The 69,514-nt window shown below is 41.9% G+C and overlaps 8 protein-coding genes and 1 long non-coding RNA gene across 13 annotated transcripts; 7 read left to right on the top strand and 2 right to left on the bottom strand.

Annotated features, from left to right (window-relative positions):
• Positions 1 to 6,234: 6,234 nt before the first annotated feature.
• On the top strand, positions 6,235 to 15,649 carry LOC127778899 (uncharacterized). 4 transcript variants are annotated; one of them, XM_052305543.1, is made up of 10 exons: positions 6,235 to 6,458; positions 7,080 to 7,274; positions 7,357 to 7,431; positions 7,968 to 8,465; positions 8,869 to 9,228; positions 12,617 to 12,708; positions 12,806 to 12,849; positions 12,933 to 12,985; positions 14,435 to 14,754; positions 15,347 to 15,649. In XM_052305543.1, exons 3-10 carry the CDS (start codon positions 7,360 to 7,362, stop codon positions 15,387 to 15,389), a joined length of 1,482 nt encoding a protein of 493 aa, XP_052161503.1. In that variant the 5' UTR covers positions 6,235 to 6,458; positions 7,080 to 7,274; positions 7,357 to 7,359; the 3' UTR covers positions 15,390 to 15,649. The 4 variants fall into 4 exon arrangements, with proteins under 4 accessions (XP_052161503.1, XP_052161504.1, XP_052161502.1 ...); XM_052305544.1 differs by having other exon boundaries at positions 6,235 to 6,491; positions 8,025 to 8,465; XM_052305542.1 differs by having other exon boundaries at positions 6,235 to 6,491.
• A 143-nt stretch (positions 15,650 to 15,792) lies between these two features.
• LOC127778900 (uncharacterized) lies at positions 15,793 to 19,090 on the bottom strand. The gene is made up of 3 exons (XR_008018580.1): positions 18,862 to 19,090; positions 18,691 to 18,788; positions 15,793 to 16,366 (listed from the first exon to the last, which is right to left on the bottom strand). It is a non-coding gene; the product is annotated as an uncharacterized LOC127778900 (long non-coding RNA).
• A 2,773-nt stretch (positions 19,091 to 21,863) lies between these two features.
• Positions 21,864 to 25,244, top strand: LOC127779698 (uncharacterized). The gene is made up of 10 exons (XM_052306569.1): positions 21,864 to 22,010; positions 22,737 to 22,996; positions 23,072 to 23,273; positions 23,355 to 23,441; positions 23,526 to 23,653; positions 23,782 to 23,878; positions 24,092 to 24,169; positions 24,284 to 24,509; positions 24,747 to 24,970; positions 25,080 to 25,244. The coding sequence occupies exons 2-10, from the start codon at positions 22,803 to 22,805 to the stop codon at positions 25,116 to 25,118; spliced, it is 1,275 nt and encodes a 424-aa protein (XP_052162529.1). The 5' UTR covers positions 21,864 to 22,010; positions 22,737 to 22,802; the 3' UTR covers positions 25,119 to 25,244.
• Positions 25,245 to 25,366: 122 nt separating this feature from the next.
• On the top strand, positions 25,367 to 28,742 carry LOC127779699 (uncharacterized). 2 transcript variants are annotated; one of them, XM_052306571.1, is made up of 9 exons: positions 25,367 to 26,327; positions 26,861 to 26,955; positions 27,051 to 27,132; positions 27,241 to 27,367; positions 27,465 to 27,561; positions 27,666 to 27,743; positions 27,828 to 28,053; positions 28,148 to 28,371; positions 28,470 to 28,742. In XM_052306571.1, the coding sequence occupies exons 2-9, from the start codon at positions 26,863 to 26,865 to the stop codon at positions 28,497 to 28,499; spliced, it is 957 nt and encodes a 318-aa protein (XP_052162531.1). In that variant the 5' UTR covers positions 25,367 to 26,327; positions 26,861 to 26,862; the 3' UTR covers positions 28,500 to 28,742. The 2 variants fall into 2 exon arrangements, with proteins under 2 accessions (XP_052162531.1, XP_052162530.1); XM_052306570.1 differs by having other exon boundaries at positions 27,045 to 27,132.
• Positions 28,743 to 28,822: 80 nt separating this feature from the next.
• On the top strand, positions 28,823 to 30,701 carry LOC127780253 (probable protein phosphatase 2C 58). Its single transcript, XM_052307178.1, is given in 3 exon segments — positions 28,823 to 28,883; positions 30,180 to 30,313; positions 30,315 to 30,701. Coding segments are annotated over 3 exon segments (582 nt in total).
• A 919-nt stretch (positions 30,702 to 31,620) lies between these two features.
• On the top strand, positions 31,621 to 34,365 carry LOC127778739 (reactive Intermediate Deaminase A, chloroplastic). Its single transcript, XM_052305359.1, has 6 exons — positions 31,621 to 31,890; positions 33,005 to 33,120; positions 33,237 to 33,281; positions 33,724 to 33,797; positions 33,881 to 33,930; positions 34,092 to 34,365. Exons 1-6 carry the CDS (start codon positions 31,734 to 31,736, stop codon positions 34,184 to 34,186), a joined length of 537 nt encoding a protein of 178 aa, XP_052161319.1. The 5' UTR covers positions 31,621 to 31,733; the 3' UTR covers positions 34,187 to 34,365.
• Positions 34,366 to 44,379: 10,014 nt separating this feature from the next.
• Positions 44,380 to 45,328, bottom strand: LOC127778887 (eukaryotic translation initiation factor 4B1-like). Its single transcript, XM_052305532.1, has one exon. The coding sequence runs from the start codon at positions 45,191 to 45,193 to the stop codon at positions 44,603 to 44,605; it is 591 nt and encodes a 196-aa protein (XP_052161492.1). The 5' UTR covers positions 45,194 to 45,328; the 3' UTR covers positions 44,380 to 44,602.
• A 10,873-nt stretch (positions 45,329 to 56,201) lies between these two features.
• LOC127780477 (uncharacterized) lies at positions 56,202 to 57,015 on the top strand. The gene has a single exon (XM_052307390.1). The coding sequence runs from the start codon at positions 56,262 to 56,264 to the stop codon at positions 56,604 to 56,606; it is 345 nt and encodes a 114-aa protein (XP_052163350.1). The 5' UTR covers positions 56,202 to 56,261; the 3' UTR covers positions 56,607 to 57,015.
• A 7,209-nt stretch (positions 57,016 to 64,224) lies between these two features.
• Positions 64,225 to 67,413, top strand: LOC127778314 (protein DETOXIFICATION 40-like). Its single transcript, XM_052304898.1, has 7 exons — positions 64,225 to 64,619; positions 64,722 to 65,353; positions 65,428 to 65,484; positions 65,589 to 65,827; positions 66,333 to 66,451; positions 66,570 to 66,656; positions 66,991 to 67,413. Exons 1-7 carry the CDS (start codon positions 64,347 to 64,349, stop codon positions 67,060 to 67,062), a joined length of 1,479 nt encoding a protein of 492 aa, XP_052160858.1. The 5' UTR covers positions 64,225 to 64,346; the 3' UTR covers positions 67,063 to 67,413.
• The last annotated feature ends 2,101 nt before the right edge of the window (positions 67,414 to 69,514 follow it).

The following is a 69,514-nucleotide window of genomic DNA, read 5'->3' as shown; positions in this document are numbered from 1 at the left end:
AAGATCTGACCTACGTGGAGAAGCCAGTTCGTATCCTTGACACCAGTGATAGAAGGACCAGAAACAAGGTGATAAGGTTTTGCAAAGTTCAGTGGAGCCACCACTCAGAGGAAGAGGCCACCTGGGAAAGAGAAGATGAATTGAAGGCCGCCCATCCGCACCTCTTCGCTAGCTCTTCCGAATCTCGGAGTCGAGATTCCGTTTAAGGGGGTAGGTTTGTCACGCCCTGAAGTTCTTCTCCCTAGCTAAAATCCAATTGATAAATTGTTTCAAGAAATTATTTGTTTCAGGGCAAGAGAGAAATCCTAAATTAATAAATGTAAATAATAATCGGAATCGGCATGTGGAATTTTTCTTGGATTCTACATGTCAAAATACGCTAACAAGACTTTTAGCGGAATTTTCAGAGCATTGTAAATAATTTTAACCGATTAAAATAAGCAATGTGCAATATTAATCCCAGGAAAAATCTTTTTCCTTTTTTCCTCTTTTCTTTCTCCTTTTCCTTTGTTGGGCCGTCGGCCCAACCTCTCTCCCGCGCCACCCTCCTTGTCGGGCCGGCCCATTCCTTCTCCCCTCCCCTGAAGTCCTACCTCCCTCCTCCTCTCCTCCCGGGCGCCGACAGGTGGGGCCCACCTGTCGGTTTCGCCCCTAACCTCCAGCAGGAGGGGCGGCCTCCCTCCTCAACCGCCGCTCCACCCCGCGCCCCCACACTGCCCGCCTTTCCCGCACCCACGTCGCCGCGACGCCGCCCACGCCATCGCCTTCCCGCCCGCGACGCGCGCCCACAAGGGGCGGATTCAAATTTTGAATCCCCCTCCCACTCCCTTTCTCTCTCTTCCCCCATGTCGCCGGCCAAATCGGGGGGTTTCCCGGCCGTGTTCGCCCTTCCCGAGCCCCTATAAAGCTCCCCCGCACCCCCTTTCTCTTTTTCCTTTTGTCGCCGCCCTCTCCCGAGCCCTCTACCGTCGCCGCGTCGCTCTCCCCTAGCGCCACCGCCGCCGCCACCCTCCGGTCGCGCGCCGCAGCCGCTAGAGTGGCCGCCATGCCAAGCCGCCGCCGCCGTTAGCATTGCCGCCGCGTGAGCCACCTCGGCCGCCGCTCGGTTACCGCTAAACCCCACCGGAGGCCGGTTCTCCTCGCACTTAGGTGAGCTTCCACCATTACCGCCGCCTTCGGCTGGCTATGTCGTGCGCCATGGACCACCTCCCTCTCTCTAACCCCTCCCAACCTTCTCTCTAGGCCCTCCCGCTTCCCGTCCGCCGTCCATCAAGGTTCATCGGTCGCTCCTCGTCGCCGTTCGCCGTCGCCTCCCTCCGCGTCGGCCGGACCCCTTGGTGAGCACCCGGGCCCCTTCCTCTCTCCCTCTTTGCCGCGCCGCCGCCTCCGTGCGTGCGCCGCCGCTTCGGCCGCCGCCGTCGTCTTTGTGTCGTCCGCCGCCGCCTCCCGCCGCCGGTTGCCGTCGCCGGCGACCGTGCGCGCGCGCCGCCGCCCTCACCATAACCGGTCGGCCGGTTTGAGGCCGAGCCGAGCCGACCGGGCGTCTCCCCTCCCCTTTGAGCCACCGCCTGGTGGGGTCCACCCGCCAGGTAGCACCCTCGGCCTCGTGGACTTGGTCCACGGTGGACCGACCTCCCCCTTGAGCCGCTGACAAGTGGGGCCCATCTGTCGGCGCCGCCCCCCCCCTTTGCTGACGTCAGCCCTAGGATGAATTATTGAGCAATAAATTGATTAAGGGTTTTTCTTTTATAGTAAAAACACATATAATCTTCTAAAAATCATAACTAATTTATCCGAGCTCCGATTAAGTCCATTCAAGTCTCAGTAAATCAAGAAAAATGTGTAGAATCCATTAAAAATGGTTTTGTTCTCTGTTTCAGTAGACTTATAGCATGTTTTGTTTGTGTGCTTTGTTTGTCGCGTAGATTTCGGCCGTTTCGTCGATTCGCGGTTTCTCAAAGACGTTGCTGTGGTTCCATCAGTGCGAGGGCAAGGCAAGTCATACATTACAATTGATCATATTGTACCCAATTTACAAATGTCCCGCATTTCTATTAAATATTGCATTGTTTTACAATATCATGTTGGATGGGTCCTATTACTCAGCTTTATGTTGTTTCCCTTACGCCATTGATAGCTTGGGTATTAAAATGACTAGATGTTGGTTTAGGAGATGCTTAGCCACGCTTAGTTCAACTAGTGCACAAAGGGGGATCACATTAAAGCATAGACTTGGTTATCGGCATAGCTTTGGTTTAGTGCCACCGTAATGGTGTTGGTTAATTAAAATACACGTCATGGTGGGCTGTGGGTGCATGGTTTTTCTAGTCGAGCCCATGGCAATTAAGGACCGGTTCGCGGGATGCCCTGGAAGAACTTATCGTACTTACCACAAGCCAGCGTGGGCAACGGCTGGGCTTGTAGTGTAGCTTTTCTCTAGCCGACGTACCCAGGCGAGGGTGGGCGTGATGGAGTTGGGTCAGCCGGGGTGTCCGGTTGATCAGCTTCCGGATTCACCGCGGCACGAAAGAGGGGCTGCCCGTTGCCTGCTGGGGACGGGGGTGAACCCTAAGGTGTGGTGCGATCGGTTAGACAGGGTTATGCGAAGGGTCCTGTCACGGCCTCTTTCCAGTGTGTCATGGTGGCATGTCGGCGCACGGGAACGTGTCGTGGGGCTGTGTCTTGTGGGTACAGTTGTACACCTCTGATCAGAGTAAAACTATTCGAATAGCCGTGCCCGCGGTTATGGGCGGTCGACCAGATTCACCGTGATTAGTCTCACCCCTAGTTAGCCTTTGGAACTGGTTAGTTCAGGTGGTGGTTTGGGCCTGTCTCAACGTGGTGTAGCGTTGAGCAGTGATTGGTTAATATTGATTAGTTACTACAACTGTTTTACTGCTTTCAACTACTGCTTTGAAATGCCAGCTTTATGCAAAAGAACCTTTAGCCTCCCTTGGATATATCTTGCATCATACCTCCTCTTCCGGTATGACTTGCTGAGTACAGTGGGTAGCACTCAGTCTTGCTCTCTTTTCCCCCACACCAGAGTTGAAGTTCTTCTCAGTTGGAGATGTCTCGAAGAGGTTGGTTTCGTCGCTGCCGTCAAGGATTACCTGTGGAATGGAATCGCCCGCTGCAGGAGTCAAGTCTTCAGGCTTAGCTCGCTTTTATCTTTTCCGCTGCATTTGTAATCTTTTATATTTTTGTAAGACGGGGATCTGTATGTCAACAATTGTCGTTTGTGTACCCTGGCTGGTCCTGGACAGGGGTTTAATGCACATTCAGCTTAGAAATTCTGGTCCATGAATTTCTGGGTGTGACAAGTTGGTATCAGAGCCAGGTTGACCGTAGGACAAGCCAAATGGAAACCCTAAGAGCCCTCTGAAACCTTTTCATCTGCACATGCCTTTTGCACGCGGATTTGTGTCGGGAAAATTTGGGGTTTTGCCTCTTTGGTTGACGGAATTTCATGACGGAGCGGTATGGTTCCAATTTTTTCTAAATAGTAGTGGCATTTTTTCTAAATTAGCATATTTGCAGTGGTATAGATCCAATTAACTCTAAAATTAAAACAGTGTCTCCAGCTCTGTCCCCATCCCTCAACTGCCACCTAGCTCCCTTCTCATCCCCCCTTATTCCTCCTAGACAAGTGGTCACTAGTCAGCTTGGCGTGGTCGTGGCAAGCGAGAGCGCAACAGATGGTGGTGGTCGCTGCCGGGACGACGTGCCTCCACACGGCTCCAACACCTCCTTCTTCGGCCATATGGGCTGAAAGAGAGAGACAGAAAGAGAAGGGATGGCCTGGGACCTCGCCGACAACCTTCTTGTTCCTCGCCCCTCACGCCTCCCATGTCTCCTCCAGTGTGCGCACGATATGGAGCTCCGTGTCTCATGCGCGTTGAGCCAAAGAGGAGGAGGCGTTCGATGGGGTGGTCATGTGCACGGTGAATGGCTTCCACCGGCGAAGCAAGCCGGCAGCGGCGCAGCCACGCAGGGGCAAGTGCCGCGATGGTGCTTTGTGTCTCAGCAGGTGGACGGAGGGTGCTCCCTGGGTGGGCACACTGCTCCTCTAGTGTGTGCACGACGTGGATCAGTTCGGCATCCCGTGTGTGGAGTTCGGCGAGCATCGCTGTGATGTGGAGTGGCCTGCAGAAAGGGGAAGGGGATGAGCAACAGCGGCGTGCATCTTCATCACAGGGACGAAGACGATGATGTGATGCAGACGATAGAGTGCCATGGTTTTAATTTTAGAAGATTGAAGTGGCATCCATCCGATTTTATAAATAGCACTGATAATTTTCTAATACACAACATATTGGCAATGACATGGATCCAATTAACTCTTTATTTTTCTTTATCGAACTTTGTTTCATGTCGACAACTTTGTTAAGTGATTTCATATGTTAGTTGTTAAGAGTTTTGATATGTTATTAATTAGTATAAACCTGATTGTGATTAATGTGTCGAAAACTTTGGTCAAAGCTCATTAATGGGCCTCATTGCGCTCGCGGGCCTTGTAAGTCCATCGGTATAGGAAAAAAGTGCACCGAAGTTCCCTCAACTTGTCATCGAATTACAAAATCGTCCCCCAACCATAAAACCGGATATCCGGCGTCCCTTAACTAATCAAAACCACTGGTCATAATAGATCCCTCGGTGGTTTTGACTCCGGTTTTGTCCGACGTGGCAGCTGACTTAGCGTGGGCCCCACATGTCAGGGTGCCACGTCAGCATATACTCTATTTCCCCCTCTTCTCTCTCTGTGTTCTCTCCTTCCTTCCTCCCCCTCGCTTTCTGGTCTCGCACGACGCATAGGCAGCGACGCGCGCGCCGGCGATGGTGGCTCCCGGGTGGCGGCGCGCGGCTCACCGACCTCCCCGTCCCCCTAGTGCGGTCGGCGATGGCGGCGTGCGGCTGCGGCCATCATGCGGAGATCGACTCGACACCGCCGCCCTCAAGTCGCTACCGTCGGGCATCGGCAATGGCAGCGTGCGGCTGCGGCCGACGGGAGAGGCGGAGGAGGTAACCGCGGACGCCCTCGCCCTCGTCGTCGACGTCGCCACCGATGACGAGGTCCACGCCGCTCACCAGTTTGCATGCCTCGTCGTCGTCGACGCTCACCACTCCGGTCCAGCCACCCCACCGCGGACGAGCGACGAGAAGCCGGCGGCGCGACGCCCCCACCCGGAGCCGCCGCCGATGTTGAGGCCGAGCGGCGCGGAGTCGTCGGGGCTGCCGCTCCCCATCCGCAGCTGCGCTCGCCTGCTACTACCACTGCCTCCTTGCCACCGCGTTCGCCCACCGACGCTGCCTTGCCCTGCCGCCGCCCTCCCCTTCCCCGCCGCTCATTCCTCGTTGATCGCACCACCCTCTTCGCCGCTCCTTCTCCTCTCCGCCACTCTTTCCCCGTCGGCCGCGCCGACCCTCTTCCCCGCTGCATCAGTGACGCCGTCGCTGCCGCATCGGCCCTCCTCTCTGCCGCGCTCCTTCCTCGCCAGCCGCCAGTCGCCTCACCCCGACGATGACGCGCGGTCACGGCAATGGCGCCGCACGGCACGTGGGGAAGGAGGGAAGGCAGACAACCACCGCGCTCCTCCCCATATACCATTCGCCCAAGCCTGCTCCTCCCGACAGGATCTTCTCCTCCTCGTCGGTGTCGTCGTCCTCCTCGTCCCCGCCGGATCCCGCTGCGGCGCGATGGCTGCCGTCCTGGTCGCTCGGCGGCCTTCGCCCTCCTCCTCCCACCACCGCGCTCGCCTCCGGCACTGTGCCGCGTAGCGTCGCGCCGTTCCTCGCGGCGTCGAGGCAGACGGGCAGCTGGGCCTTCCCATGCTCCCCCTTCCCCTCCCCCCGTGCTCCCGCCACTGCCGCCCTCCCCTTATCTCGTGTCTCCGCCGCCGCCGACTGCCACACCTCCTCTACTAGCTCGCTCCGCCGGCCTCCTCCTCACCTGCGTCGCCTGCTCGAGTGAGAAAGAGAGGAGGAGATGGAGAAAACGGCGGAAAGAGAGAGGTAATGACATGGACAGTCTGATAGGTGGGGCCGACGCTGACTCAGCCGCCACGTCGGATAAAATCGGGGTCAAAACCACCGAATGACCTAAAATGAATGGTTTTATAAGTTGAGAGATGCCCTACATCTGGTTTTGCGGTTGGAGGACGATTTTGCAATTCGAGACAAGTTGAGGGACCTTCGGTGTACTTTTTCCATCGATATACTCCAGTCGAGGCGTCGACACCCAATCCATCGGTCTCCTGCCTGCGCCGTCGGCCGCCGCGCTGCCGCCGCGCAGATCTCCATCACCCACCGGCCGGCGTCCCGCTGCTTCCGCCTCATACTTCTCCCCTCCGACTCCTTGCGCCGGCCCAAGTCAATCCCCCGGTCTCCTCGGCCTCTACTACCGTCTCTTCTCTAGTTTCGCCCGCCGCCTGCGCCGATTCCCATCCATATCCCGCGAGGTGGGTGCCGTCGTCCTTCTGCTTCCGCCTCCGGTGAGCACCCGTGCCGAAGCATGCACATCCTCTTTCCTTCGATTTTTCCTTTACTTTTTATCTTCTCTCCCAGATCTGGAAGCTAGGGTTTTACTGCAGTTCCCCCAACCAAGAAAAAAAAATAATCTGGGTGTTAGTGATTAGTATCTTTCAGTTTTTGGTTTCTAGATTTCCATAATTTCTATATATCAGAGTTTCTACCGCTCTCAAATTTAGCTATAGTTTCTATATTTCCATAGCCTTTTGGTTTCTAGATTTCCACTCCCAAATTTTTAGCTTTTGGTTTCTCTATATTTCCATTGTTTATATTCGCACTCTCAAAATTGGCTTTTCGCTGATACACTTTATATGCATCCGAGTTTCTAGCACTGTTTGTCCCTTCATTTCGCATATAGCATTGTTACATCTCAGGGATAGAGATGTATGGAGTATTCGCTAAATATGTTTTATGTTTCAGTGATGTCTGATCCATTTTAGATGGAAGGACTCATTTTTATCACATGGTCTTCTGGATCATTCTTTGACCATTGCATGCCTTGTAGTAATCTTGTTTGGAGTGTGATTCGAGATCAAACTTCCTTGTTCCAGGAAAGTATAAACCCGAAAGGATGGAGTTGAGATTTAAGGCACCCGATTATGCTACGTGGAAAAAGGAGGCAGCTGCATGCGACAAAAATAATGGCAATGATAAAGATGGATCGATTACAGTAAGAAATGAGTATCCATGGCACCCTCCCCCTCGTTTTGAACTTACTGAGGGAATAGATTTGAAAAATTGACGAGGTATGATAACACCCAGCCGCGATATATCAACCCCCCCCCCCCTTCCTATTTTCTTCCCCTAGTGCTGACTCTTGACTTTCAGTTTATGGTTGAAAGGAATATTTCGATTGCCAAGTCCACAGCAAATGACATAATCATCCCAGACCCTGCTCCTGAGGTTTGTGTTACCTTCATTTACAGAATCAATTGATGAATCATTCCATTATATTAGTTATTTTGCTCAATCCTGTAATATTATAGGGTACTTAAGTCTACTGAACCATTGATAGTTTATTGCTATCATATATGAACCTTAAATAAGGCTGTGTTTAGTTCAGCGCAAAGTTTGAATTTTGGTTGAAATTGGAGATGATATGACTAAAAAGTTGTGTGTGTATGACATGTTGATGTGATGGAAAAGGACTGAAGTTTGGATCCAAATTTTGGATCTAAACACAGCCTAAGAACATCTGATTCACATGTCTGAACCATGATAGGCTTTAGATCCCCTTATATTCTTTCTTTTCCCTTCTTCTCCGTGGTTCATGTTTGGTTTCATCTCTAGCCCACCCCAACTTGCTTGCTCAGAAGGTTTTGTTATTGTTGTTGTCATATATGCACCTCCATAAACCGCAAAACAGTTTATTTTGTTGTGCTTTGTTAGTTGGATAATTGATGTCTCAATTTTTTTTCAAATGTGATGGATCCATCTAGTGGATGTGTTATGCCTTCTTGGACAAATATGACCAATTGGAGCCCATCTTTATAAAGGATAATGCACGTTGCTTCCTCCGATTATTCAAGAAATGGGAGGGCTATGCCATGTCATGGGATCTCACCATCACCGCACAAACCTTAACCTGCATGGTTAGTTTCAATGCCCTGCGGTGTGCAAAAGTTGTATTGGAGGGCAGGGCACCTGAGCTCCTTGGGATGCATGCCAATCCCAACTGCGTAACCAAATATGGATACTTCCCGCTCCACGAAGATGCTGAAAGGTTCTCTGTTGAGATGATTAAGCTACTCTTACGCCATGGTGCATCAGCCAATGTGCGCACAGTTGGCAAGGATGTCATTGAGGACCTACTCCCGCTCCATATCGCGATTGAGAATACTTGCCTGCATAAGTATCTTGAGGACAATCTTTCGCCCAGCCAGAATCATTTGGATTATATCTACAAGCTTATCCACCTGCTATGTTTACCTGAAATGGTTTGTTTCACTTCCCTCCCTATGCAAGTACTACTTTTGCAGCATGACATAAATAGTAACTGTGGTCATACCATAGATCCCAGACAGCTGTTATTACGAATTAGTGATATTAAGGACTGTACATCCTTTTGTCTCCACTTGTTAGAGGAAGTAAAGTTTCCCTTTTTTAATCTTGTCTTCATGTGTTAGTGCATGTTCATATGTTAAAGGCAAGGAGTCTTCAATAAAATATACAAAAAATGTATCTACTAAGCAATTTTATTTTCTTTGCCTTGGAGATTGTCCGTAATCCATAACTACTTTGATAGGAGGAAATGAAGCCATATATAGAAAGTTAATCAACACTACTTGCTTGCACATACAAATGCTAAATGTCACTTTGTTTTTGTTCCTTGTTTTACAGAAGATCTTCTTGGATACAATTAGACTGCTTGCAGGAAAAACAAATAATCTACTTGAAGAGCTCTGGTATTACATTGAGGATGGAAAACTTATCCAGTCTGCAATTCTACTACTGGCTGCTCAGGAGCAGATCCGAGGGGGCAGTTCCTCCAAGATCAGTAGTAAGAAAGATGGGTTTGGCATTATCTCTAAGCGTATACTGAGGCTTTCATTTGCCCTGAGATGGGAGAAAGGTTCAAATGGAATGGCACAGAAGCTTCTGGAGGAAAAGAGGACACTTATTGATTGCACAGGCCTGCTTGTTGATGTAATTTCCCAAGCTGGTGAACCTCTTTCTGCATACGTTCAGGCGCATTCAGAGGTATGCATGTTTGGTTTATTGCAGCTGTGGTGCCTCTGATGCATGTTACTTAATATTTTTAATATTTGTATTTTGACCATTGTAAGAGCTGTTGTTTAAAAAATACATGCGGTCTTAGCAAGAAGAATGTTAATAATTCTCGTGTTGACTGAAAATAATAATAATAATAATAATAATAATAAATGTTATATTTGATAACTTTGTGATAAGAGTTCATACTAACAAATCTATACAAAAGTGAACTTTTGTAAAACTAACAGTTTCGCAAGATTTCATAACTACTGAAATCCTATCTCCGATCAACCAGACTCTTGTTTCATTCAGTAGCATAGCTTTGTTTGTTCTGTTAGGTGATCAGAGATAGGGGCATTGAATACCTAAGACTCTTGATTGGAGATAGGATTTCATTAGTCATGAGGCTATTCCATATTTCCATCCCTGAATCTTCCCAACTAGCTTCTCAGAGAAGAAAGATTCTGGAGGAAACTCAACCTTCACAAACAATGCTTAGGTAGTTGATATTGTTTACTGATATGAGATTTAATATCTGAATTCCAGAGTTGGTGTATTTTATATGAAAGCCAAGCCTAAATTAACAATAATATTGCAACACATTTATATTTTTTACTGAACTATTGTATATGTAATACACATGAATACATGAGGTTTTCTTAATCTTTGGTGTAACTTGGAGTATGGAAGTGTTATTTCTCATTGAACCTTGCATTTGATTTTATGCCAATTTTGTTTTATGCTTTGCATCAATGTTTTGAGAGGTGTCTTGCTTAAACGAATGAACTTTTCTTACAGCAATTATCTATGAACTACTGCCCATCTTTTTACATTAATTTCAGAGAATTACACTTCCAAGCTCAAAATTATCACTGAACAATTTTTCCGAACCATTATCCCAGATTTATATTTATTTATCATAAAGCTGCACATTTTACCAGCTGTTGAGTGTTGACATCTACTCCCTCCTTCCAAAAGTCTAAGTTCTATTTCTTTTTGCACCAAGACCAAGGTGTAATTAACTCATTCATCATGTGACAAAACCAAATGAACATGCAACTAATAAGTACTAAAATGATTTTTTGGGTTCCGATAAAAAATATAATATAGCACATAGTGACTACAAATAGGACTTAGACTTTTGGAAAAACCAAAGAATGAAATAGGACTTAAGACTTTTGGAAGGAGGGAGTATGAACCACATGTCATGCACATGTGGATCTACTAACCTTAGAGTGGTTGACCTTTGGGCCTAATGTTGCAGCTCATGCCAAGAAGGGTCCAGTTTTCTGACAATATGTTGAAAGAATGCGTAGTTTGTGATTTTTCTTCAAGAAGTGTAGTTTCTGAAAATTTTGAGTATGCTCGTGCCTCACTGAGATGTATCCTTTTTTTCTTACTTGATGCTTTGTGCACATATAATAAGAAAACAAAAAGGAGACTATATGTCCCTACTGAAGTTGTCTATTGCTACCTCATTGAATCAGTCTGTCTCAACCACCCATAGTAACTAATGTAAAGGAATTGAGTTTCGTAATTGCTGCTTGCACTAAAGAAGGTAGTGGTAATTTGAGAAGATGTAGTTGTCTCTTGTTGAAATCATATGACTTGAAACAAAAAGGATTACTTTTCATCTTCTATCAAATTAAAAGCGTTTGATGGAGTTTGCGTTAAAACCATATCTCTTTTGTTTACTACATTTTTTATACATCTGATAACTGATTACTACATGATTATGCCATAAATAACGAATCTACTTTTTAGTTTATATGAAATGCTATATGTAAAACAGCTAATGAATCTGTATTAATCTCATTACTAGATTAATTCAATTTGTGGTTCTGTAGATACAAGCATTCTATGGTTTGATACTAAAAATGCTGACCTTGTGTTTACAAATGAATATATATAGCGAACTTTTGTAGCTATGCTGGATGGTCATAATGGTGTAGTTTCATATTAGAACTTTGGAATTTTTTCAATATGTAGTATAAATCAATTTAGCGTGTTTTCTTATGTTTTTATCACTAAATTCTGTTCTTATTTAATTTTTCAAATACGCAAGATGTTGTTTAGATTAAAAAACTTTCCATCACTTCATATGTACAGTGTGAAATGCCAATGTTGTTTTTGAAGCTTCCCTTATGTCTATTTTCTGGCTGTCACTGCCTAGTAGGAGTACCATTTTTAGCAATGAACATCAAGTGTTTGATAGGCTTAGACTGTGTTCTTAAGTCTATCTTCCCAACTTGACCTCCCTTGTTTTCCATGCAACGCTTCCCAAACTATTAAATGGTGTGTTTTTGTGCGAAGTTTTATAGGAAAGTTGTTTAAAGAAAACATTAATACTTTTTTTAAATAAGCTAATACTTAATTAGTTATGTGCTCATGCGTGCTTCTTTTTGCATGCCGGAGAGGAGGGGTTCTCAACCCCTCATCCTGAACACACCCTTAATGCTATTAATAGCACATGGTGCATATGAACAAAGGGCACGCACTTGTGTCATTTATCTTTGTTTATTTTCTGGATGCCTGGCAGATAAATTGGCCAAAATAAGCACTTGCATGTTTTCATGGCCAAAATATATGCTCCAGCTCCAAGAATTTTAGGAGCTGGGTATTCTTGGTGCTTGAGCTGGGGGTGTATTTAGATTTTGAATTTAACCTTCTTGTTAACTGAAAATATATGCTTAAGGCACTTTATTTAGCCTATAAAGTCCAGGTCCTTCAAGAAACCTGAAGTTAGAGCTCATACCGTAACTTGTCGGTGACCCCAGAGGACAGTTCAATTTAGCTCAACAAACACTAGTATGCAATTCATGACCTCTTTAAGTCTGTCTGAACTTCATTTTATATCATAAAGCATGAAGAAATTGACACATTTCTCTTTGAGAAATAAAGATAAAACAATCGAGGTGATTTCGAATGCTTGCAGTTGGAATTTGAATAACTGAACGACTGTAAAGTTTAAACATACAGAAGTGTGATGCAGTTCTTAACTCGTACCTTTGAAGTGTCTAGATTATAATCTCTGATTACAGAACTTTTGGAATCTAAGAGGCTTTGCTTTAAGATAACTATAAGATAAATCAATCTAGATGAATGTGAATATGTATGTTATGTAGTCTATAAAACCATGTAGTAAATTGAATGTGATTGTATGTTTCTTACTGTTTTTTGCACACTATTCTATTGCCTTCCAATTCATATTGTATAATTGCAATTTTCTCCTCCGAACAATTCTTTCCATCATCTCTCTGCTATCATTGGTTATATGATTCCTAAATTGTATATATGATATATCTATGCTAGCGGCATATTGCCTTTTCTGTTTATTTTTGCTCTAGCTTATACAGCAGCTTTTATGTCAATTCAGGCGCCCCATGTGGAGGTTTTGGAACATGTTTCAACTATCCTCAAGGAGTATGGGTTTTACCCCACTGCAGAAGTCATTGACACTATGAACCTGTACTTCTCTTTGTATTGCTTCACACAATAGTTTTCTATGAGAATACATGTTTACTTTGCTGATTATTTTATTTTGTCTTCCACTTTTTTCTTGAAGTCAGCCTTATGACTGCGAAATGGAGAGAGAGTCATGTAGCAAAGGTGTGTTGGGCTCAAGTGATTCTTTTTACATTTAACAAAATTAGCACTAACCTCTTTTTTTTTATGGAGAATATGGCTTATAGATGCAAACATGGCATTTACAGAAACAGCTAATCGGCACGCTTCGGAGGAAAAGGTAAAGATAATCAAATACTACTGTATTAGAGCATCTCTATCTTCACCTTGCTCTGTAAAGTGCCTTGTTGTGAGCTGTACTAGGTGAGGTATTGTCCACACAAATAGTATTTTGTGGTACTGTAGTGTGCAGGGGGGAGCAGTCGGATAAGTCACTTGCATGATTAGTCTCTTGTCAGATTTGGTTACTAGTCCATTGTTATGATCTGAAGACCTATCTCTAGTCCACACCCCCCCTGTGGAAGTTCTTGGTCTTGGCGGTGTTTCGCCAATAATGGTCTACACATATGCTTCAATTTCTGTACTTTTACATGTTTAAACTATCCTTTGTATGGAGCAATGCGAACTCTTTTATGTCAGGGTATTGTCCTAGAAGTAGTATCTTGTGAACAAATCTGAAAGTATAATAGGTAAGTTAGAGATAAAAATGTCTTTGCTTTAGTTACATTATGCTAACATATATATTTTTCTTCTTTTTTTGTGGATACATGATCTTGTGATAACTGCGTTTGGTCTTGTTTCGACTAGAACGGTGTTTGGTAATGACTAATGACTAGTAATAAATTGGCAGCAGAAAGTTAGCTATAGGAATTTCTGCCCTTCCCTTTGATTTTTTTTTTAAAAAAGATACACCAACTTTTTTTATAAAACCAGGTAACAAATTGAAAAATTTGACGAATCCCATTGCTTTGAATTGCCTCTAAATACAGATGGCCTATTGCAATGCCACGCATTTCAACTATGATTCATCTCTGCTATGCTAATGTGATCGAGACTAGTGTGTTTCTCATCAGGTTCTTTACCAAAGAAAAGGGGTAATGCAATAAAAAGTAAAGGAAATAATACAAATATTGAAATTAAACTAGCGCCCGGTATTAGTGTTCTTGAATGATTTGTTGGATCTGATTTTTTTTTTCTGTGAGGAAGATTCTGATAAACGAAGGTGCAGTGTAATATTAGTAGTTGTTTGATGCATTAACAAAAGCATGTTTTGCTTGCTATGTTTGTGGCATGCCTTGTGCTGGTTCAACAGCTTATCATGTTGCTTAAGCATACTACTTAAGTACTAGTACACTGTAGTGAAATCATTCATTCTCCCTCCATCCCATAATATAAGATGCCCACGCATTTCAAGATTTCACCTTCAAAATATTTTGACCAACATTTAGTACAATATGAATTGAATTTTACTTGCTAAAAAGTATATCATTGGATTGACATTTGAATTTACTTTCATATGGTTATAATTTTGTTACTACAAATCTTATAATACATGAGAAATTACAAGACAAATATTAGTTTTGAAGACTGTCAAGTTTGACCATGCCTTATATTATGGGATAGAGGGAGTATCTAACAAAATCTCAAGCGAGAGATCGTGGCTGACCATGCTGAAATATGGATGTTTCTGTTTTCTTTAATGCTGTACTTTTATTGAAATATGTGACAGACTAGGAGAAAGGAAGTAGGCGGAGGATGGGATCCCACATATACAAGGAGAAATTTTTTCCCATATTGGAGATCAGTTTTACGAACCCTGTGTCCTGTGAAGGTGTATCCAGTCTATGCAAGAGCAAATGCTAATTCTGGGCGTGATCTTGAACAGATCCGTATCTTTCAGAGTAACTCAATGGCCAATCGATCTACCCGAACTCAAAATCGTATGCTTGATTCAGTGGGAAGAGTCCCACCATTTGCAAACAATCATCAATCCAAAAGGAGCTTCAGCACTTGTGCTACTGGTGCATTCAGGCTCTTGAAGCTGCTGAAGTAAGTAAAGCATGAGTAGAAAAGGTATGCCCATGAGGTTTTTTTTTTTTTGCCAAGTTTCGTTTGATGCACCTTTAACTTGGTACTATATCCATCTTAAAATATAAGGCGTATTTTGTTCTGTTATGATAAGGTTTTGATTCGCAATTGCTTCCCTAATATATTATCTATATGACATAAAAGTATAATTATACAAAATACAAAAGTACTTTTGAAGACGAATCTAATAACATTAATTTTGCTTCATAAAAGTTATATTATAATAGAGTAATTGTTGATCAAAGTCTCGTCCTAATGAAAACAATATGTCATATATTTTGAAATGGAGGGAGTAAGTTTATTTGTTAAGTAGTTCATTAATGATTGATAAGGTGCTTATATATAGTGTTAGGTATTCTATTATTTTGTCTTATTTTTTGTTGTTTAAGTTTGTATGGCGCGGTGCTCTAACTTCCATATTTATGTAAAACACATTTTGCGTAGATAAAGAATATTTACGTCAAATCATAATGCTTTTGTTTTGTTTGTGCAGGTTCTATAGTTGAGAAACCAAATATTGACTTTTCTCTGAAAATTAATTCACCTGTGACAGATCTAGCGTGGGGGCTCCAGTACCCTTGCTCGCTGGATCTTGAGGGAAGGGGGAAGAAGAGGGATTTGAGGAAGAAGGCAATGACCCTCCTCCAATCTCAAGCTGCATCAGCCCCTGTAATTCACAATAAATATGATTCATTTTATTTGTACATAGCAAATTAATTTATAAAAAGGGTCAAAAAGGAAATATTTTTTTCTTAAAAATAGATCCTTCACACCAAAGAGGCTGGCGCCAAGGGCCTACTTATAAGAAAAAGTACTTACGTTTGGAACATGTTTAGAAATTTGTTTCTTACAAATAAGTTCTTGGTGTCAATTTTTTTTCGCTAACCCCTTCACGTTAGCGACTTAGCTATAATATAAGGGCGCTAGGGGTGGCAGTTGTGGACACCCCGAGTATTATACCATCCAGTGTCCAACGCGACCACCACATACTGTTGGAGGAGTGGGATCCAAACACGCATAAAAAGCCACTTGTCCTCAATGTGTCCATGATCATGGTTGACACCTTCTGCTATAATAACCGGAATGTTGAGTAGTGATCACAAGAGACCCCAGTGCCTCGATCCAAAGCGCTATCCCCAATTATCTCAAGCGATCAAAACTCGTTACTTGTGCTCAGCTAGTCCCCAGGAATGCGACTAGTCCCACACTTTCATCGCAAGCAATTGGAACATCATCACATGTGCATAACAAGGGGTCAAGTGCAGCAAGTATCTGGTACAGAATAGGGTCCAAGGTTCCATCTAACAGCACACAAGTAGCAGCGGAAGATTCAAACAAAAGCCAAAAGCACAAAACAAAAGCCGGTGGTGCCACGACCCCACAAGGGCAAACCAACCGGGCAAGAGCCAAGCTGAAGGTAGCAGTAGATCATTCACTGCCCTCGCCGCCCCCGGTAGAACAGTGACCACACAGGAAGCATAATTCTACGCCGGAGTCCTCACCTGAAAAACAGCGCCGCCCCCGGCAGAACAGTGACCACACAGGAAGCATAATTCTACGCCGGAGTCCTCACCTGAAAAACAGCGGAGCCGGGTTAAGTATAAGATTGTACTCGCGAGTCTTACCCATAAAAATATATGTAAGGGGAGAGAGAAGTATGCAGGTTTACCTTAACCTAGAGCAACCTAAGTTCAACATTTGCATAAAGCCAATTTTATTGAGCAGATATAAGTGAAAGCGATAACACAATAAACTGATTAGCAACATTATAAAATTCTGGACAGCAAGCAAATTAATCTGAAAGGTACAAGTAAATGAGCCCAAACGGCGCTCACAACATCCAACATGGAACTACCAAAGTCCATATCATCATGGCACAGCTTGCCAACATCACCATCAAACATAAACCCACCAGAATAACCCAAGTTTGATGCTAATATAACTGAGGCACACATCAAGCATTGTTCATAACCGTGGACACGGCTATTCGAATAGATTATACTCTGATCAGAGGTGTACAACTGTACCCACACGAGATGAACAAGGATCAAATGCCGCCCACCACACAGGTGCGACCTACAAGTGATTCAAGCTCGTCACATGTCCTTTCCTAGCCCCACCCCAACCATTTAAACCACACCGGGGCCCCCGATGACTCAGTCACGTGCGTGTGATGTGACTAAGGCGGGCTCACCACGCGGGAGATACCCCCTGCCGTACCTCCGCCATCTGGGCACTCCGCGGATCCCAAATCCTCACGTTTCTCCGATGGGCGTAAATGATCACAGTAGGTTTAGTAATCAAACAGGCCGGTCCCATGATACGGCGTGTGGTAAGTACGTAGGGTGCTTGAATAGACGTCAAAATGTTCGGTCCTTAACAACCTAGACGGAGCTACTGCATCAGGGGAAAACATACCTCCCATCATCGCCCTACCACCCGTCCAAGTCAATCATATTTCATCAACCATTATTTAATGTAAGTGCTCCAGTTTTAGCCCATTAACCAAGTTATCCATATCCCAGAATTAACAAAATTGTCCAGCCATATAGTTGTATCCCCACTAAGCAAAACTAAGCATAATGAATAAAATATCCCAACTATTCCCAACCAGGAGAGTAATAGGTATATGACAGCTATATATAACTAAGGTAAATGCACCAATTAATTATCTACCATGTCACCCAAAACTATTAACTAAGCAAATGCAGATATGTATATAAATAGGTTCGCAACCAACGGAGTTTAAGTAAAACATGGGTGCTAGATGCTTAGGTGCCCGCCTTGCTGCCGTGAGTAATCACAGTCAATCTCGGGTTCTTGCTCCACGTACTCCGAATTCTCAGAATCTACCGATAAGAAGCAAATATGCATATAAGATTCAAATAAACATGCATATGCAACATGCTCTATAAAACATGGCCTAATTACAGTAGGTAGAGAGTACGATAAATTGATTTTAGAAACAAGAATCATCTCATTTACATTTGTGGTTTGGGAGATACAAAAATAACAAGCCATATACACTGAAAATGGCACTATGCTAAAACTGAATATAAACTATAGATCATTTGGTGATCCCCACATTTTCTGGCAAATTTTCATGAGTGCAACTTGCACCATACAAAAGAGTATAACTTACTGGTTATATGAGAAGTATTTGTATTATTTAATTTGGAGTTTGAACAAGTTAGCAGGTATGTAAGAAACCTGGAGAGTGAGAAAAAGAAAACTGTTGCTAGCTGTTTATTTATTTTTTCTGAATAAATCAAATTGACATCTTACACTTTGTGGCAAAACTTAGTGAATTAAAAACATGAGGTTGGATGTATAATTTACTTAAATCACCAGTTTTGTGAAAACAAAAGGAAATTACAAACATAGATTATTTAACTCTAAATTAATTTATTTTCTGTTTTGCTAAACATTTTCTTTGGAGAGCAACACAAACAGATGTACCTAAAGTTATGCTACTGTTGGTTGGGGATGGTGCAGCTCAGAGGTAGGACAAAAATAATGGAGGTCATTTGTGTGGTGGTAAAAATGACATGGTGCTCAAAACACTCCCCCAAGTTCAACAAGTGAGCTAAAACAAAATTTTCCTAGCAACAAACCGTCTCGAAGTCACAGCTCAAAACACACGGGCAGCAACATGATTGATGGAGTGCTGTAAAATACCCTTCATGAGCACAAAAATAACTAGCATATGGAGATCATGTTGCTGTACATGGATAAGAAACTCACCAGAGAAGGACATCGAGGGAGACACTAATGCAGTAAGGAAGGAGATGAACTCAAAATTCTAACGAACTTTATGCACGAAAAACATACATTAAGGACTTCATCCTACTGCTAAGAAGCCACCTTTTAGCTTGAGATGAAGAGTCGAAACCTCACCAAAATAGGGAGACAAGAAGATACAGAGCTGTTGCCACTAAAGAAGAGAAAAAACGGCTTGCAGCTTGCTCCTAGGCTTGAAATCTTGAACCGGTGACCTATGGAGGAGGCTAGGAATGCTCAGCATGTTTGGGAACCTAAGAGAAGCTATGGATGGGGAAGAAAGCTCACCAAGTGGAGGAAACAAAGTCTTACTGCCACTGCACCAAGCAGCAAGCTCCATCTCTTTTCTTCTCGATCTTTCTCACGAATCTATGCATGTGCAAACCATTTGGATGGATGGAAAGCTTAGAATCATGGGGATCTACTCGGGTGACATGCAGGGCTTGATTCTTTCATTTTCATGAAGATTTCGGGAGGGGAAAATGAGGAGGGAGCTCAGCTCATGGAAGAACATAACAGCAAATGGGGAAAAGGAATGGGAGGGAGGTGAAGGGGTTTTTCCTTGCTGTTTAAGCATAAGAAGTAGGGGAAGGACGACCATGTGTTGGTTTGAGGCTTGTAGGGGAGCCTAGGTCACTGAAAAATGGGGCCAAGGCGAGCTAAGGCAAGTGACAATAGAGGGATGGGTAGAAAACAGAGTAGAACACCGAAATCAGGATTTTCAGCTTAAATTTTCCTCTCCTTCTTGGGTAACTAGTTTAACCTAGCTACTAGAGTGTTAAAAATGTGTGTCCTGGTGTGGAGATAGATGGAGTTACCTAGTTTCCGTTTTTTAAAAGTTTCACTCAAGTAATCGAAATATTTTAATTCTGGCAAAAAGGTGAAAGGGGGTATGCTGAAAACTAAATTGAATTTTAAGGAGGTCAAAACTAAGAGTAAAAATTCTACAAAAATTATATTAACTCTTTATAAATAATCTAGTATTTGAATAAATTATAAAACCTATATCCTTCTGTTTAACTTTAAGCACATTTAGAAGTTGCTTCATTTTCATGATTAGGTTTCTAATTAATTAAGTGTGACTATACTTGACTGATATATTGAGGTAGTAAAAAGGGTGATAAAAAGATGAAACATTTATAGTGGTCATCTTAGGTTGGCTAAGTGATAAGACGAGCATCAAGGAATTTTATGTTGCTTAGATATATTGCATAGTCTCTAGGTTTATTTGACATGCATCAACCACCTATGAATGACATAAAAATCACTCAAGCCAATATATTGAACTTTACTACAGACAGGTATACAAGCACACAATCACTAGTTACTAATTCTACTAGCCAAATACTAAGCATGCTCGGGTAGATTATCCAAAGAGTGAAAGGTTAACGACTATACTACAACATTTCTTAACTACCGCTTGACCATTTAATTTGGTTATATACAAAGAGACTTGAACAAAGCTTAGAAGCTAAAAAGTAGAAGCACCAAACACCAGAGCTTCATGGATTATCTAGTATTGAGTTAGCTTGATCTCTTGAAACATTGTTTCCCTCGTGGAAGGGAAAACATAAATTAGTTGAGCTACTCCTCTAAAATGGTGGTAGTTTTTATTAGCGCCAAAACACTCTCTGAACGTTGGATGAGTCTTTAAAAATAGTTTTGGTTTATCTACCAAAAGGTTGTAGGGTCATTAGTCTACCTATAATGATTACTAAAGTTTCATATTAACTCAAACCATAGTTTGGGAAAATTGTTTCAATTTCTACCCATTTTTTATACACAAATTAACCGGATGAGGTTTTGAACCCAAATAGCTTTAAAACTTCCAACTTTTACTAAGGACAAATTCCGATTTTCACTTAAGTTGATTATTTAAAACCTCAGGATGTTACAGCAGTGCCGGTTGGCGCCAGTGAACCTCTTCTTCTTAAATGAAACAAGGCTCTCCCTGTCCTCTTCTGAGATTTTTCCTAAAGCAAAATAACGTCGTTGTCGTCTCTTAGCCAAACATTTAACATTTTGATTTATTTAAATAATTGTGCAAATATATGAATCAGGTTTAAAGTACTTTTAATAATAAATAAATCGTAATAAAATAAAGTATAATTAAATTTTTAATAAGATAATATCTATTAAAAATTAGAGACGCTGTGTATTAAAAACTGAAGGGAGTAACTTTTTAGAGATGTAACTGACTGTAACTTGTAACCTTCATAACAAACTTCCCATGCTTTAATTTATGTAATTCTGTTGGATTTGAACACACTATAATTCTATTGATACAGATTTGATTTCTAGAATCTGCTACACTTCTTTTACTTGGGCAAGTCTATATCCAAATTTTCATAGAATTCTTTCAATATCACAAAACATTTTTTCCCAGTTTTTTTCATCCAAATGTATGTGTTGTTGCCCTGCACTTTTCATCGTGATGCAGGCTTGGAATTATCTCCATTATCTCTTACCGTCTCATTGTTTCTTCTACTCTTATGTTTATTAGCTTATTCAAACGGCTTATTTGTGATTAGAAAATAATTTATAAGTAAAACTTTATACATGTCCTTAGTGAAACTCAAAAGCAAATGTTGTAAAACAAACTACGATGAAAAAACCCACAAAATCACCTCCAAAATTAAGTTTTAAAAATTAAAATTTAGCTTATAAACATAAGCAAAACAATTATGCTCTTATTATCCCTACCGATCGAGCTGTTTTAGGGTAGATCTAGCTAATTCTTTTTTATTATAACATTGTAACACATGGCCTTGACCCCCACCAAAATATAGAGAGAATTAGGGAAAAGAATAGGACCCCTTCGTGATTCAGATAGATGGGTTCACACGCCACGTGGTGGACCATCTCCACCTCCCCCACCTGCCCCCCTATCTCTAGTGAGAAATTTGCATATCTCCTACCCATAAAAACTAGTTTCACCGAAATTTTCATGGCCTTTTGCATTTGCAAATTATTTTTCCTCAATTTCAGTTTCTTTTTCGCGCGGACCGATTGAGCCAGGGGTAAATACGTTCGAGAAAAGAAATTGCGAAAAAACAATTTTGCAAATGCAAGAAACCATAAAAAGGGTATTGCAGCGAATACTCGCGGTTTAAGAGAAACATTTAATCTAATCTCATTTTAATTTTAGTGATGGTATTCTAGCAAAATCCGTTCTTATGGGTGGCAGATATGCAAATTTCTCTCAGGCAAGCGAAGCGAGAGAAGCGCAGAGAGGCAGGCCCACTGACACGCGGGGTCCACCCGGCGTGCCCCGCATTTCTCCCAAGCCTTTGCCGGCTTCTCTTCTCTCCCATCACACTCGAGGCCACTCCTCCACCGCCGCCGCCGCCACCTCCTCCTCCTCGTCGGCGTCGCCGCCGCCGGCATCTTCTCCACCTCCTCCGCGCCGCGCTCGCAAGCGCGCAACCACCTTCCAGGTCAGTCAGCGCGGCCTGCGTTTCGTCATGCTTTTGGACCACTCTGCCGTAGCCCGTAGCCCCGGTAGGCGGCAGTGGTGGAACACTCGCCGCCGCCATGATTTTTTTTTTTTTTTTTTTTGCTCCCGGGTAATGTGGTGCGCTGGCTAGTTAAGGAGCAGTTCGAGGTTGGGGGGAGGAGTAGCTGAAGAGTTGTTGTGTTCTAGGAAGAGGAGCGTGTGGGTGTGCAGTGCTAGTAGAAATCAGGCCACGCAGATTAGCATCCGCTGCGTTCCTGGTCTTTTAGCTTGATGATGAGCTATTGCAGCTTTGAGGAAGGGGAGGTCCCGTTTCTGTGGAAGGAAATTTCGGTTCATGGAGTTGTGTTCCATGGCGTGGATGCTGGAGTGTTTAGGGAGATTGTGATCCAACTTTGTTTTTAGTGATGGATGTGATGTGCTCAGGCTCAGCAATTAGGAAAATACATTGTCAAGTACAGTTTGTTATTCTGCCATTTTCAAGTTAGTATGGAAGCAGATCCGAGAGACCAGGAGGTCCATGCCATTTTTTTACTTGGATTTCTCTGATTGTTGAGGAAACCAGATGGCTAGCTTTGTTTGTTCGTCAGTACAAATTCCTTCTAATTGAAAATTTTGTGGTTCTTGTTTCTGTTTGATGCAACTATCTTGCTTTATTTCCCCTGCACAATGCACTGTACTGACCGTTTCTTTCCATTTCGTTCTGTAGATTGGATGGGACTATAACTGAAACCTTCTGTATTAAGCTTCCGCGAGGGCTCACCTGCAGAACGTGATGGTCACCATTTACCGGTGCAGCAGGCAAAAAGTTGCATGGAGCGCTACAGGCTGTACACTTTTGATTTCCCTGCTGTTCTTTTTATCTGATTCACCGCATAGGATCCTCTTGAACAAGAAACCTCTCAATTTCAAAACAGCACCATCTAGGTTGTTGCATGAGATTAGCATCAGTTCAAGACGTGTTCAGAGGTAAGTTCTAAATTGAGTTTCTGTAGCCTTGTGAAGGATTACTACCCAGAGTTCTAATCTTTTGTGTTTAAAAAGGGTTAACAATTCATCCGCGGAGTTTGTTGCAAACCTGAATGACCGTAATGTAGAAATTGTACAACATATGGAAGACAGCGCTCATAACATCATCAATGCAACTGCAAATGTGACTTCTGACTGGAGCATTGTCAAGGAGGAATTCACATTTCCAGCTGGAAGTGCCCCTTTCAATAGCTGCCATGCTTCTACTATTGTAGAGGTATATGACTTCTGGACACAAGTTTATTTTGGGTAAACATGTACTATAAGTTACTTATAGATTCATTTTGTCTTTTTTTAGACTGAGAAAGACAGTTTTTTGGTGGCTTATTTCGGTGGATCCAGGGAAGGTGCTCCTGATGTGAAGATCTGGCTGCAGAGATACAGTGTGGGTTCGATCATCCAGGATACTTCCATTTCTTATTTTCTTTACTCAGAAAAGCGGTTATTCTTAAGAACCTTACCTTTGTAGGATGGCTGCTGGCGTACTCCACAAGTGGCTGATGAACAAGATGAGGTACCTATGTGGAATCCTGTTCTGTTTCAGCTCCCTTCTCGTGAGCTTCTTCTCTTCTACAAGATTGGCCAAGAAGTTCAGAAGTATGAACATGTTTTATGTTATTTAATTTCTTATCTCTTATTCAAATGACAAGAAAACCATACGATAGAGCAAAAATTGAATGTGACTATATGATTATTTGATATTCTGATGCTCAATACATGTTCAGGTGGAGTGGTGCCATGAAAAGATCTCTAGATGGAGGAAAAACCTGGTCGGCAAGAGAACAGCTACCACCTGGCATCCTTGGTCCTATTAAGAATAAGGCATGTCTAAATCTGTGGTGTATTGCCTTCCATCTTAGCAAAGCACATTGTAACCATAAAATAAGGAACATATTGTCAACCTGAATACATATGGCAGCACAATTATTATGGGTTATTAACAAGTCAGTACCCAGTAGTAATTTAATTGCCTTTCCATTGTGATTCTCAAAAATTTATTGATTTGGTTCCTGAATGGCATTTTCTCCAATGTAGCCTTTCTTGGTTGAAGATGGGCGCTTGCTATGTGGGTCATCTGTTGAAAGCTGGAACTCTTGGGGTGCATGGCTTGAGGTATCCATTACATATTTGTATGACCACTTTTGAAAATAAAAAAAAAATCATAGACTGAACTCATGCGTCTCACATTATCTGTAGTGGAAGTTTTAATTACTCTTATCAACTTAGGTCACAAAAGATGCCGGACGAACATGGCGGAAGTATGGCCCTATATATATTGAAGGCGAAACACTTGGGGTGATCCAGCCAGTTCCCTACGTGACTGCCAATGGGACTATTCGAGTGTTGCTGCGATCTTTTGAGACAATTGGTCGTGTCTGCATGGCTGATTCTGCTGATGGGGGTGTAACATGGAGTTATGTGCACGAGACTGACCTTCCTAACCCAAACTCTGGTTTGTTCATCTCCTAGCTAAATTAGTTTTCTCTCTGCTTCAGTACCCTTGTATAGAATAGCAAATCCTAGAATGCTCATTAGTGACCACTGAACACTGAACATCTGCTGGTGCTGGGAACACATTATTAAACAGTTTGAAGTTTCCAAAAATTTTAAGATATACTGATAGATTTCTGAAGAATATTAATAATTCTCTCTCTCTCTCTCTCTCTCTCTCTCGACTTCAAACCTGAAGGGATTGATGGAGTTAAGATGAAGGATGGGAGAGTACTCCTTGCTTACAACACCTTCTCCAGAGGAACACTAAAAGTTGCAGTCTCCATGGATGATGGTGATTCATGGAACGAAGTAATGACATTGGAAGATACTGAAGGCATGGAGTTTTCATATCCTGCAGTGATCCAGACCATGGATGATTTCATACATATCACGTACACATATAACCGGACACAAATTAAGGTAATCTTTCTGATGCATATACAAAAGAAAATATCGATCTTGTTTTCCATCAAGAACATTTTTCTGCCCATTAGTACCTTTTTTAATAGTATTATTGAATGATTCACAGCATGTTGTTCTTCAACCTAGCGGGATAGTGAGGTGGTGAGTCTGCAACTATTGGGAGAGTTATCGCTGCCAATTGCAAGGCACGCAAGTTTTTCTCTATGTGTATCACATCATATTGCCTGGACTGTGGTGCTAAATTGGTCATCAATGATTCTCTTTTTGGGTATATTTGGTCATTTGCATAATTTCTTGCAATTGTAACCTAATTAATAATCTCCCTGATTCCTATCAACAATTATATTGAACATCTGTACATATGCCCCAAAGTTTAACATAAGGTGTTTCGTATATGGCTGTTCTTCATGTTGTGATAACCTAAGATATTATTACTTTAACTGAGAACTTGGGATGTCCCTTTTGCTGTGATGCAACTTCCAGCAAATAAATTATGGTTATCTTGATAAAATAATAGTATAAAGTTTGTTTTTTTTTAAAAAAGAAAGACTTCATTATTGGGCAGGGCTCCCATAGTATGCTTGAATAATGATCCTCTAGAAAGCAGATAAATCTTCTTACATTATCATCCAGGTACTATAATCTTTAGCCTTTTATTTTCTGAATTGAGCTTTTCTTGTTAGTACCACAATGGGTTGGAATATAGTAAAATTGTTTTGTCTTGACTCTTAGATCTATGAAAGCTATGAAGAAAAGGAAATGTCTATTACACCTTGATGGATTTAACAAAAACTCAGTTGGCCTCTGGTTTAGGGTTGCTAGCAGATTTTTGGTAAACAGTAGATAACTGGGATTTTTCTCGTAACAGAGCAACAGAACAGCATTTCATGATTATTAGTTGTTAAGGAACCATGATCATGGTCAGTATCTCAAAACCAACACTACATAAGAAAAAGACAAAATTATACACACATATACAAGTTCTGAAGTTCATTGTCCCCACTGACACAGGTCACAGCAACCAACAGGGAAAAAACATTTTTTTTATAGATAGCCAACATCTTGTGAAAGGAACCTTGTATATAATAAGCACCCATGTGATTCTACAGTAAACAAAGAGTTGTGCAGGTTATATCAAGCATTTGTGAACACGGTAGGCACCATTCTCTTGTTCCTCTCTGTGAAGAGATCTTGAAATTTACATGTGAATTTGTGATCTCGTGTACTCTTTATGAAATATACTTGCAAGTTGCAAGTTACTCTGACTTGTGGCACTTGATCTCCCAATCAAATATCTCTCTCTCTCTTGCTGAACTCGGGCTTGCAGTTTGACCTGCCTACTCTCAGCTCTCAGGTATGCCTCATTCCTCCTAAGATGCCATCCCAACCCTTCTCTATGTTTTGTATGATTTGCCAATCTATTCTACTTATCTTATCTCTATTCCCAAATAGTAGCAATAAGTCAACAGATTGTTCCAGCTGAATTCTGCTATTGTGAAAGATAAAAGAATATGGATGCCAAATGCTATGATGTGTAAATTTCCAGGGTCTCACTTCGATGCTGGGAATATTTTTTAGATAATGAATGCTTCAATGCTGGGATAGAATAATCTATCTTGAATTTTATTTATGAACTTCCTTCCTGTAAGGAAACTGGAAATGCATGGGGAAAGACATACAAGTGAAACAGTGCCTACTATACCTGCAGTCCTGCACCACATAAAAACTGTAAATAGACCAGGTTGTCTACTCTGCCTGCACAGGGGAGTAAAGACCACGGGTTAATCCTCCATATCCAAGAAAAGTGTGACGGTGTGTTTGAAGGATGAAATGTTTTTTTATAAGAAAAAATCTTTGTGTACAATTGTTCTCCTTTTGGCGATTCAGAAATGACCAATAAGTGGAGCGTATTGAAGGAAGAATTTACATTTCCAGAAGGCAGCGTACCTTTCAAAACCTGCCATGCTTCCACAATTGTTGAGGTATATTATCATCCAAACTTTATTCTTATTTTATTTAAATTTTCTTTTGATGGATTATCTTCTCTGTATAATGTACCTTTCCGGGTTAGGTTCAGAAGAATATGTTTCTGGTGGCCTACTTTGGGGGAACACAGGAAGGTGCTGACGATGTTAAAATTTGGCTACAGAGATATTACATATGTTAAAGTTCCTATTTCCTGATGGATTATTGATCTTGCAGCGTATCTGTGTATTGTTATTGTACACTTGATACACAATACATTTAAGAATTTGACCTAATACAGAATGGCTCGTGGCACTCTCCTGAAGCAGTTGATGAAGTGCCCAATGTTCCTCTGTGGAACCCTGTTCTCTTCCAGCTTCCTTCTGGTGAGATCCTCCTTTTCTACAAGGTTGGCAAGACTGTCGAAAGGTGAGTGATCCATTCCCTTATCTGCATTCCCAACAATTGATACCCCAGTTAAATGTCTACACCAACTGTTCAGCTGAATTTGACAAATTTTGTTTAGTTGGAGTGGATGCATGAAATACTCATCCGATGGTGGTGTTATCTGGTCAAAGAGAGAGCAACTCCCACCTGGTATCCTTGGCATAATCAAGAACAAGGTGTGTATTTGTTCCAGACTTGCTCAGTATTTTGACACTGTCACATAAAACTGATTATTCTATGGACCTGCATACCTTCTCATCAACACTGTCTCCCAATACAGCCTTTCTTGCTCAAGGATGGCCACCTGCTCTGTGGAACATCAGTTGAAAGCTGGAATTCATGGGGTGCTTGGCTTGAGGCAAGTCATCTGTGAGCCATCAGCTGCAACTGTTCTTCAATATCTCTTGCACACCTCAAGTCAACAATGTTTCATCTTATACAGGTCACCAAGGACCATGGTAAAACATGGAAGAAGTATGGCCCGATTTACGTAAGAGGAAAAACCATGGGAGTGATTCAGCCAGTTCTCTACCAGACCAGCAGTGGCACAATCCGCATGCTGCTGCGCCCGTCTGATGAAGTAGGTCGCATCTGCGTTGCGGAGTCCAAGGATTCTGGTGTCAACTGGAGCTATGCGCAACCAACCGAGCTCCCAAACCCCAATTCTGGTCAGTATCACCGATCATTCTGCCAGTCAGTTCATTGCAGTACATCTTCATCTGCAGCTTGTATGATGATATCTGTGTGGTGGGTGGAAAGCAGGTATCGATGGCGTTAAGCTCAAGGATGGGAGGGTGGTGCTGGTATACAACAGCACCTCAAGAGGGGTGCTCAAGGTTGCTGTTTCTCAGGATGACGGCGACAAATGGGAGGATGTGCTGACACTGGAGGAGACCCATGGTGTGGAGTTCTCATACCCTGCTGTGATTCAGACTTCTGATGGGCTGGTTCATGTGACATACACATACAAAAGGACTCAAATCAAGGTAGTTTTACCCATGTTGTTTGGTCTTCTTATGGTAATTGCCAGTTTCATCATCTTCCATGTTAAGAATGAATTTCTTTTGGTCACTGCTTTTTGCAGCATGTCGTTCTACAACCAGGCGAGGTTTGATGCAGTCAGTAATCAGACGTGGATTCGTCTCAGGAGTGAAGTTTGTAGTGTAGGATTGGAATGTGGCAAGCAATTGCAGGTCCAATTCGTTTTTCATAATTTTGCAACATGCTTGTTCAGTGTTTACTTGAATTGCCCAATGACGATTGTTAATTCCTTCTTGACAATCTGGCAAACATCACTCTTGTGCTGTGTTGTAGTACGTGAATAAGTGTAAGGTGAAACTGTTGCATTTTTCAGCTACTTTCTGATTCTGAACAGCATAGCCACGTTATTTTGTCATTCGAAATAGTGTAGTGATAACCAGGGTTTACAATTCCGAGATGGCCTTCCGTTTCGGGCTCTGGCGGAATGATGGTTTTCATGAAATCAAGTGGAAAGCCGGTAGATTCCGAATAAATTTCATAAACCAAAATTTGAATACAAATTCTCTGAGTTTACCGATAAGCTCGCGATAACCGGTCGGCTTTGACGAAATTCCAAGTGAAATCATCAAAATTTCAATTGGTAACTAGAAAAGGTGATAAATTAAAAGTGTTTTCCTTTTTTTCATTTGTTATTATTTTCTTTCCTACTATAAAGTTCAGTAAGAACACGGAATACATCATTTTTTTTCGAAAATTTATATCCCAATAAGTTCTATGAATGTCATACTATTTATAAGATTTTATTTGATTTTTTTCCTTTTTATCAATTTAAATTTGAATTTGGATAAAACTCATCGAAATCTCAGACATCTCAGACGGTTTCTACTTTCGAGTCTCATCGAAACCTTGAAATTTCGCGAAATTAGACCGGTTTTCATCGGAATTGTAAACCCTGGTGATAACTGACACCCTCAATTAGCCTTTTTTACTGATTTACCCTTGTGTTCTGTTGGAAGTGTATATATTGTGCTCCCTCTGTTTTACGATGTAAGTCATTTTAACATTTTCCACATTCATATTGATATTAATGAATCTAGACATATTCTGTTTCACGATGTAAGTCATTCTAGCATTTTTCAATTAACATTAATATGAATGTGGGAAACACTAGAATGACTTACATCGTGAAACGGAGGAAGTAGTACTCAGTATTCCTTCACTTGTTTTGAATTTCAAATTAAACATTTAAACTAGCCTACCTCTAGTCTTACCCCAGTAGATTTTCTGAGTCGCATCGAAATCTTCCTTCATCTTCTCTCCAACTCATCTATTCTTTTCCTATAAACCATCTAAGACAACCCAATCTAAACTACAATCCCAAGGAACACTATAATCATCGTGCATGCTCGCTCATTCATGTTTGCAGAATCTTGCGTTTAAAATAGGCGCGAAACTTTAACCAAGTCTAGTAGTTTCGGCCAATGTTTTAAAAAAAAAATCCTTTAGTTCAGTCTCCTTGTTCCACTATCAACTTCTAAAGAGTAAAAGCTAAGCACGGTCGTTAAAAGTTCGACGTGAAGGCATTTACTGACCGCCAGGTGCTCCGCCGTCGTGCCGCCACCGCTGCTCAGGGGCGGAGGTAGAGTATAGGAGGGTGCCTAGAAACCAGATCAAAAAAATTTTTTATTATAATTCACCGATTTTCATCATGTGTGCACCATTCTTAATACAAACTTAGGCACTCGCATCAACTTAAACTTGATTTAAAATAGAGTAAATTCAGCGAGAGGCACCCTCCTCCATTTCGTTTTAGCTCCGCCCCTGCCGTTGCTCCCGGGTGGCGCGCGTGTCGCGCAGGAAGCAACGGCGACGCGGATCCTGATCAACGGCGAGACTCTGGTGGTGGCGAACGTGGGGGACTCCCGCGCCGTGGCGTGCGACCGCGCGCGCGGGGCGGGCGCGGCAGCTGTCCGTGGACCACGAGCCGCTCCGGGAGCGCGAGGCCGTCGAGCGCCGCGGCGGGGTCGTGACGGAGATCCACGGCGACGTGCCGCGCGTGGACGCGCAGCTGGCGACGTCGCGCGCGTTCGGCGACCGGCAGATCAAGGAGCACATCAGCTCCGGCCCGGACGTGACCATCGAGGACGTCGGCGGCGACGGTGGCACTGAGCTCGTCGTCCTCGCCAGCGACGGGGTGTGGAAGGTGATGTCGAACCAGGAGGCGGTGGAGGGGCACGGCGGACGCCCGGAAGGCGCGGTGGCGGAGCTCGTCGGCGAGGCGCTCGACTGGGGCAGCGAGGACGACATCGCCTGCGTCGTCGTGCGCTTCCACTGATCGGAGCGTCGTGTTCGTGCGTGTGTACGACGTGTCTTGTCAGATCGTGATTTGCTCTGCGCGCCATATGCTAAAAGGCTCAGAAATATTTTAATTTTCATGCGAAAATTGAGAATTTTTATTACAGCGATTGGCAGAATACGCAATCAACACACTGTAAAACTGGAGCCAAAAGCGCTCCATGTTCTGTAATCTGTAACTGTATCCATAGAGCTTGCATGGAACATAGGATTTTTCAACTATTTTCACACGTCAATTACTTCGAAATTCAACTCGACGAGGCCTTCTAAGGTGGTACGTCGTTGAGATAGATTTCAATTACGTAAAGTCAACTCACGTTTGACGAAACCGAGCCATTAAGTGTATGAATGATTAACTAAAGAGTAAATTTCAGAAATCTATTTCAATTTTGCCTAAGAAATTATCATAAAACTACAACTTTACGTGATATGTTGCTACAGTTGTCACTTACATGTCCTCCCGTCGCAGCATATCACGTAAAAATTACAGTTTTGGAATAATTTTCCACGTTGTTGTAGCAAACTAAAATAGATCACTAATGTTGCAATTTAATTTTGTCACTACAATTACAGTTTTCTGAAATTTACTCCCAATAAAATATTAATTATGGTAAACTATTTTATATATATATATATTAAAGTAATTTTTATATAAAATGTTTAAAAACATACCATTTTAAAATCAAAGATAAAACCTACCTGGACATCTTAATTAGAAATTAAGAACGGACCTCAATTCTAAGCCAAGCCAGGCTGAAACAAAGACTGGGCTTATATGGATTTCCCTCAAGGCCGAACGGAACAACGGAGGCCCATTCAGCCCCGGCCCACGCCAGCAGGTGAGAACCTTCCCCCAAAAACCATTCATAACCCGCATTAGGCAAGCGCCAGAAGAGACGACGCAGCAGACGCCGCCGCCGTCGTTCCCGAGACCCATTTCGCCACCCACCCGTGCTCTCCCTCCTCTCCTCGTGCTCGTCGTGGGTAGGATACTGCTAGGGTTTTGCGAGCCATGGCGTGGAGCGCCGCCGCCACCGTGACCAGGGCCGCCGCGCCGGCCGCGGAGCTCCGCCTGCCGCTCGCCGCCGGCCTCGGCCGCGCCTCCTTCGCCGTCACCGGCCGTCTCCGCCGCGCCGTCTCCGCGTCCCTCTCCACCGCCGCGGCCGCCGGTACGCATCTCCTTCTTCTCGAGGTAGCATTTCGTTCGCCTACTGTGAGGGAAGTCTCTGCTCGCTTGTTCTGGGCAAGAAGAGGGCTTAGTAATTGGGGATTTTGTTTGTGGGGGTTCTCTCTTTCAAACTATTATCTGTAAATTGCTCAAAACGTGGCATTTCTGTATTGTTATATAATCGATTAGAGGCAGCCTTAAGATTTTTGACAAGGCAAGCTCTTGGATTGGATTTCGTTTGTTTTGTTCACATAAAAACATTGCCAAAATGCAGTGTTTTCTCTTATTTGTGGATGTAGATTTGAGTCGCTAATAATTACTAGTATGCTGGTTAATCTCTATTGAGAGGACAGAAATGCAGTGTGGTTTAACGTCTACATCTGATATACTAAAAGCGTGCGCATTGGGAGTGCGAGCTTAGTCATTGTTAACCACAAAAAGTTTACATTATCATGATTCATGAACCACTGGTTTGGCTGGGCTGATAGTGCGCCTGATGGCAGCAATAGATAACAAATACTAGTATTGATTAAACAAATCACACAAAATAGTGTCCATTTGCATTGATGCTCTTCAAGCATATGGTTATACTCTTCCGGTCATAAATATTTGAGGGGGAGATTTGGGTGAACACTTGAAACTTTGATCTATCCATAACTTCTCGACTGCTTAGTTTAAAAGCATTTACTTTAATAACTTTTCAAACTTGTGACCGGAGGGATTTATTTTATTTTATTTTTCTTTTAGAACAGACCGGAGGGAGTAGCTTACAATTTACTTCAACAAAGGCTTTGTCATATGCCTTTTAACTACAAAAGTATTAAATGACTTCCAAATACAGGGACTTTGAATAATCAGTAAGGCAAGCTCACATGATATGATTAAGCATTTGACATTTAGTTTAGGTAAATTACAAAATTGGTATTTCATATCGACAAGCAATTCCCAAGTTGACTAAATCAATAAAATTGTTCGTCTGTTTCTCTTGATTACTTGTTGGGTGCTGGAACCAAATTTCCTAATTGTGTTTGCCTACTCAATTACTACTTTAATAGAATGGGATTTTTCTGGCATTCTATAAGTCTATAACAATGGTTCTCAAATATTATAATTAGTTAAAAAGGAGGCTGTTCAGACAGAGAAGGCCCCGGCAGCATTAGGCCCGTATTCTCAGGCCATCAAAGCCAACAATATGGTGTTTGTCTCTGGAGTTCTTGGCCTAAACCCTGAGGTCTGTCCCTCAAGATATGTTTTGTGATCCTTCGTATATCTCTGCATCATAAATGTTTACCACTTTGCTGGTTTTAGGTGCCAGTATAACTGATATAGAGTAACTTCTGTCTCCAGACTGGAAAGTTTGTATCTGAAAGCGTGGAGGATCAAACTGAGCAGGTTAACATTTTGACCTTCATTTATGTTGTGTATAGTTTTGAGCCCTAGGAATTTCTTGCATAATGTGGATGGAATGGTCAATAGTGCACCTACTGCAAAATGTATATTTTTTCTGAGTTATTCCCAGCGTCCACATCCATTTTTGAAGTTTTCCCGTATTCTATATTGAAGTTTGTGCTGACTTTTATTTTAGACTTGTACTGAGGATGTGTTTGTGTTTTGGTAATTTCTATGGAAAGAATTGGCATGATTGGTTAGTGTTTATATGAAAGTATGTGCAACAATGTCGAATGGTGGTCCAGACTCTGCATCATAAATCCTGTTTTTCCTGCATGCCTCTCCATAGCTGCCTTTGCATTCAATAAAACAGTTGATTGTATCAATGCAATTTTTGGAAGATGCTCTTTTCTTACATCATGTTTGTGTTTCTCCTCTGTCACAGGTTATGAAGAATATGGGTGAAATATTGAAAGCAAGTGGTGCTAGCTACTCTTCAGTTGTCAAGACAACAATCATGTATTTACCTGTTCTTTAAATGAAACTTTGTTTTGCTCTAAGTTATTATTATCTCTGTGATGAAAATTTTCTTCTATCTGCAGGTTGGCTGATCTACAGGATTTCAAGAAAGTGAATGAGATCTATGCCAAATGTAAGTTCAAAACTTGGTTCTTCCTTAGTAGTACTACCATTTATTTGGCCTAAGTTTAGTGACATTCTTGAAACGCATTCCTGCTAATGTTTATATGTTCAATGTTTTTGCCGTGATCTCTATATTTTGCTTCTGAAGATTTTTGCAATTCTTACTTGCAGATTTTCCAGCTCCTGCACCAGCACGCTCAACTTACCAAGTAGCAGCTCTGCCGCTGAACGCCAGAATCGAGATCGAGTGCATTGCTGCTCTCTAGTTACCTGCTACTGTCTATCAATCAAATTGCCAATAAGCATTCTGTGCCGTTCTTAGTTGGTCAGTGTCCTGGAAGAATTCTGAACCTGATCTTGTAGTACTACCAATTAAGATCTTGAACTGCCTGCAATAAACGTTGATACCCAGGAAAAAAAAGGTCCCATCTGTTGTCCAAGGGTTCCCTTTAATCTGCATCATGAATTGATCATCCCAATGGCTTGCGTTGCTATGCTGCAATATCTGCAAGAATTGGTCTTGCCAAGCGTCATGAGTCTAATAAATCATTAAAAGGTTTATCAACATGACGTATCTCCATGTTACTATCACATATCACATATTGACACCAACTGAGTCTGACCTGGCATCTAGTATCTTTATATTAATTTATTCCACTCGACGCAATTCGGCTGTCTAGTTGGCGAGACAGCGATTATCGAGTAGATAACGTACGAAAGATGAGTTTACACTGGCTTCTTCCATTAAGAAATGACTAGCAAAATCTACAGTGCCTTTCTTTATACCGGGAGCTCAAAATTTTCCACTGATTTATATATTAATCTCAATTTGGTCGTCCTTCCAACCAAGCACACCCTTACACTCCCATTCGTTGCACCGTCACATTTCAGGTTGGCAAAGGGTGCTCATATTTCCCAAATTGATTTTGTGCACGTCCTATTCTCATCCCAGGAAGCATGCATGATGGCAACATGAAGCCTGAATAAACTGGTTTTATTTCTTAATAATAATAAAAATGGGTTATATCTTCGGTCTCTACCATTAAACACACAGCGGTCGAGTCATTATGATTTTTTCTTTTGTTTTGGATGATATGTAGTAGCAAAAGCACTTTGGTTTGTCAGCTTATCTATTCCCAGTTCGACCCAGCTTCGCGTAGGAGACGCGTGAGGCGGCGGCCACTTCTGAGAAGGTTATGGGAAGCTTCCGTGCGGCTGCAGAGGCTGTTTAATTGTGGGGGTGACAACACTGTGATGCTTTCGTGTAACGATAATGTCGACACCTTAATGACATTTTTACTGGATTAGTTCTTCATCCCAGGGATATATATTTTCTTTTCTGAGAAATTCTATGGTACAGTTCACAAATCACAGACTGACACACTTTCTTTGTTGGGACCTTTTGGAACGTAGTAATAATTTGTAAAAGAGATACTCCTTCTTACGATCTTACTTGTCTAGTTTTATACTAAGGTCCTATTTAGTTCTCAAAACAAAAATTTTCACCCAATCACATCGAATATTTGAACATATGTATGGAGTATTAAATATAGAAAAAAAAAACCAATTACACAGATTACGTGTAAATTGCGAGACAAATCTTCTAAGCCTAATTACGCTAATTTTGAAAATATGGTGCTCCAGTAACTATTTACTAATGATAGATTAATTAGGCTTAATAAATTCGTCTCGCAATTTTCAGGCGGAATCTGTAATTTGTTTTGTTATTAGACAACATTTAATACTTCAGATGTATGTCCGTATATCCGATGTGACACCCTAAAACAAAATTTTTTTGCCAACAAAACCGGGCCTAAGTCAAACATTTTGAATGAGGTTCTCCTCCCATTTTACAGTACTTGTCGTTTATAATTTTGTAGTAAGTCAGACATTTTTTTGACCATTAATTTTTAAAAATTTGCATAGTTTAATAATACAAGTCATATATTTTTAAGATTTACCATGACAAATAATTTTATAATAATATAATTCATATGTTGTTTAACTATACGGGTTTCCAAAGATCAATAATCAAAGTTACACATGTTTAGCTTAGGAAAAAATAAAGCGATGAATATTTGAAATGGTAAAAACTCATATAGTCCAACGAACCCCCCCCCCCCCCCCCCCGCCCCCTTCTTTTATTATTTCTGTGTAGATTTCATTTCCTTGGTTTTGCACGGCAGGAAATTAAGGTGTGACAAAAAAAAAATGGTATCCTGGCCCAAATTGATTAAGCACATTTTGAGAGGTATCACAATTCCATTAATCATCCTATTTCGTGGCTAGTTGACGATATTTTATATCCATTCTTTATTCTCCGTGGCCAGCTGTTGTTTGCAAGCTTATCCTTTCCTTTTAAGAAAAGTATACTACTAATTAGCGTGGCTGCTTGGCACAATTCTGATCAAATGCAACTGCAAGACCTACTCCGTTTGCTAAGTCAAGGTTGTTAATTATATTTGCAGCATATTGTTTGGGAAACCATGTGCCCATAGGTCGTGTAAACTAGTCAAATTAAAAGTTTAAACCATGCAAGAGCTTGGGAGTTATCAGATCAGATCATTGTCCATATTTAACATCCTCGTGACAGATATTAACAGTTGACCTCTTTTGTTAATTTGTTTCAGCAACCTAGCTAGCTAGAGCTCTCCTTTGTTATTTATGTCTTCACTTGTAGTACAAAACTTACCTGCAGATTTTTCACGTGAGGATATTTGATCATGACGACGTACGTGGTTTCTGAATTAAGCTGCATCTTGTACTATATACAAGCTAACATAATATTTACTCTCTATATATGTTTCCAAATGTGTTAGATGTGTTAGAATGAGTATAGTCCAACTTTGAAATTTTAGATCACTAATATAGTATGTAAGTACTCCCTCCTTTCGAGTTATAACACGTTTTGACTTTGGTCAAAGTCAAACTGTCTTAAGTTTAACTAAATTTATAGACAAATATAGTAATATTTATAATACTAAATTAGTTTAATCAAATCAATAATCGAATATATTTTCATAATAAGTTTGTTTTGAGTTGAAAATGTTACTGTTTTTTCTGCAAACTTGATCAAACTTAAAGTAGTTTGACTTTGACCAAAGTCAAAAGGTCTTATAACCTAAAACGAATGGAGTATTAAAGAAATTAATATTCAGATTTATTAATATGTAAAAACGACGCTAATATATTTGTCAATAAAAACACATTCATATGGTTATATCTTTAGTTAATGTTTTTATAAATATATTAAAAATATTAAAACATGAATATTGTAGACACCGAATGTTCTGAACGATGAGTATAAAACAGAGATAGTAATAGTACATGTTAACGTTTACAGCTAAAATGATATTCTTTTATAGACGGAGGGAGTAGTATTTGGTCACTTAATCTCCCCAAATGGTCATTGTTTCACATGTCTTTAAGAAATTAAATTAAATTAAACATAAGCTGGAACGCTTTGATGTACCCCAACTTTCATTAGCATATCATATATATACTCCTATCTTATATATTGCTTGTGCAAAGTGAAGCACACATGTGCCTATCCAAAGGATATTCTACACATCAACACATCCGATCCATCTTTAACAGATCCGGTGAGATATTGCTTTATAAACATCCAACCATCAAATTCCATGGCACACTTTAAACCCGGACTACTAATTAATTTATCCATAGCTCCTACTCCCAAAAGAATGGCCATGAGCATCTTGACTAAATGAAGAAGAGTGGAAGAATAACGTATATATAGATCCTTAATCCATCAAACCAAACAGCAACATCAACTATCTTTATATCACAAAAGAGCATAGAAAAGCTAACAAAAAAAATTAGCATCCATATATACCATACATAGCTTTCCATTACTGCTGATTACTCCCTCCACTTGATCGGTCAGAAAAGAATGTCGTTTTCGAGTTCGTGCAGTCAAATATAAGGCACATTAACTTCGATCATAATTATTAATTATTTTTTAGAAATATAAGGTTAATTAGAAATAACATGGCCAGGTTTGTTACTATTATAAAAGTTTCAATAATATTGTGCTTATGCTAAATTATGCAAAAGAATTGAATGATCAAAGTTAGAACTCTTATATATTGACTTTAGAAAGTCTACAACAACACTCTTTCATGACTAAAGGGATCTTTTTTTGTGTGTATAACTGAATATATATTCGTACTGTGTTTTTGTTTGGGAAAGGGAGGCTTCACATGGGATGTATATGCCCCAAGGGGACAAAGATGACTCAGACACCTTCATAGTGCGCAGTCCAAACAAGAGATGGCCATCATTTTGCCCCCATTATATGCATATCAATTGGTTCAATGCTCAATCCTTCTATAAGGGAAAAAAGGAGATATATTGGAAAAAAGGAGGCATAAAAAGAGATAGTAGTACAAACCAACTAGTGTTGCAATCAGATGGAATCTTCCATCCATATGCTCCATTGAAAATGATGGTATCATTAATCAAACATCTACTATACCTACATAAAAGAAAACTAATATATACTAAATTAGAGGTACCATTATCAAGAACGAACCTGTATCAAGATCTGATTAAGTAAGGTAGCCACGAGGGCACTTTCTTCAATCAGTTCGGTATTTAGGTAGCTGGCTAATCTGATAATTTAGGCCCCCACCAACCGCACATTATAAAGAGTTCTCTCAAAACCAGAATCTTGCCTTTTCCTAAATGTAGTAGGTAATTTTACCTGCGTTTTATTCCCTTGCATAGTCCTTCTTTAGCTTGCTCAAATAAGTATTGACACTCTTGTAAGTTGTAAATAAATACCCTGACTCTATAATATAATATAAATAAATGAATAACAACAAAGTCATTTATTCTATATATCTTATATAATTCTTTAAAAAACATTATATATTAGGGTCTGTTCTTTTGCTGATTAGAACACACCATTTTATCGCAGGCATATTTCCCAAGCTTCTAAATAATATGTTGTTAAGAAAAAAACTTACTTCATCATTATTTTTTTAAAAGAAATTATTTTATCAACTTTCTAATATTTATTTTATTTATTTAATGCCCTTGAATAGTTCATTCACTCAGTTTCTTTCATATCATCCATCATTTCAAATGAGCCCTTGGAAGGAGTATGTTTCTGGTAATTAATTAATTAGTTCTATTTCGCTTTGTTGTTTAGTTTCTTTTGTCTTTACTTCTGGATAATTACATAGAGTATGCTAGCTCCAAATCAGTCTTTATTATTAGTTGCAATAGGCTATTTGTTGGCGACATGTGTAGCATCATGGAACATACTACCTATACTCGTTGAGAAGATGAGAAGCTCTCTTTTTTTTTCCCACTTTTTTCTCCACTGTCACCATCAGCAAATCACGTCACCTTTAGTCTCATGCGTCACGGGGGGCGCAAGCAAAAAATATAAAATGCCCGTGATGTGCATAAAACCGCATGTAGGAGAACAGATGAACGGCCCTGACTGGGGCCATGTGTAGGACGTTAGTTTCACAAGCTCAATCAGGTGGGACGACTTTATATTATTGGACCTAGCTTGGAATCCCCTAAAACCTTTTGGTCCCTTTCGTCTTGTATTTACTACTATGCCTGTGTCACACCAAAATTAGAAGTTTGGTTGAAATTGGAACGATGTGATGGAAAAGTTGAGAGTTTGTGTGTGTAAGAAAGTTTTGATGTGATGAAAAAGTCGGAAGTTTGAAGAAAAATTTTGTAACTAAACACGGCCTATCTCGTGTGGCTCCATTATTATCTGGCTTCCGTTTATATTTATCTATTTTTATATTCGTATAGTTTATTAACAATAAAGATATTTATGGATAAAATTGTTATATATATATATATATATATATATATATATGTTTTTAGCGATTTAAAAATAAATATTACAAAATAAGTTATGATGAGAAAATCACAAAATCAACTTTAAAATTAAGTTTCAAAAACTAAATTTTAGCATATAAGTATGAGAATAAGCGAAACGATCGGGTGCAATCCTTATAATTATTTTATTTGAAAGTTTTAATCTAGTTTAAATTGGATTGGTGACGTTGGCACGGTGATTTCTATTTTTTTTTTTTGCTTACCTACTTATTATTGGTAAAACAACTGTACTACTAGCATACATCCTCTGTTCTAGAAAAGACTTGAATCTGGATAAATACTTATTCAGATTAATGTCCAGAAATTGTTTCTATTAGGATGGACGGAGTATAGAATAATTTAATTGTTAAAATTAAGGGCCCCTTTGAACCGCAGGAACGGAAAAAACACAGAGGAATAGGAAAAATGTAGTATTCTGACAGGAATACAGGTGTAAAACAGAGGATTGGAAAATACAGGAAAAACACATGAATGACCGTTTGATTGGACCACAGGAAAAACGCAGGAATCGGATGAGAGAGATAGACTCAAAGGAATTTTTCCAAGAGGTTGGACCTCTTGCTAACTTTTCTCTAAAATCTCTATAGAATTAACCATTCTATAGAAATTTTAAAGGATAGTATAGGATTCAATCCTTTGTTTTAAAGGTTTTCATAGGAATTTTTTCCATATGATTGAAATCCTTCAAATTTTTTAAACTTTTTCTACGAATAAAAGGGGGCCTAAGTAGCGCCGATGGATGCATCTTGTGGAACATAGACAAACGGGGAATTTTATTCCCCCGCGCTGCAAGCACATTGATAATGCACGAAACATCTCCTGCTCGAAGCAGAGCAGAAATCTCCCGGCAATTACCCTGATTCACAAACACATACAGCCAAATCTGGGGAAAAAAAATCACCGGCCGGACTGAGCGCCCGAGCGTGATGCATTATGCACAGTATATTTAGTGCCCCTTTTGAATCAAAGGAACGAAAAAATAGATGAATAAAAAAAACATAGGATTCTGACAGGAATGCAAGTGTAAAACATAGATTGGAGATGGATTTTTATCTCACGAGAATATCTTTTTATTTTATACATATCGTATAAAAAGTTATAGAATCTTTTGAAGAAATCAAATAAGATAGATCATCAATACGTGATATGTTACTTTATAAATGTACAAATTCAAATTGGAAAAACAAAAATAATAATTTTGGTTGCGAATTATACGTTCTATTCATAGTCAAATTTGTTATTTTTATATTGGGGCATTTACAAATTTGCCACCGTTTTTTTCAGTTTTGCAAGGATGCGTCCTAGTGGAATTTTTACAATTTTCTAGTGACAATCTTACAATAATAATTTAAAGCAGTGGTAAATTTACAATTGCCTTTTTATATTTTGTATTTGAAAAGGTTGAATTTGAAATACATTAATTGAGTTTTAATCTTGGATGAATCTTGGTTCCGCCAATGACCGGAGAGGTGCCCTTAGAGCAAGTATAATACTAGGCTATAAGCCGACTAAATGCTGAAATAGAAGAGATAAGAGAGGAGAGAGAGATAGGAGAAACTTACATATTTACAGCCGGTTTGAACACAAGAATAAAAAAACTCTGAGAGAGAGACAAGTAGGTCCTATATTACTTGTAAAGAGCTAACTATTATATAGATGTGCTAAAAGAAGGCTGCGAAGAACCTTATAACTAATAAGTTGGCTGTATTATTAGCCTTGCTCTTACTCACCTCTGGTCTAGTCTATTCAATCTGCGCAGTGACGTGGACGGGCAGATCGGACTCTCCCTTAATCCTGCCTGCCTCGCAACGCCCCAAAGCAGCAGATGGACACACATGACGACGACAGCTGCGTGCAGCAGCCGCGGTATATCCCACCCGGCACCCGCCGGTGGTGACCGCGCGCGGGAGGTCCCCCGTACGTCTCTGTCGGCGGCTGGACCGCCGCCGGTGGTCGAACACACACACGTATACCCCCACCACGGCACGCGTCGTCCCGTCGGCAGGTTCACGCACCGGCGCTGCGCTGTCGATCGATCGCCCGCTCGCACGCCAGGCCAAGCAACCGCGCGTCCCTCTCCGCCCAAAAGTAGGTGGGCCCTGCCCCCCGCATTGGCACGTACTACTACCTCCATATTATTTCGTTGTCTTGTTAAAAAAAAATTACGTAATTATCATTTTATTAACTGTGACTTAATTCATCATCAAATATTCTTTAAGTATGACATAAATATTTTCATATTTACATAAAAATTTTAAATAAAATAAATGGTCAAATATTACTAAAAATTCAGCAGAGTTATACATTAAAACACGGAGAGATTACCTAGCTACATAGTCCATAGGTGTGGGGACGCGGGTGACGCAAAGCTCAGCTCATGAGGTCGCTCGCAGCCAATGCATGCTGTTGCACTCTCCGGCTTTGGCTTCGCCTTTGCTTTGCTTCTGTGGCGGCGAGCGTATGTAGCCAGGCGCGCGCGGGCCAGCTGCTGGCTGCTGCTGCTGATTCCGTGTCCACGTCCATCCACTACTCCACTTATCTCCTTCTGCCGATGTAACATGCTGCTTTGGCGGATCTGGATCAATTCTAGGGGCGCAACGCAACGCAAACGCAACCAACCTAGCTAGCTGGAGTAGCGCGCTACCTGCGCTTAGCCAAGGCTCAACTGCAAAAGTGGAGTAGTGTTGCTGGTACTAGTACAGCCTTTGTGTTGACGTGCACGGTTAACAACCTGTTTGGAACGCGGGAATTTTTCCTCTAAATTTATCCTCTCTTTTTTTTGTATGTTGTAGAAATGTATTTTGTTATGTATTAACGACCGAACATCCAAAAATCTCATAGAACACTTCTCTATCCATCAACGTGAAGATCGAAGGGCCACTCTTCTCTAGTTAATATAACGATTCTCACCTGGAGACAAGTCATCCTTGACAAAATCAAGCAATGCAAGCAAACCCACTGTTGTGGACAAGCAAAGTCCATTTCCAACAAAAGATCAATTCAGCACATGCTACCTTTGCATATTCTTCAGCGAACACTCCCATCTCTCTCCTGATCTCCTCATCATCACCATCTCTACCACTACTACTACTATAATCTACCTGACCAAAATAACATATTCTCTCTGCCTCTATCATCTCCCATTATGGATGCCCACAGTTCATATACAATAATAACACAAATAGAGCAAAATAAAAGTAGAATTTTGCACAGGCACGTTCCAGGAAAGCATGTGCAGGAGAAACATTCACGCACGCATGCATGCGCCCAAGGGAATGTTCCTCTCCTCCGACTAGAATAATCCACTTCCCCAATTTTTATTCTCTTTACTACTACAAGCTCACGCACGCTTGGTAGATCATCCCTCTCGCAGCCTTTTTCACTTACTTCTATGCTCCATCACGCACAATATAAAAATTTGCTCTGAAATACAACATGTGCTGAATTGTTAGGTTGCATTATTTTATTCAGATGGGCAAGCTAGCTAGATGTCTCTTTAGCATGGGTGACCAATTAATTAATTAAATTGAGAAGCATAGGTAGTGTGAAGCTCCCTCCTTCCTAAAATATGAGAGATTTTAGAGAGATTTAATATATCATAGTAATATGAATCTGGATAGAAGCATATCCAGATACATAGTATTAATATGTGTCACATCCCTTTAAAACTATTTATATTTGGACGGAGGGAGTATGAGAATTATGGGTACACGACTCCATTCACGAGGATATAAATATTAGTGCTCGCAAATTTTACACACCATAAGGTTTTCAATTGGATTTTAGTAAGATCATATATGTGTCTCGCTATCGCTGGTTTTTATCTCTTTAAAAGTATGTTAAAATACTATATTTACGGATGTGTGTGTATGAAGGTGTACGTGTATATATGTCATGTACTACCCTGTTTTATTATAAGTGCCGCTGTCGATTTTCATGTAAAATATTTTAAAAAATAGTCACACATAAAGTATTATTTATATTTTTATCATTTAATAATAATAAAAATACTAAACATATTTTTTTAAAAAAATAAGGTAGATAGTCAAACGTTGGTTATAAACAGTGCGAAACTATAGTCTTTATAGGATATAAAGAGTGCAAAACTACAGCACGGAGGCGGTAACTAAAAAAACAAAATTAATTAATTAATTCAGCCAGCACGGGGGACTAAAACGCGTTTCGTAGCGGCTACTCTGGGTTTGGATATTATACTGATCGCTCTATATGAAGGTTTAAACAATTGAATTGACGTATAGTTTACATGATTGTTTTTGAACTCGTCTCACTTTAATATTTGATTCGAATTTCATAATATCTCATCGCCTGATAGGAATCTCAAACAAGAGATGAAAAGATGCCCCTTTAGCATATGATCCATCTGTGGACATAATCATAAGCTGAAGTACATCCGAGTTGTTTATTCTTGCCATAAGATCGATGGCCTGTTCCTCAATTATTTTTAGTCCATACATATTATAGTAGAGTAATTAACAAAAGAATAATAATCAGATTCCAACCATCTTTGGTTGAAGCTGCCCAACCACCACCCAATCAACAAGAAAGAGAGAAAGAAGAAGATTATTCAACCAATGCACTATGCTACATACCACACGCTTTTCCCCTTTTCTCATTAACTTGATGAGAAGATAAAAAGAGAGAGCAAAATTTAAACCATATTACAAAATTTTTTCACAAAAATTTAAGAGGAAGAAAATTAGGAGAGGGGGAAAAAAATCGAAGAAGAGAAGAAATTAAATCCTAATTGGCTTGTCTCCCCGGTTTAATCTGGCTCAGCCGTCGAAGCCGGTTCGGCTCCAGACGGCGTCGCGGACGCGGGAGGCGTCGCGCCCCTTGAGTGTTCGTCCGACGCCCTCCACCACCGACGACCTCGCCTGCCGCCGCGCCAGGTACACGTGCGGCGGCACCCACCCGTCGCCGTCGCCGTCGCCGGCGTCGTCCTCCTCCTCGCGGCGCTTCTCCTCCTCCGCGAACGCCGCCTGGTCGGGGTCGGCGTAGCGGCCGGGCCACGCGGGCACCTGCACCGGCGCCGACGCCGCCACTTGCCGCCCGTCCGCGAACGCCCGGCTCAGCCCGCCCACCTTGTGCTTCCCTCCGCCCCAGCCGCCGCCGCCGATTTCCAGCCCTCCCCCTCCCCCTCCGCCGCCGCCGCCGCCTCGATGATCCGCGCCCCCCTCCGACGACGGCGCGTACCAGACATCAGCCTCCGCCAAATCGGGGAGGTCGTCGTCGTCGCCGTAGGCCGGCGCCACGGAGCCGCCGCGGTGGTGGTGGTGGTACTGGAACCCGAGGAACGACCTCTCCCCGGCGGCGGCCCCGCCGGCGAACGGGCCCTGCGGCTGCTGCTTCCGCGCCTTCGCCATCGCCGCTCGTCGATCCACAGCGCTGCTGCTCGTCCACGGCGTCGTACGTCGGCGCGTCGCCGTCGGAGAGGAAAGCCGGAGGCGCACGAGACTGTCTCGCTTCGCTTGGCGACGAGAGGAGAGAAAGACTAGTGGTGGAGCAAACGGTTTTGGCGCATGGGACGACCTGGGCCCGAATATATAGGCCCGCACGCGCGGTGGCGAGTGGGGCCCGCACCAGCGGCGTTGGGGCCCACCTGCAGGTAGCCCCTCTTTTGTCCTTAACCAAGCAGGCTATAGGCTACTCCGGCTCACGCCATTACGTGGCTGGCTTTGTTCGCAAACAGTTCACTAATTTTTTGGTAATTAGGTTGGTTGGTAAATCAAAACTCCTCTATTTTTTGACGGTCAAAGACTTTGAGTCGTCGATGATTATCCATCCCAGCTGTAATTAATGGCCAAATGGATCGATCACGAGTAGTACACAAATTAGGGATAGTAAGTATTGAATGTTATAATTACGTACACAAAAATTATACGTAAAATCCACCAAGATACTAGCTCGTACTACGCCATGTTCTTATCGTAATATCCACGTTATTAATCCAGGTTATACCTGGAGGAGGAGGAGGAATCATATATATCTTTTCAGCTCACAGGATAATAATAATGCGGCCAAAAATCGGCAAAAAGAAATACAAATACTGGTGACTGTACACACACATAAATACAACTTAAGTGCCATGCAGCATCCACAGCTATAGCAGCAAACCTTGCCTCCGAAGCTTCCTGCATCTTTTCCCCTTTCTTTTCTTTTTTCCTCTTTTGTTTCACTATAGATATAAAAAAAATCGAATAAAACAGGATGCATGCGTGGACACATCGTGTCGTGTGATACGGCTACATGACACGGTGGCAAAGGCAAGGGGGAGCATATTCTTCGTTATCATCCCTGGGGTGTAGGAAGACCGGGTCCACGGCGGCGGAGTACTACATGACGGCCAGGTGGGCCAGCCGCCCCACGTGGACGCGTACCCGCGCGATCGCGAAGTCTTGGGCCCCACCACTCCCCCATGTGTGCGCCGCGCTGGCGGGTGGGGCCTTCGTAGGCGGTGACGTCATGTCCCCTAGCAGCACGATTTTTTTATTAATCTTTTAATTTTATATAAATTTTAGGGAAAAAAGTATTTTTAAAACTTATTTTCAAGATACCGACGTAATAAAACAACACTAATGTGGCAGTGTTATTTGGTTACGCCATCCTGGTTGACATGTGAAGACAAAACTATCACATCCGTGATGTAACATGTCAGTGTTATTTTGCACGACATGCAGATTGATGTGATCAAAAGATTAAGCTTAAGAAAATAAGCTTTAAAAGATTTATTTTTAAAATTAAGAATTAAAAAGGTTAAAAAAAATTCTAGGAGCGCCGCCTAGTGCGTACGAGCTACTTACTCCACGGTTATTGAATTTGATCGCGTCCACGTGAGGCCCGTGATTAGATCAGCGATTAGTGAGCAAGCGAGAAAAGGTAATTAAGGAGGAGTATTAGATAAGTATAGGAGTAGTTCGAGTTCCTACCTAATTGGTTCATTGTATCTGGACGAAACTAGGAGACGGCTCTACCCTGGACGGGTATCTAGCGTATGTGCATTGGCCGCATTGCTATGCTTTAAACGGCAAGGGAAGGGGGAGCGTGAGCGCGGGTTGTTGTGCATGCGTATTGTGTGGAGTGTGGACGCGTGCTGTTCTTTCGGTGAGGGATTTAATTGCGAACTGATTTTTTTGGTGGGTGAATTGAAATCGGAAATTAAAGAAAATGGTCCATGTTCATTGTTCAGTGAACTTGCCGGTGTAATGGCAAAGGCTGAGGCTGGAAAGCCTGAAACCATGGGGACGTGAGTAGTACGTGGCACGTGAGCACCAAACTTGGCTGCCAAGTTTTTTCCAGCCTCTGAAACACATGAATGCTGTGAATAGTTTGCACAGCTTGCAAGTTGCAAGGAGAGGAGAGGGAGAGACAGGTCAAAGTCTGATCAGTCAGTTCTGACCGGGCCCATAAATTCACAGGATCAGAGACGAAGAGGAGACAGCCCATCGTTTTGTGTTACGAGCTGATCAACAAGGCTATTCCGATTTGCCGACAATTCTTTTATATAAAAAAAAATTCTCAAACCCTATTTTTAAAATATAATCATTTTTAGAGTTGAACACGGTTATTAAAAATATGTAGAATTAAATAGGGAGGGTTATGATTGGATAAGATAGATGGAAAAATTAAATGGTAGAGGATTGTGATTGGTTGATTAGAAAATATTGGTAAAAGTTGTTATATTTTGGGACATTTTAGAGGCTGAAAGTTGTTATATTTTGAGACGGAGAGAATAATTGATTTGTAACTACAACATAATTTATATGCAACTTTCATATAATTTTGGTTATTAGATTTGCTCTAAAATTCGTGCAAGTGGAAAGAAAAAAAATCACAGCAATTGCAAATCTTAGGGGATCGTTTTTTATAATTATGTATAAATTATATACACATTACAATATAATTATATTACGAAGGGATGAGTGTATGCGTGTTGTTATGTGTTTGTATTGTATTGTGTTTCTCAGAAAAAAATATATTTATATTTGACATACTTTTAAAAGAAAATTTGTCGACACGTTTATAGATAGTCCATGGCTCCATGCTACTCGGCATGTCTCGTCTCGCTTAACACAGGCAACTGGTCCTTGTACAGAGCCCATAACAGCGAAGGGAAGAAGGCCCAAAACGTGAGTCGGATCAAGCGGCAAGCCCAAGCCACGGTGGATCGATTTGAGAGTTAGAACATGTCTATTTTTCTTCCCTCAAACTATTGCCCTTATTTGAATCGCATCCCTCACCGGAAAACCGGATATATCGCATCTTCAAACTTCAAAAACCAGTACACATCAAATCTTTTGTTGGTTTAGAAAGCGGTTTCTACTAATGTGGCATGTTGATCGTGGTTTACTCACTGACATATAAACACGGGACTACATGTAAATGAAAAAAAAAAACTATAGAACCCACATATCAGCTCACTCTTGTTCCTCCCTCTCTTTTTCCCAAATGTGCCAGCATACTCGAGCTCTCCTCTACCGCTCTCTTGCCCTCACCGCTGCTCTCCCTCTTCGGGCGCCTCGTCAATCACCGCCAACAATAAACGGAAACGTCACCACATGCGCTCCTTGCTCCCTAACGCTGCCCTGCCCTCAGCCACGCTAATCGTCGCCGCCGGAGGTAAGAAGCCAAAGCCCAATCTAGACTCGTCAGCGTCCAAACCTCAAAATTTGCCCCCACCAACACTCCCTGTTCAAATTAAAGGAAAGAACAAAATCCATGTCCCAAGTACACCAAAACTCCTCAATTTCTACCTCCATACTGTTGTTGATGCTGCCTCTCACCGCCACTGATCTTCTCGGCCACCAGCCGCACAACGTGTCACCACCACGCGCACCTTTGCACCTAATCGCCACCTCATCGAGCTCCTCTATGGTCCCCCTCGAACTCCCAGGCCACCACGCCCCTACTTGAACTCGCTAGAGTGCCACCGCCGCTGGCGTCTTTGCGACTACGAGACATGGGAAGAGTCGCTTTAACCCCTGGATCTAGGAACCAACCTCCTCACACCGGTCCCGAGCCTCCATCACTGCAGGGATGGAGGCCGAGGCCAGCAGCAGCGCGACAAAAGTGCGGCAACAACAGCAGCCCGATAAGGATGGGGGGCAGAGGCCGGTGGCCGCAATGGCGCAATGAGTGTGGCAGCAGCAACGCGCCGAGCAAGGAGGGGCCGGGGCGTAGGCCACTATCCAGCGGAAGCAGCGCGGCAACAGCACCGCAACAAGGGCGTCATCAGCGCAAACGATGCGACGCACGAAGAAGATGGGAGGAGAGGAAGGGGTTGACATGGGTCCCACTACAATTTTTTTAGTTTGTCCGACATGTCGACTTAGTGAGTCAATCGTGGTCAAACTGATACATCAGCAGGAATCGCTTTTCAAACCACTGAAGGAGTCAATTTGTATCGGTTTTAGAAGATGGAGGGGATATTATACCTAGTTTTGCGGTTGAGGGAAACGATTTGACCAAGAGCAATAGCTGAGGAATTCATTACAGACATCCTTCAGATTTTGACATCACATGGTTAACCCACATGCACAAACGGACGTTAAACAGTCTTACAGAGCCACTGAAAATATTCACTTCGGGAAATTTTAACTGGGCCGTGGAGTCTAGCCAACGGCCCAATTACACATCCTACAAATGGGCTTTCCAACAAAGCCGTATCTAAGCCCATAATGACATGTAATCCGGTTGTCAAATTCTGGCCCAGCGTGTAATCGAGGCATAGTCCCAAATATTTGGGTCCAATAAGGAGCGATGTGACCCAGAGCACAGGCTAAGAAGGTTGATTGGATAGGTGGATTGAGAACATCTGCGGTGCTTGCTCAAGGACGAGTGGACGACCTCTTTGCGCGATGAGACTACGAGAGGGGACTGAAGGACGATGGCTATATTCTTGGCCTCATTTGATTCATAGAAATTTCATGGGGAAAATGTAGGATTTAGGATTGGGCACTGTAGCAGTCTTTGATTCACAGGATTAGGGCATAGGAAAGTTAGAGGAAATTTTTCTTTGGAACTCATTTCACATGAAAAACATAGGAAAAGAAAACATCCACCCTAACTTCTTTTTTCCATCATGTGTGCGTAGGATCGAGGTAAATGACAGATCTATGCATCATTGTTGTTCTTTTAGAAGAAAATGTACATTGTGATATTATGGATAAGACCAAAGTGACATGTATTAATACACTTCCTGACACTCTTTTTCCTGTGAAATTCCTATACCTATTCAAAGGGCTAGTAATATAACTTTTCTATGTTTTGCAATCATCTGTTTTTACAGTTGCATTACTACAAGAATTCTACGTTTTACCTATTCCTCTATTTTTCCATTCCCGTGATTCAAAGGGGCCCTTAAAATAGTAGAGATGTAGGTTAAAATCTTGAAAGCTAAGGAAAAAAAGGCTATTGACACTTACTCTAATTCGTGTATTTGACAGAGTTTTGGGAAACATCGAAAGGTTCAATATTTAAAATTTTGCTTCCACAACCATTCATCTTTTCTAGTTTTAGCCACATCGCATTGCACTTAGGGTATGTTTGGAGAGTATCAGATTCTAAGCAGCTGGAAGGAATTCAGCCAGTGAGAATTTACAGAAACTAAGAAAAAAAACCAGTTTTTGACATCTAGATTATTTTCATATATATAGAATACGCATGTTAGAATTTTGTTCCAATGTCGTTAAATTTTGTCGCCCAAATTTCAGGCCTCTTCAATTTCATTCTAGATTCATCAGATTTCGTGAGATTCCGCAACATTTCAACCCCAAAACGAGACTGCAAATAACGGTACATTACCGCAGTAGTACTAGCAGCTAGCTAGTTAAATAAGAGCACCCGTAATGGTAAAGTAAATTGCTCTCTATAAAACAGTACATCTCAGCAATAGACTAGATTAATAGTAAACCACCTCAATAGTATGTCTACATGGGTATCTATAGCTCTCTAATCCATTGCTTCGTTTTTCTCTATATACTATCTCCAGGTTAGGAGATAGCTTTACTCTCTCTCTTCATTTAATCTCTTTCAAGTAGGAAAATATACTGACATGTATATCTTATAGAGAGCCTATGGATAACCATTACGGGTGCCCTAAGCTTAGATTGTTCGTTGCCTCCGCCTCCACGTATGGGAAGACAGCCGGCAGCGACGGCGACCGGCCAATGCCCGGAAGGTGGCGCGGCGATCTGCGTCGAGGTCGAGACCGCATCAAATCGATCAGGTGATCGATCATTGAACCTACTCGGCATATATTCCCAACCAACTGAATTTTGTTGACCTAGAATCGATTTCAGCCGTTGCTGTTGGATATGCAAAGGTATATATATATGTGCGACTATAAGAATTATTTTTATACCTTATTAAAAAAAGAACTACAATAAGCATGGACAATGATGGTTTGATTGGTACACACCACATATACCTTTCCAAAATTGTTTAAGAAAACAACCATCATCGATCCTTTTCATAATTTTAGATGAAAAGAGCCTAGTTAGATCAATGCTACTTTTTATACCAAGTTAGTTTGGAACTTCTTTTTAAAACCAAGTTAGTTTGGAAGTTGAAGGCAAGTGCTCGGCCACTCTACAAGATGAAATACATATACTACCTTCATATTTTAATGTATGACGCTATTGACTTTTTGTCTAATGTGACCATTCGTCTTATTCAAAAAATTTATGTAATTATCATTTATTTTATTATGACTTGATTCGTTATCAAATGTTCTTTAAGCATGATATAAATATTTTCATATTTGCATAAAAATTTTGAATAAAATGAATGGTCAAACGTTGGTCGAAAAGTCAACGGCGTCATACATTAAAATACGGAGGGAGTACTTCAAGCGAGTTGATAAGTGTTGGGACCATTCTTAAAGCTGCGATATTCTTTAATGGTGATCTCAAGAATACATGTATAATTTATTTATTTATTTATTTTAGACTTTTATATTTTAAAAATAAACTCTTCTAAAACTTGTTTCCAAAATCTAAACCTTTTAATCACGTCAACATGTCTGGTGTGTCAAAATAACACAGTCATGCCACCTGCAGTAGGCGTAATACTTTTGTGATGCCATGCCAACCCGGGTGGCATTGTGAAATGGTGTGGCAACATTGTTTCCAATGACTGGTGTGGTCAAAAGGTTTAGATTTGAAAATAAATTTTGGGAGTCTATTTTTAAAATTAAAAACGTTTAAAAGGAAAATATTATAAGAAACAGTATGTAGGTCTGCTATTTATATGTTGAAATGTTACGTCTTCCATGTAGCTAGAAGCCTAGAATAGATGGTAATCATCAATGCTAATCATTTGTTCAGTTGAGATACGCTTAATCATTAGAGCTTAGAGTTTCTGGTCAGCCTAATTAGCTGGATACGGGGAGAAGGCCAGAGTGGCAGAAGGCGACTACCTGACCACTGCAAAGACCCTTCAAAAATCACACAAGAATTAAAGCTGCAGATTAATAATCGCCATAGTTGAAATCATCTACCTTCATGGCCGTGTTCAGTTCAGAGCATGAGTCCTAGTCGTAGAACTATAGCTGTTCTTTGAAATTAACTAATGTTTACTATAGCCATGCCTAGTAATGCTAATGTTTTATTATGTGCAGTAGATAGAGTAGTAGAGTTTGGAATATATTCATGAATAATTCACTTGACAATATAGTCTGAACACATGTTTGACATGCATGTGCTTTACTCCATGTTATGTCAGAGGAAAAAATAATATATAGATATATAGGCTTGATGATTGATTAGGATGGTTGGAGCTTCATGGTTTCTTCTCTGCTCAGATTAACTTTGAGTGAAGGAAGAGATGAGAATCTCACTTAATCTAAGATGAGCTGGTGTTAGCTTCTCTCTTCCAATCTTGTTCAGATTTCAGAATACAGAGACTTTCAGAGAGACTGATCGAGAGGCTTGTGTCTCCTAATTACGTTCTGTTCTTTTTTCTTTCCTTTCTTGCGAGTTACGAGATACCCACTGCATTATGGTTAGCCATATAAGCTCGATTGAAATAATACAAGTGGGTCGCAAAACCTAATTGGCCTAAGAAATTCAAGTGACGTAAAGACATAAGATGAGCACTACTTCGCAACTGTACAAACTGCCCGATGAACTAGCATGCAAAGAAAACCATTTTTCCTTCCAAATAGAGGTCCCATGATGATGCTGGGCTCATCTTCTGGTGACAGTCAACCAATGCTACTTTTTAAATGAAAACTAACATTGACGATCATAATCACTATTAGCCTTTTTTTTTTCTAATAACCATCTATCACTCAACTGATTTAAATAAAATAAACACTAGAATTTTCGGTCCACGAGGAGAAATCTCTTCGTGACACTAACTTTGTCAAAATCATCAGCAAAGCTTGCTTCTTCAAAAACTCACAATATTATGGTTATAAGAGATTGGGGCAAAGTGGAGAGGCCTCTTGAGGTGAGGAAAAGAGGGGACTTCTCTAAGATTAGAGAAAAGTCTAGGATGGTTACAATGAAACATACATTGACTAATAGGTAGACGAGTGTATAATTATATGTATCGGTTTTTATCTAAAAATCGACACCTATTAGTGGTTTAAAGGGGCCGGTTTTTATATTTTTCCACCCCGTGAAGGTGTGAAACGGTTAATAGGTGTCGATTTTAAATGAATCAACACCTATAAATTGATACTCTCTCCGTCCTTAAATATTTGACGCCGTTGACTTTTTAAAATATGTTTGACCATTTATCTTATTTAAAAAATTTAAGTAATTATTAATTATTTTCCTATCTTTTGATTTATTGTTAAATATGCTTTTATGTATACATATAATTTTACATATTTAACAAAAGTTTTTAAATAAGATGAACGGTCAAACATATTTAGAAAAGTCAATGGCGTCTAAATATTATTTAGGAAAGGAGGGAGCACCTATTAAGAATTTTGTACTACAATGTGATGAGCGGCAATGGTAGGATTGGTGAAGAGATAGAGGAGCGTAAGAGGCTAGTGCAGGTGGTCAATGGCCATGCCGCCATGGCGCTAAACTGCTAAAAGCCAGAAAAAAAAAAAGGTCAGGAACTAAAAAAATAAAATGTGCCACCTCTCGGCACAAGTTGTTGGGGGGGAGACCATCCCCTCTCCCCTTTCCCTAGCGCTCCTCTCTCTACGCTGGTGGTGAAGTTGCAAGTGGTTGTCACAGTTTTTTGATTACCCCGCGAAGCCCGGAGTTCCTCACCGGAAACATTGTTAACACCGATGTCTTGGTGCCCTGTCTTCAGCTCTTAGTTCCTCTCCAGGCTGACCATGCCTCCTTGGTGCCTCCCCTCTCCTTCCCTTGGCCGCCTGTTTCCAGATCCAGTCATGGTCTCTTTTGGTGCTTGAGGAGTTTGTTCGTTCACGGTGTTAGTCCTGTCTATCTGTAGTTAGGGCTCTTAGGCCTCACCGGTACTTCACGTGCCCTGTGGTTTTCTAAACTTATTGTGGTGCTGAGGTTGGAGCGGTGTGCTTACCTCCATGGTGAGAGAGTTTTGCTCTGGCTTCTTGGAGATTCTGCACCTTTTGAGGGAGTACGGGGCGAAAGCCCTACCTGCTCTTCCAGAATCAGCAATATCGACGCCTGCGGGTGTCGTTTTCTCCTTGGAGGTGTTGCCTTGTGAACTCTCTCCCCCCTTGGGTGATAACCCAGTGCAGTGTTGGTCGGGCGTTGATAGTGGCTTATGTCGTTGTTTACCTTCTTGAAGGTTTTGTCTTAGGGTCTTTCTCTTCCCTCGGTCTTCTGCGGTTCGTAGTTGTTTTGCCTCAGGCTTTTTTTTGTCTTCTGTATAAGGTTTTCGCCGGTTTCACTTTAGCAAACCGTGCAATTGTATGGTTTTTGGGTCCGGTTTTCCTTATAAACAGGGTCAACTCTATCTTTCTAATATATTCGGTAATACTCTTGCCACTTCCACATAAAAAAATGCAGGTCAGAACAGGGGGTAACAATCAAGACACACAGACCACTGGAGAGGCCGTGTACGTGTATAATGGTTAGAAATTTTTCCCTCTCACAGGTAAAACAAAGTAACGGTTCACCACGATTAATTAAGTATTAGTTAAAATACCTAAAAGATAAATTAATATGATTTGTAAAAGTAACTTTCCTCTAATTTTTTTTCTAGAAAACACCGTTTAGCAGTTTGTAAAACGTGCATGTGAATAGTACTCCACCTGTCCCATTATAAGTGCAGTCATAACTTTCCATGTCCAACGTTTGACCGTCCATCTTATTTGAAAAATTTATTAAAAAATTAAAAAATTAAGTCACGCATAAAGTAATATTTGTATTTTATCATCCAATAACAATAAAATACTAATCATAAAAAAAATTTATATAAGACGGATGGTCAAATGTTAGGCACTGAAACCCACAGTTGCGCTTATTATGTGATGGAGGGAGTAAGAGAGTAGAGGTTGAAAAAGTGTAGGAGAGAACGCAACATAGTGATGGATACCTAGTGACCCCTATCGGCTGTCTGAGCTAAATATTGTTTTGTCCGAACCAGGGTTAACAAAACCACTGGTAACCGCGTGATTACCGCGCTTACCGCAGGGGTACGGTAAAAGAAAAACCGCGGTAACCTACTTAGATTCAAATAAAATTTAAAAATAATTTAAAATTTTGATAAATTTTATACGGTTTCGTATGGTTTGCCACGGTAACATGTTACCGCCGAGGCACGGTAACCTCAACCCCGAAGGTTTGGGAAACCCTGGTCTGGACTCTACAATTTGTGTTCCTTTGTCATTATAGAGATAGTACGAATAATATAAGGGTGGGATATTTATATGGGTGGGGGTACTTGAGCTGGCTACCCATTCCAATCCTATGGCTACACAAATCTGATTACTTTCTCAATCTTTTAAAAGTTATTAGGGTGCCACGTGTACAGTCCCATAAGTGATGTAACACTTGTTTAGTACTCGTACCATTTCACTGCTGTAAAGTTTGTTCTAAAAAAAACTGCCGTTCCATTTCACTGCTGTATAGTAGGAGTAGAAAACCAAAATCCTTCAAGCCTCCGGAAGCGCCAACAGTGTCCACGTTCACCGCCACCTACAGGCCGCGTGGGGCCCACCAAACACGATTCCGCCTTTTCACTCCTGTTCACACCACGCGCCACGCGCCCGGACCGCATCCGAGCCGTCCAAACCCCCGTCCTCGCACGAATCTCGTCGCACCGCCACGTCTACGCGGTCGGCCCAGCCGGCCGGGCGGGACTGGCAACCTAGACCAGATCCCAGCCATCCACGTGTCCCATCTCTCCTTTTCCCTCCAAATCTCCACGCCTATATATACCCCCCACGCAGAGGAGATCGACCTCCTCTCACCATTTTCCATTTCGCAATTCGCATCAAAATTCAAATTAAACTCGAGAATCGAGATCGAGCAAGCAGTGATGGGCAACTGCCTCGAGAGATCGCTCGGCGGCGGTGGTGGCGGCGCGCATTGCGATGCCGGGAAGAAGAAGCGCGCGGTGTTGGTGGAGGAGGAATTGGCCGCGGCGGCGGTGGAGGAGGAGGAGGAGGAGATGCGGAAGCAGGGCGGCGAGAAGGTGACCGAGGTGAAGATCCGGATCACGAGGAAGCAGCTGGAGGAGCTCCTGCGGCGGCTGGAGGAGGGGAGCGATGGCGGCGGCGGCGGCGGCGCCGTCGTGTCGGAGCTCCTGTGCATGACGAGCAGCTGCAACTTCCGGCACAGGCCGGAGCAGTGGAGGCCGTCGCTGCACGTCATACCAGAGTGATCGATCTTGATCGATCCAAGCTTAGCTATCTTCTTCCATGTTACCAACTGATCATATATATGCTGGTTTGATCATGCAGTGTCATCATGATGATTAGTTTGGTGGTAATTACTTTAATCATAATCACCTCTTGTTTGCGTTGTTATGTCTAGTAGTTTATATCATGGTGTGTAGGGTGTACATTTGGTAGGTTTGAGAAGGCATGAACTTGAGCTAGGCAGGCTTAGCTAGCTACATATGGAGTAGTAGGCTATAGTAAATGAGTAGATAATACTAGTACTATATATTGGTATTTAGTAGTAAATGAGTGAGATGTGTAATTGTGTAAAGACATATGTAGTAGTGTATGTGAATTATTTGGCATTGGATGGGGATTCTTCCATTGATGACCATCGATTTTTCTTCCTGACATTGGGTTTGTTCAATACAGCTGTAATATGATGAGCAACATACTAGTTAACAGAGTAGTGTTTGTTAGTTACTAATACTTCCATTATCTTAACAAAAGCTATTTGTAAGCGCTTACAAAACTATTTGCTCATGTGCGTTTCTCTGGAAAGATCCAGATTTGATCAGCAACCACAGTCAACTGTTCATGCAGATATGAGGCTTAATTAAACAGGAGTAACAAACAACTCGTCTAGTAGTTTCATCATATATACTGTCATATGTGCTTGTCACTGTTATACATGTCTTGGCCGTTTAGCACTTTGTAAAGCAAGTGGGGGGACGTGGCTACTCTGCAGTTAGTTGAGAATGGACAGAGAGTGGTTGAGATGGTGAACCTCCACTCCTAGCTCTTGCAGATGTTTGATTAATTACTCTCCTAATCATCGTCATATCTTGCCTCCTAATCAAGGATATGTTTTGCATTATGTGTTCCTTGTTTTGACTTGTTTCTTTTGTTGAGAAGTTTTTTGGTTGAATTCTGCCGTTCTGGGCATCACGTTCGTTTGCTTCTTCATGTACTGTATTTTATTTTTGGGTTTTGGAAAGGTTGGATTATTTTTAGGACATGCAGTGGTTTCTCTCAACAGATTCTGGAAGTGGACTTTTGGTTGTACAGCTAACATATTCTGTATGTTTCATCAACTGTACTGATCATTAGGCTGAGACGGTGCTTTCTTAAAAATAAAAAGGCAGAATATGACTTTTCATACTGAAAATCTAGAAGAGCACTTATGCATTCGTAAACATGAAAAATGACACAAATTATACCATTTACACGGTAAATTAAACAGTAAAGAATAGATCATCTGGCCTAAGTCTTGGCAACGATCGTCCAAGATTAAAATCCATTGAACTCTCCTCAGCCTATCCTACTCTGCTCTCAATCTCACTCCTTTGATCTGATCAAATCCCTCCGCTGTTGACTTGAAAAAAAAAAAAACAAACATTTTTTTTTGGTCCAAATTTCCTACCATGGAACCTGACTTTTAGCGGCACAAATACATAATTTAACCTAATTTACCATCTCCGCGGAGATATTCTTGGGTCAATTATGTAATCACTGAACTGGGCAGTTGACAACAACTGACAAGTTCTTGTTTCTTCTGCTAATTGCTGACACGGTAATCTGTTCTTCCTGTAATTACAACTACAAAAAAACTGTCAACAGTTGCAATATTAATTTGTGGAGGAATACAATTACAGTTGAAGACTGAACCGATTGACCCAATCCAAGTTTAGCCAACGAGTTTTGTCCATGCAAGCTTATCCTGCCTACGTAGCAGCGAGTTGAAGAACAGGCACAATGACACGTAGCTGCGTAGAAGACCGCACACGATTTGCCTCGACAAAACGTTGGAATCAATCAACTTGTTGAGGCAATGACGAACTGATCATCAATCATGCACAATTTACAAGTGATTAACTACACAAACGGAGCTGAAAGTCAGCTAGCTCCTTTGTCTGCGTATGTTAATTATGTAATTCAGTGTGTGAAGATAAATCATGTCAGCTGCATGCATAAATCTGCAAGATATAGTATTATTTCTAGGGATAAACTACGTGTGGCGTCTAAGGGAGTACAGCTTCCTGGGGTGTGTGAATTTGAGGAACTTCTTTTTACTCTTTTCTTTTTTTTCAAGTTGCAAACCTTCGGTTTCAATTTTTAACTGCATTTTGCAGATATGGACACGCATAAGTAGTGCCTTTCTGAAATTGAAGCCACTGTCCAGGTTCATTGCGTATTGGCAGTTTGGCACTTAAGCCTCCTTTGGACCGGAGGAATCAATGGATTTTTGGAGGATTTAAAAATTAAAAAGTTTTTTAAGGTACCCTTGGATAGATATAGACCGTCTGTTTAATTTGATTCAACGTGTTAGAATTAGTTATACTCCTACCGTCCTACGTGTAGTAGGATTGATAAGGGGTATATTTGGCAAAAAAAATGCTAAATAAGTATTTCTTTCTTCTATCCTTTTGAGTATAAAATCGACTGAATTTTAACGCTACTTCCCATTTTCCTCGGACTGCAGATCACTGGTCCTATCAATTGCGAGCGTAATTAATCCACGCTATTATTGGCTTAACTATCTCCTTGATTATTTGTTGCTTATTTGGAGAGGAGGTAGCGCTACGCCGCTATCCAATATACTCCACGGCAGGTAGCCATGAACAGCTGCTTCTTTCTTTCTTCTCCGACCACCTTCCTTATTCGATTGAACACATGATCTGCACAAGCATGTACAGTGTATCATCAGCAATTAACCCTCAAATTAACCGTTGCATTTGGATGGAAAGGGGTGGAGTTATTTTGTAGTTGTAACAAGTAACGCCTTGTGCCATGAATTTTGAGAATTTTTTATTTTTTTAATTTCATTTATTAAAATATTTTAAAAATATTTTTTTTATTTCAAAGCTTTACAAATCTACACCTTTTACCCATTAGTGTGATGTAATGGTCGTGTGAACATTTTAGAGACGGCCCCTTTGCAGCCCTCTAAGAAGGCGGCAAGGAGGTTGCCTGCAAAATGCCTGGCCACCTTCCATGTGGCCATTAGAATGCACCAACGGATATGTGTCACGTCATAAAAATTTTAAAAATATCCTACAAAAGACGTTAGGGGTGTAGATTTGTAAAACTTAAAAAAATAGTTTTAATTTTTTTAATAAATAAAATTAAAAATAAAAAAAATCTGAATTTTGATGTGACGATAGTAGCTCACCATTTTTGGGTTCTCAGCCACATCTCAAAACAGTATACTTTTTTTTTTGGGGGGGGGGGGGGGGGGGGGGTCTGGGAAGTCTGAAGTGCTGAAGATGTAGAAGCCCACATGGGATGAAGCCCTGGAATTTGTAAACAGAAATGGGCCGAGCAGCCGCAACAGTATACAAATGCACTCCAGGCACACAGGGCACAGGCCGACAGTGGCCTAATCTGTCTTGATTAGAATTTGATCGAGAGAAAGATTAGGCCTGTTAAGTTGCTTTCCTGATCTTAAGCAATGGGGCTTGGGAAGCTTTCTACCCCATAAATTGATGGAGAGAAAGGTTGATTTGGTTTGTGGCCTAAATAAACCTTACCAAATTTTATCAGTGCCAAATTTTGGTAAGTTTTGGCATGACTAATTTTAGTAAGGCAAAATTACATTTGGATTGAAGCCATAATAGCCTAAGTTCACTATTGAAATGGCTTATTTTCTTAGGCATGCCAAAATTTGGCTTCAAACCAAATAGACACTAAATACTATTAAATTGCCAAATATTGGTAAGCCTAATTTACCTCAAACCAAACTAGCCCGAAGTATATATGGTCCTCCTTCCAAGTAGCCAAGACAGAAGAGGCCAACACTAAAAACATTAGGTTATAGATTAGACACAAAAGTAAATACTCCTTGTTGGCCTTTCAACAATTCAAAGAATATCGTAAAAAAAGACAGTCCAAAGTTTATTAGCGATGTGCTTCGCACAGTCCCAAGAATGATGTCAAAAGAGTGTTGTCGAATGTATAAGTCGGATGCGCACACGCATTCACGTACACATTGTATGAAAATGCTTCAACTCGTACGTCCGGCGTGTGACAAAAAATCGAACGCTAACCACTCTCTCCATTTCTTTCCCCAGCACAACAGTTAACCTTATCTCATTTCCAACCATTCATTTTCCTGTCCTCTCTCCCCACGCCTGTACTAGCAGTGGCCAAGCGGGCGGACGCAGAGCGACAAGGCGGCGGCGGTGCCGGAGTGGAGGAGCGCGGTGGCCCGAGGGGAGGCGGCGGCGGGGGCGGAGCACACCTCCATCGTGCCTGGGCTCCGGCAGCGGCGCTCGGACGAGGACGACGCGGCGGTGCCGGAGCGGAGGAGCGCGGCGGTGCGGCAGCCCGAGGGGAGGCGGAGGCGGCAGGGGCGGAGCACGCCTCCATCGTGCCTGTGCTCCAGCGATGGCGATGGTGATGGCGTGAGTGAATCTGAAGACATGGCCACTGGTGGGGACCTGATGCGGATGCAGCTGTTCCTAGCTGAGGTCGTCCATCTCGTGCCGCTGCTCGTCTGGGGACGACGGCCGGAGTTGAGGGTGGTCGCTGGAGTTGAAGAAGAAGACGGAGGTGGGTTTAGTTTTGTGTTATACTTTGTTGTATTAAGGTGTTTTATTTTGTTTTGATTCGATGTTGCATATATTGATTTTTCATGTTGCAATTGATATGTTTCGATTGCATTTGGTTGAAACACTTCCGTCGATGAGATGAAACATTTTTGCATGATTGATGAAACATCTGAAACATTTTTAGTGAAACATTTTGCAACAATACAGTGCAACAACCACATGGTGTTTCAACTTTTTATATTTTTTGTTGTACTTTATTGTATTGAGGTGTTTCATTCCATTTTGACTTGATGTTTTGCATGAATTGATTTCTTGGTGTTACAATCCGCTAATCCGTATTGTTGAATATTGCATTTGGTTGAAAAAATTTTCCTCAAACGCTGAAACATTTTTCTCTAGGAGTGAAACATCTAAAATATTTTCATTGAAACATTTTTTTTCTAAGGGATGAAACATGTGAAATATTCCTCAGTAAGACGGTGCAACACCGTCCGATGATTTGCACCAGATCGGACGTCCGATCCGTAGCGGCCTCCCACATCGCACTTACGCCCGGTCACACATAATGATAAGAGCTTTATGGAGGTTATATTGGGTTTTAGCATTTCCCGCTCCGTGTAAATTACACTATGTTAAGTGTATGTTTACGTTTGTGGATATTTATTAGCCATAGAACTCATGTTAAATTGTTAATATCGCCCTCTTAATAGCATGTGAAGCTCCACCACTACCCATACAAATGATACGATCAAACTAGATCGAACCGACCGCCCTTTTTTATTAATTGATATTATATTTGTTTTGCATTATTTTTAATACAGAAACACCAGAAATTGATGAAAATATATATGAATAAATGTTTTAAAAATACCACCAATATATCTAAGAATACATAAACATCACAGCATCACAAAAACAAATGATAGAATCGTAACATAAATAAATCCATAATACTGTATCATGGTAATAGTGCCCCAACAGACTAACAGCTTAATAAAGTTTATAAGGTATGCATAGGAAAATTAAAAGGGTAAGTATATGGCTCTTAACCCATACAAGGCGAGTACACAGCCAACAAATTCATGACAAAAACTCCTAAACATGAGAAAAATTCCAATCAGCAAGCTAGGTTATTATCCCATTGATCGTTGTTTGCTTCATTTGGTTGTCCAATATCACCACTAAAAAGAGCATGATCATCCATATCCAGGTGGTGCATTTCCATCTTCAGAATTCCCATCATCATCAAGAAGATTAGCTTCATCCACACTTACTAGTTCTTTCTCTGTTATGTCAATTTTATGTTGAATATGACTAAGAAAAAAGAAAGTTATATACAACATATCATTATAGTTTGCTCCTATATTTCAGCAGCACAGGAATCCTCTTGAGATTGTGGTTGTAGTACTGGCACATCTGGCAGTAGTGGTTCTGGAGTGGATAAAGAATCCATTGCTGCAAATGGATGAACATGGGGTCACAAATCTAATGGAGAAGAAAACAAATCAGCAGCAAATCAAGTTCATCGTATATGCAATACCAATTTTAGACTAGATTGATGGAACAAATCAAACATCTACAGCCGAGCTAACTACTAACTAGCAACAAATCTGGTGTAAACAACTAGTCAACTACACATGCACATACCTTTCTTGAGGCTAGAACAAGAAGCAGCTAGCACTAGCAGTGGCGTGTCCTTGAGCCTTGACCCCTTGTGCACACCTTACCACCAGGCTTGCTGATCAGTTGCTCTGCTGCCGACATGAAGACCGCCAGCACCTCAGCAACTTCGTTATGCCAGCTTACCGCGCTACTGGAATGTGGATGAGAGGCCGCCGGACACTGCATTGAGAGAGAAATCACGAGGTGCATCCGCCAGCGGCGCGACGCACCGAGCTAAACCTGGGCAGTGAGCTTAATTAGTCTTAGTTGGTTGGTTGCCACACTTTGCCACGTCACATGTTAGTTATGCCACAGTTTTTTAGTATGTATTTGGTTCACTGCCGCAATTGTGTTATGCCACACTTTCTTAACTTTGGGACCCACATGACATGCTCTTAAATTTACAGCTAAACATGCCACACTTGTGGCCAACTATTTCTAAGCCACATTTGTGCCACCATGTCACAACTAGCCTAAACTTAGTTATGGCAAGGTTAGGCATCAACCAAACATTCCCATCTCAGCTTGAGTCTTGAGAATGTGAGTGGATGAGTGGATCTAAACGTCTGTCAGAATTTCTACAGGAAGTCAGAAACCCTAGTGATGGCTTATCCATTTTCCAATCTTACCCCTGAGCAGTATCAATATAAGCAAAAGGAGATGTATTGTGTGTTCAAACACGGAACCGCCCAATTCTACAAAACCGCACCGGTTCAACGACCACCAAAAACTGTTTGGTTCATCCTGTTTTTACCGGTCCTATTGCGGGGATGGTCTTTGAGCTGAACTGAGCCACCAAGGTCGTTTGTTCGATTTTTTCTAGTTCAACCGTCATGCCGATCCGGGTTTTTTAACGTATGGTCCAAATATGTTAAACCACTAGATATTATGTAGGATGAGTATACGCTTTATCATTGAATGCACCAGCATTTGCATGTGCCACCTCATAAGATTAAATCCATCTGATAGGCCAGTTCCATCATAATAAGTCTAACCAAAACTAAGCTAAAAATCTATCCAAAGTTATTCTTAAAATTAGTTTTTTTTAATTCAAAATCAGCTGGGCGGCTGGGCCGATCACGGTCTTTATATAATAACCCTGCAATCTACTCCACTCCTACACGTGTGCAAACAACTGACGCCCATCACGTGTAAGGAGATGCAGAACTCCAGCACCATGAGAACAAGACAAGAGAAAAAAAACAGAGATCAAGCAAAAGGACAAAAAGTTAACCCAGGTTTAAGTGCGCCGTGTCGGCGAACGGAAGCAAATCATGTGAGTTAACTGCACATGCATTTGAGTCACTGACATGTGGGTCCCACTTTTCTATGGCCCGCATGTCAGTGGCTCAACTACACAGCAGTTGAGTCAGAGAGCCCTTTCCGTCCGCGAACAGTGACAGTGTCAGTCCACCAAACTCCTCACCGGAACCAAGATCTTTAGTATACTAGCGGCGCGCGCGCGATTCTTGAATCTTTTGTTCGCCGCAGCAGTTCGATCGAGGAATCGATCGATCGATCCATCCACAGATGGGCCACGCCGTGGACGGCCGGCTGGAGGCGCTGCTCTCCGGCGGCGGCGGCGGCGAGGCGGCGGCGCCGTGGGCGCGGCGCATGGCGGCCGCGGCGGCGCTGGAGCTCCGGCTGCTCGCGCCGCTCGCCGCGCCGGCCGTGGTGGTGTACATGCTGATCATCGTGATGTCCTCCGCCACCCAGATCTTCTGCGGTCAGCTCGGCAACGTCCAGCTCGCCGCCTCCTCCCTCGGCAACAATGGCATCCAGGTCTTCGCCTACGGCCTCATGGTATCCATCCCGTACACCCACCCATACGCCACCACAATGTACGTATAAACGTATAATAATACGTATTCGGTATTCGTGTACGTCGTCGTCGTCGTCGTCAAGCTCGGGATGGGCAGCGCGGTGGAGACGCTGTGCGGGCAGGCGTACGGCGCCGGGAGGCACGAGATGCTCGGGGTGTACCTGCAGCGGTCGGCGGTGCTGCTGACGGCGGCCGGCGTCCCGCTGGCGGCGCTGTACGCGTGCTCGGAGCGCGTCCTCCTCCTGCTCGGCCAGTCGCCGGAGATCTCCCGCGCCGCCGCCGGGTTCGCCCGCGGCCTCATCCCGCAGATCTTCGCCTACGCCGCCAACTTCCCCATCCAGAAGTTCCTCCAGGCGCAGAGCATCGTGGCGCCCAGCGCCGCCGTGCTGGCGGCGAGCTTCGCGCTCCACCTGCCGCTCAGCTGGGCGGCGGTGCGGGTGCTCGGCCTGGGCCTCCCGGGGGCCGCCCTGGCGCTCAGCGCCACGTGGTGGGTGCTCGTCGCGGGGCAGTTCGCGTACATCGTGCGGAGCCCCCGGTGCGCCGCGACGTGGACGGGCTTCACCTGGGCGGCGTTCCACGACCTCGCCGCGTTCGCCAGGCTCTCCGCCGTGTCGGCGGTGATGCTGGCGCTCGAGGTCTGGTACTTCCAGGTGCTCATCCTCCTTGCCGGCATGCTCCCCGACCCACAGATCGCCCTCGACGCACTCACCGTCTGGTAAAGATTTCAAAAATGAATCGAACTTGTTAATTTCAGTGAAATTCAGTGCAATTTTCTTTTTCAATTTGCAGCACGTCGATACAGTCATGGGTGTTCATGATCTCAGTGGGCTTCAATGCTGCTGCCAGGTCGGTTCAGTGATCTTATCTCTACTTCTTCTTCTTGATGTGTTGATGTCTGTCTCTGAAGATTTGAATCGATGCGAAATTTGTTCAATGTTTTGTTCTTGCAGCGTGAGGGTTGGGAATGAGCTCGGCGCCGGCAACCCCAGGTCGGCGGCGTTCTCGACATGGATGGTCACCGCGCTCTCGGCGATCATAGCCGCCATTGCCGGCGTCGTGGTCATCCTGCTCAGGGACAAGCTGAGCTACATCTTCACCCAGGGCAAGGCCGTCTCGCGCGCCGTCTCCGACCTCTGCCCACTGCTTGTTGGCACCATCGTGCTCTGCGGGATCCAGCCCGTGTTGTCAGGTGAGGTTTCCTGAATGTTTTTTGCTCCAATCTGATTGTTAATTTGTGCTCTGTAATTTTCTGAACATTGTGTTCGGACAGTTTGGTGGTAACCAGGAGTAGTTGTTTTAGATTGTTGCATTTGCAATCGATTGAGATTTTAGTAGGTTGAGGCTGTTTTCAGCTCGGTGCGTGATGATTTGGTTTGCAATCTAGTAGGTTGCATCATGAGTTTGATTTGGTTGCATTTGAATGCTAACACATTGTTCACTGCTTAATTACAATAATCACTTGCCAATGATGTATCAGATTGCTATTTGCCCATTTGCAGTTTCTTCTTGAGAAGATGTTGCACTAACCACCCTAATAAAATGTTACTAGTACTGAAACTCAGAAACAATTATTCCCTTGCAGAGTTGCAGTTGACTCTTGGGGGCAATTTGGCTTTTGGGAACGAATTATATGCAACATCTCAGTAACATTGCTGTCATTTCACTGTTGCTGAATTTGTTTACTGATCATGAAGGTGTGGCTGTTGGCTGTGGATGGCAAGCGTTGGTAGCATACATTAACATTGGATGCTACTACTTGATCGGCCTACCCCTCGGCGTGCTTCTGGGATTCAAATTTGACTATGGAATTAAGGTGCTATTAATTCTCGACATACCGCAATTTGACACACATTCAGTTGACTTTTTAGTTGTAGAGTCAACTGGAAAAGGTTAAACGTTTGCAAGTTTGAAAATGGATATTTTGCATGCAGGGATTGTGGGGAGGCATGATTGGAGGGACGCTCATCCAAACACTTATTTTAATATGGATCACATTCAGAACAGATTGGAACAAGGAGGTACCATTAAGCCATCTTTGATGATCTTAACAAAAGAAAAAAATAGATTCCATCATTACACTGACAGATGATTCTTTTTTTTGAAAAGAATCAGCACGAGATTGTGCTATTTCATTGGATATAGAGGTAAAAAAATACAGCCCCTAGAGGCAAGAAAAGAAAATTGTACATCAAAACAGAGAGACTATGTGTTGTCACATGGGCCAACACATTGTTTTAAGCCAATTATTTCACTCAGTTACACATTTCTGTTATAATCTAGGTTGTTTCATTGGTTCTCTGAATTCTGCACAATACTCTTGTACATTTTCTGTTAACATTGCTCTAAATGTAGGTCGAGGATGCGAGACGAAGATTAGATAAGTGGGATGACACAAAGCAGCCTCTTCTTGTTAACAGACAGTGATAGTATCAGAAGGAAAAATAGGAGCTGATATATGTATGCGGCTGCAAATTCGTCAGATTGGACGGCATCTAACCGCAATGATATGACTGTCCCGGACGGTTGGATCAACGACATTCAGTTCAGTCAGTTTCATGTGGGCTCATGCTACCACTTCAGAATTCACATAATGCCATGAATTATTCTTTTTTGGGGAATACGCAAGGACCGTGTTTTTTAATTAAGAGGAATAAATGTTATTTACGTGCCAAAGCAAAAGCAAAAATGAAGGGGACGGGAAACTGGAAAAATACCATGAATTATTCTCACCTAACGATACTATTTTGAGGCACATAATGTATGTGTTATATGTTTATTTTGGCTCAATAATTAGGTTGAAATAGAATTCAAGTTGCTCCAGTGAATTTTTTTAAAAAAATGATGTGACTTCTGTTTCTCATTATTTAGTCCAGGTACCGTAACAGCATTTCCCTGCAGAGCTGTTGAGAACACAAATTCTTCAAAGGGCAGGAGGCAACAATCGAAAAGACAAGCGACAATAAACCTTGTCTCCTCTTTTGATCCTTGAGAGGGTATAATCCAATTTGAATTTGTCAGAAACCCATCCATGAATGCAAAGAGATGACAAATGGAATGCAGGCAAAGCAGCTTCCAAGTAGAAGTTTTCTTTGCCGACCTGATCAAACGTTCACCACTATGCTAATATGGAGTATATACTACTATGGATCTTCTTTTTCAAATCTGGCTGTTCCATTACACTAACAGTCGGATCCACAGATACGGCAATTCACGTTCCAGAAACAGAAATGACAATATGCTTTAGGGTTCAGGCCTGACAGCCAGAGACGGCAGAGTTCAGAATTTCAGACAAAATCATATTGGTGCTATGCATTTCCAGACCAGAGCAACAGGGCCGTATGGAACATTGGAACCTGTCAATCTTGATTCCGTTCTGATATTTCCTGCAACCAAAAGCTCTAAGAAAAAGTTTATTTTTTTTAAGCCGTGTGCAGTGGGCGGAAGTAATACTAAAATAATAAAAAAAACGCTCTAAACCTAATAAAAATAAAAATAAAAACGCTCTAGGAATAAAAATCAAAGAAAAACTGAAACCTAACAAAGATAGCTTCTGAAAAAACATGAAATCTACAGAACAAATATTACATGACAAATTCTGAAGGAATCAGAAAAAAAAAATTCCCACTTTCCAAGAAAACCATTCCAAGAAGATGCTGAATTGCAAGAGTAAACATTTTGCCCTGTTCCGCAAACTCTGGATCTGCATGGATGAAAAATGCAACTGAAACTTTCTCTTAAAAAAAGAATGCAACTGAAACTAGTTTAAGGTGGTGTTGCCTCCGCCGGTTCTACACTGACCACACATGCCAAGCGTAGGCGTCTCTCTGACGAGCCCAACGTATACGTGGGGAGGGTCAGAATCTGCTGACCTATTGCCAATATTTTTTCAGGCTGTGAAACGAGTCATCTGGTGCCGGCTTGCCAGGCCCCGATCGATGCATCCGATAAATCGCTTTGTTTATATCACATAATTCAGTTGACCTGCACATCACCGGAGCAGCCTTTGGCATGTTGATTAATATGATTAAGTTGGAGTGTAGCTTCTGAAGAGACGATTTTGGAGACAGCCTCTTCAGACAAAGCTAGGTTCGGTTGAGATTCTGAACAAGGAGAAGAAATGAAGTGTTTTGGGGAGTGTTTCGTGTGGCTCTGTCAGAAGAGATAGCTCTGAACTTCTGAGGTTTAACTGTTTAAGCCAATCAGAGAGGAAGCTTAGAGCTTGCTGCCTCTTTGTCTCTCTCATGATGTCCCAACCAAACCCGGATGTTGATGCTAAGATGATCATAATGACAATGTGATCGAAAATGGGTAGACTTAGACTGACATGGGAGTTGGAAAATGAATTGCAACTGGTTTCACCTAACCTCATTGAGATCTGGTGTGTTTTGCTTTGGAATTCGCTGCAGTGGTTGTGATTCAGACTTTCAGTGTTTCAGAAGGAACGGAAGTGCATGAAAGTCTCGTGGTACTGAGTACTGAAAATTGCATTTGTGGCTCATAATTTGTTCTTCATGATTACAGCTTGAGATTTTGAACCCTCCAATTTAATTGCATTACTTCTCTTGACCGTAGAAGAAATAGAAGGCCAAGATGCTAGGTTAAATGCAACAAGTTCACAATTCTCATAGTACTGGATATTGCACTGGTAGCTCATATTTTGGCCCCTTCATTTCGCTGCCCTGTAAATTCAGAAACCAATGGAATTTAAATTTCAGCGCTCTCAATTCTCTTCAGGGAACAGAATCAAATCAGCATTTTAACTAACTTTTGCGCCGACATTTTTTTTTCCCCGAAACGGATGGCAGAAGCTTTGACCATTCATTTCAGATAGGAAATTAAAGCGAATTACAACCACAAATACCTGTCCTGATGGGAC

The sequence above is a fragment of the Oryza glaberrima genome, chromosome 7, assembly GCF_000147395.1.
Source record: "Oryza glaberrima chromosome 7, OglaRS2, whole genome shotgun sequence".
NCBI lineage: Eukaryota > Viridiplantae > Streptophyta > Magnoliopsida > Poales > Poaceae > Oryza > Oryza glaberrima.
The sequence above is the reverse complement of the archived record's forward strand: the minus strand, read 5'-3'. Positions and strand labels throughout refer to the sequence as shown.

Coding starts and splice junctions, on each gene's coding strand:
- LOC127779698 (XM_052306569.1), top strand. CDS start 22,803: ATGGTCACCATTTACCGGTGCAGCAGGCAAAAAGTTGCATGGAGCGCT. Junction 22,997..23,071: donor AGTTCAAGACGTGTTCAGAG/GTAAGTTCTAAA, acceptor GTGTTTAAAAAG/GGTTAACAATTCATCCGCGG. Junction 23,442..23,525: donor TCTGGCTGCAGAGATACAGT/GTGGGTTCGATC, acceptor TTACCTTTGTAG/GATGGCTGCTGGCGTACTCC.
- LOC127779699 (XM_052306570.1), top strand. CDS start 26,863: ATGACCAATAAGTGGAGCGTATTGAAGGAAGAATTTACATTTCCAGAA. Junction 27,744..27,827: donor CATGGGGTGCTTGGCTTGAG/GCAAGTCATCTG, acceptor CATCTTATACAG/GTCACCAAGGACCATGGTAA. Junction 28,372..28,469: donor ACAAAAGGACTCAAATCAAG/GTAGTTTTACCC, acceptor TGCTTTTTGCAG/CATGTCGTTCTACAACCAGG.
- LOC127778887 (XM_052305532.1), bottom strand. CDS start 45,193: ATGGCGAAGGCGCGGAAGCAGCAGCCGCAGGGCCCGTTCGCCGGCGGG.
- LOC127778899 (XM_052305543.1), top strand. CDS start 7,360: ATGGTTGAAAGGAATATTTCGATTGCCAAGTCCACAGCAAATGACATA. Junction 9,229..12,616: donor ACGTTCAGGCGCATTCAGAG/GTATGCATGTTT, acceptor ATGTCAATTCAG/GCGCCCCATGTGGAGGTTTT. Junction 12,850..12,932: donor GAGAGAGTCATGTAGCAAAG/GTGTGTTGGGCT, acceptor TATGGCTTATAG/ATGCAAACATGGCATTTACA.
- LOC127778739 (XM_052305359.1), top strand. CDS start 31,734: ATGGCGTGGAGCGCCGCCGCCACCGTGACCAGGGCCGCCGCGCCGGCC. Junction 31,891..33,004: donor CTCCACCGCCGCGGCCGCCG/GTACGCATCTCC, acceptor TATTATAATTAG/TTAAAAAGGAGGCTGTTCAG. Junction 33,282..33,723: donor TGGAGGATCAAACTGAGCAG/GTTAACATTTTG, acceptor CCTCTGTCACAG/GTTATGAAGAATATGGGTGA.
- LOC127778314 (XM_052304898.1), top strand. CDS start 64,347: ATGGGCCACGCCGTGGACGGCCGGCTGGAGGCGCTGCTCTCCGGCGGC. Junction 64,620..64,721: donor TCTTCGCCTACGGCCTCATG/GTATCCATCCCG, acceptor GTCGTCGTCAAG/CTCGGGATGGGCAGCGCGGT. Junction 66,657..66,990: donor GAACAGATTGGAACAAGGAG/GTACCATTAAGC, acceptor CTCTAAATGTAG/GTCGAGGATGCGAGACGAAG.
- LOC127780477 (XM_052307390.1), top strand. CDS start 56,262: ATGGGCAACTGCCTCGAGAGATCGCTCGGCGGCGGTGGTGGCGGCGCG.